This window comes from Pholis gunnellus (genome assembly GCF_910591455.1).
Source record: "Pholis gunnellus genome assembly, chromosome: 20".
Classification (NCBI taxonomy): Eukaryota; Metazoa; Chordata; class Actinopteri; order Perciformes; family Pholidae; genus Pholis; species Pholis gunnellus.
The window spans coordinates 19,537,919-19,610,007 of NC_136547.1; the positions used below are offsets into that span (position 1 = coordinate 19,537,919).

At 46.2% G+C, this 72,089-nt stretch overlaps 1 protein-coding gene across 1 annotated transcript; it reads right to left on the reverse strand.

The window, feature by feature from the left end:
• Positions 1-2,136: 2,136 nt before the first annotated feature.
• mmp16a (matrix metallopeptidase 16a (membrane-inserted)) lies at positions 2,137-55,852 on the reverse strand. The gene is made up of 10 exons (XM_079181592.1): positions 55,617-55,852; positions 43,368-43,516; positions 41,704-41,826; positions 37,466-37,770; positions 22,895-23,056; positions 19,291-19,508; positions 12,647-12,785; positions 9,123-9,273; positions 8,517-8,632; positions 2,137-4,236 (listed from the first exon to the last, which is right to left on the reverse strand). Exons 1-10 carry the CDS (start codon positions 55,734-55,736, stop codon positions 3,893-3,895), a joined length of 1,827 nt encoding a protein of 608 aa, XP_079037718.1. The 5' UTR covers positions 55,737-55,852; the 3' UTR covers positions 2,137-3,892.
• Between the last annotated feature and the right edge of the window lie 16,237 nt (positions 55,853-72,089).

Genomic DNA, 72,089 nt, shown 5'->3' on the forward strand with positions numbered 1-72,089 from the left:
TAAATGCCATGAAATTAACATAATGATCCGACAAATACAGAATAGAAAGAGAAAAGAGTGGAGCCAAAGAATGTTATCTTTGAATATGGATGATTCACTGACTGCTGCTGCAGCCTAGAAGTAGGCCTCAACGACCATTACTCTGTGTCTGTGTCTCCTTTATATGTTTTAACCTTTTTCATCCGGGCCAAAGCAACAGCTTGACCCCTGCGCAAATATATACGCCTCTCGGATATATGGTCCTTAAGAAGGGCTATTAAGCAGTGCACCGTAAGGACCCGGGTTAAATGAAAATGTATTACTTGAGCCAATGACAGCAAGAGGAGGAGGAGGGCTGACAAAAACAGCACCGTAGAAAAACAGCCCTGGCCAGTGGAGGTCAGTTTAGCAGCGATATTTTAGCCTCGCCGCCGCAAAAGAAGCTGCCGGGCCCACAAGGTTTGTCCAGGCTACAGTTGTGAGGTTGACATGCTTGCAAATACACACACACACACACATACACACACACAGGACCATGATGCAGAAAGAGATTGACTCATGGAAGCCAGCCAGCCAGAGTCCGAGGCATCGATGCAACATTGGGTTTGTACACAAACGTATTACTTCTCTAACACCCACACTGCACTTTGCTCAGGGCACACTTATGGCACACATGTAGACAAACAGAAGTAAAACAAAGAGTGCTGACTGACTCTCTCTTTTGTTTTTACCATTAAACTGCTTGTATTACTGCTACAGGGTTGGTACATATATTCTACACACACACAAATAGGCGCGTGGACACACTCTGTGTTTACAGAAATGGAGCGAGAATAGACAATGAGTAAGAGCCTCGAGGAAAAAGCACCGATCTAAACATAGCCGGGCATATAATGCCTTTGTCCAAAAGCAGAGAGGCAATTTCACCACTGAACAGTCCTGTGATGAGAACCGATGAAGTGTTATCCCTAAGAGTGTAATTTCATCACACACACACACACACACACACACACACACACACACACACACAGATTTAGAAACCGCAGTCAGTAAACTTGCTTGACCTCACCTTCTTTGTTGTAAGTAAACTGTATGTCAAATGTGTCCCAGCAAAGCTAGAATAAACAGTAGCGGGCCGTAGACGGCTCCAGTTTCACATTCAATCTGCAGTAAAAAATATACAGCCGCACACAAATGGACTGCTGAGCTCTCAGGCCCAGATCAACACAGTTATTGCTGAATCACTTTTTTATTTCCTGCTGCTTTATTTCTGGAGTTCAGAGTTCACCGTAGTTCGAGCCAATATCCCTGTGCACCGCAGGTCGGCCTTTGTCTGCACTACACTGGTACCAGACATTTTTCAAGTTGCTTAAAATCCAACTGAAATCACATTTAGTCGAATATCAGTCTGCTGGGGAGGAGGTGTCGGTGTCTGTTTGAGCTCCTGCAGGGGGCCGAAGACACAAAGTAGACAAAGCTTGTGAAAGAAACAATAGAGCTCGTTAGTCCGAGTGTTACAAGTGTAATAAGAACTAGCAGCATCCATAGGATGGCAACGTCAGCCTGTTGGACTGTTCAGTACTTTCCAAACTGAAATATCGCAACTGTTGGATGTTTGCCATCAGATTTTGTACAGCTATCCACGGCGCCCAGACAATAAATGCTAATAACTTTAACTCCAGAGGAATCATCAGGTAAACTTTAAATGAGTTCAAGACTTCCCACCAGTCTCAGCTTTACTGTATTTAGTGCTAATTAGCATGTTAGCATGCTGAATTAAGATGGCGAACATGGTAAACATTACACCTGCTGAACATGGTCTGCATCGTCATTGTGAGCGTGTTAGCGTGCTGGTGTTAGCATCTAGCTTAAAGCACCGCTGCACATCAGTACAGCATCACAATGCTGTGCACTAACATAAGATAATTGCTTTTTTTCAAAATTATTTTGTGGTGTCATGGATCTTCAATAAATACAAATCCTCTTTGTTTTGGGAAGTGGTTGGTCCACATGAGTGCTCGACAGGAACGCTGGGTGTTCAAGTTCCCCTCTTCTCTCCAAGTTTCAAACCAAATCAATACCACACTGAACACACACACACACACACACACACACACACTCTACATACAAGTGAAAAGATGAGCAGAGAGGTCGGAGGCAGCTCTTAATCATATATTGATCAATTTATTCATTCTGTCAGGACACGTTTCCCCGTTGTCCCAAAGTCTTACACAAAGAAGTCATTGTGAGATGTCCAATTTGTTTTGACCAGAAAACAGGAAAGAAAGAAAAGAACCCGGTGTGTGTGATCATGAAAACAGACACACACATTCAAAGACCGCTCGCTGTCACAGCGTGGGACGCGACATGTTCGCTGAATCCAATATGATTTGCCAATTACCCATCAGATCCTCCCACAATGTACCACTTACATCTTTTAAAGGTTTTTCCTGTATTCAATTGTACCTGGAGGTAAGGGGGGGAGGGGGAGGGGGAGAGGGGGAGGGGAGTACACTTAAAAATAAATGCAAACAGTATTTTCAAGAGGAAACCTCCTCCTCAGCTTTTGAGGGGTTCCAAAGCCGCGTTGAGCAGAACCGGTTGGATGTACAGTAAACGCTTGCATGCACGTTGACACAGGCACTGATCTTTGACTCGGCGTCTCACTTCGTGGGTCCTCAAGTCAGGAGACGAGAGCATTCTGGGAACCGTGAGCTCTCTCAAAACAAGGCAGTCAACAGGATTCTTTTTTTAAGAAATGGTCTGTCCATTCACAAACAACCATTCAGAATGACCATGTCGGATGCACACTGAGGGGAATATGGGCTGAGGACACAAAGAATAACATCAGCAAAATCCAATACCGAGCGCTCGAGCTCATAATTAGCCTGATTTCTGTTGTATGGAAATGATAAAAGTAACAGTAACAAAATATCTTAACACACAAAAATAGTGGCTTTGCTCCAGAACCTTCCTACATCTTTACATTACTCTCAATACAGGCTGACCCGACTGTGTGTTCTGTCCAGAATGGCTCAGCAAGCCAGTGCTGAGAACTCTGGGTAATAAAAACCATGAAATACCAATTACAAACAACAAAAAAAAGACAAAAGCGGTATACAAATTAAAAAAAAATGATGAAAAAAAAGTCCAAGAACAAGCAAAAACCAAGCACAAGTAGTATGATCTATAATTAAGGCGAGTTAAAATATTGCAGAATAATTTGGCCGCTGTGTCTCAGACAGTCAGAGCTCCCTGACTCTTAATCGCTGCAAGGATCCAGAGAGGAGGGAGGAAAGGATGAACAACAAAAAGATGTAATCCTCTTTGGAGAGAAATTGATTTTATTTGGTTTCGTTTGGTCTCTTCCTCAGGAGCGTGTTAAAGGGAACGGCGAGGACCTCCTGACTCAAAAGACTGAAAAGAAAATGATTCAAATTTTAAAAAAAAGAAAAGAAAAACTACAGAAAAGGGATTGAAGATCATGTGATTAACTCGTGTTCAGTATGAAGCGAGGGGGCACCGAGAAAATATAAAAGTGTTGTTTCATCAACAACCTGATATGACGGATGACGATGCGGTTGCCCTGTGGAAAGAGTGAGCGTCCCCCGTGTGAGTCCTCCTGATTAAGAGCAGTCTGGCGAAAGAAATAAAAGAGGAATGGGGACAGGAAGTCAAGTTTCTGAGATACAAAGTGATACCGACCCTCCTGTTTTCTACTGGGACTGACCCCCCACACACTGTCCCTCTGCTCCCCCGTTTGTTAAAAAGGCTGAGGAGTTAGCGGAGTCAACTTTAGGTCCCGGGGCCACCTTGCGTGCGAGGGGCCGCTCGACAGGTTCTGAGGGTCAGATCACCCAAAAGGAGGACGCGTGGCGTTGTCCAAAGTCCACCGTCCTCCTCCGTGAAGGTTCTAGACCCACTCCTGCATGGAGCGTTTGCAGTACAGTATGTGGCGCGGCGTGCCCTTCCTCTTGAACTGCACCACGGTGTAGACCAGCACCAGCAGGCACAGCGCCAGCACGCACGGGATGACGATGGCGATGGCCTTCACCGTGTTCGCCTCGTTGTCCAGCTCGATCACCACGTCCGAGTCGCCGTCGTCGTCGTCGTCGGCCGGCGGCCGGGCGGGGTCGACGGGCGTCAGGTCGCAGCCCATGAAGTCCTTGAGGATGGAGCGCGGGTAACCCGGCTCCACGCGCAGGAACTGGTTGTTGAACTTCCAGTACTCCTTACCCTTGTAGAAGTAGGTGAAACCTGAGAAGAAAACAGAAACTCTTCTTCAGTAACAGTCAGTAGATGTTTCTGTTCTTCAGTAACAGTCAGTAGATGTTTCTATTCTTCAGTAACAGTCAGTAGATGTTTCTGTTCTTCAGTAACAGTCAGTAGATGTTTCTGTTCTTCAGTAACAGTCAGTAGATGTTTCTATTCTTCAGTAACAGTCAGTAGATGTTTCTATTCTTCAGTAACAGTCAGTAGATGTTTCTATTCTTCAGTAACAGTCAGTAGATGTTTCTGTTCTTCAGTAACAGTCAGTAGATGTTTCTATTCTTCAGTAACAGTCAGTAGATGTTTCTATTCTTCAGTAACAGTCAGTAGATGTTTCTGTTCTTCAGTAACAGTCAGTAGATGTTTCTATTCTTCAGTAACAGTCAGTAGATGTTTCTGTTCTTCAGTAACAGTCAGTAGATGTTTCTATTCTTCAGTAACAGTCAGTAGATGTTTCTGTTCTTCAGTAACAGTCAGTAGATGTTTCTATTCTTCAGTAACAGTCAGTAGATGTTTCTATTCTTCAGTAACAGTCAGTAGATGTTTCTGTTCTTCAGTAACAGTCAGTAGATGTTTCTATTCTTCAGTAACAGTCAGTAGATGTTTCTGTTCTTCAGTAACAGTCAGTAGATGTTTCTATTCTTCAGTAACAGTCAGTAGATGTTTCTGTGCACTTTTGTGTGGTTTTGTACAGTAAGCAGGACAAAAATGTACTTCATGTGTCAAAAGTAAAAGTACTTATTATGCAGCAGATCGGCCCTTTTAAGATGTGTTACATTGTTACATTATTTGAATATAATTGCTGATCTCCTGTATATTGTGTTGGGTAGTGTAATCTATGACAACACATCCCACTGCAGAAGACAAACGTGTGTTTTCTGTGTAAAGTCCTGACGTGTAAAAGTACCGAGAGCTGTCAAATAAATGTAGTGAATACGATGTTTCCTTGTAAAAATGTAGCAGGATAGTATAAAATATTAGACAATAGAAGAAGTTGAGCATAGTTCAGCTCACTGTTGATTTAGGGAGAAGGTTTAGTTCCTCGTTAAAATACGGAACAAACTGCCAGAAAAAACAAACAAAAAAGGGCCGATTGAACTGAAACAAAGTGACAATAACCTGCCAGTGAAGCAAGCGCACCTCAAAAACAATCGAGTGTACTGCTCTGCTGTTGAGCTGTTGTCTCCGTTTCAGCTCTATTGTTCAGCGGAGACGTCTCAGACTGTCCCTCGGGACTAATTATATCTGGTCATAAAAGAGTAAACACACCCGACCAGGAGCCCGAACCCCAGAGCTAATATCACACGGCAGCACAACAGATGTCATCTGCTGTGTTGCTTTTCAAATCACAAGAGTCACATTCTGTCTTTACGGGGCTGTGGGGGCAATTGTCCCTTTGTCACAATTCATAAGTCTACTTACACACTGTTCCCCGAGAGGAACACACACCGTCTGTGTTTGTGTGGAGAGCAATGAAAACACATACCGGCAAAACATTTTGACAATGAAAACATTGTAAAAGCTTTAAGGCTTATTTTGAAACTGCTATATGTTTGAAAAAGTTTTCTTTTCTGGGTGGACGCTAAACATCCGCGCCGCCTGCGAGTCGCTGAGAATATATTCGGTGCAGCAGCGAGCGTGACGGCCTGGCTGATGTCTCCAGCTCTCCTCGTCCTCGCCGGCCCCTCAACGCTTTGTTTCTGGAGGTTTATTGTTCGTGCTCACTCTTCCGTGGGACAGCAGAGGAGGAAATGCTCAGACGTAACAGTCTACGGGGTCATGGCGGGTCAAATCAGGAGGTTTTTGTTTATATTTTAGAGTTTCTTTCAACATCATCCATTCATCCATCCATCCATCCATCCATCCATCCATCCATCCATCCATCCATTCATCCATCCATCCAACAGAAGTCATTCATACTCTATTTAAATAAGTTCTGTCAAATATTTTCACAGAATTTTTAAGATTGCATATTTTTTGTTGTTATTTTCACCCCTAAAAAACATCTCAGGGTTCAATATCTTCAGAAACGTGACTCGTGGAGTTATGGAACAGGAACAACTGTGTACAACAAATCCAAACAAGTGAAAAGGCCTCAAGTTCAAATTAAAACATGGAAGGTGTTACGTTACACACAAATTCCCCTCTTTCCATGGTCCTCGGAGCGAGTCCACATCGCTATTTTGGCATTTCAAAAAAGGCAACAAACTTAATCCAGAAGTATGGAAAGGTCCGTATGTGTGTTCACCCCGGAGGACTGATGTCTGGACCAACGTGACAACACTTTCCAGGGGCAAAGAAAAAAACAATGCAATTCTCAAAATTCAGCTAAAATATTTTACAGAATGCATTTTTTTGGTGTTAAATAGAACATAAAGTTCACAAAATCTAAAATAAAAACAAAAACCTCGATCTGAGTTGACACAGAGATTCACATTAGAGAGGACATGATCCGCTAATAAATAATTAGTAGTCATTTTCATCAAATGCATTCTCTGTATCTAAACAATGAATAAATGGTTTTAAGTCCAGAGTCCTCTGATAGCAGCAAACGCATCTTCTATCTGTCTTCATGTTTAGGTGTTTACTGGTGTTTACTGGTGTTTACTGGTGTTTACTGGTGTTAACTGGTGTTTACTGGTGTTTACTGGTGTTTACTGGTGTTTACTGGTGGCCGGCAGACTGAGTGCTCTTACAACGAACATCTTACAATGAATCCATGAGCAGCAGGGAATCACTGACTGGCTTCCAGTTTAGCTCAGCCAAACAATTAGCTTAGCATAAAGATTTGGAGCTCACTGTTCACCCCTTCACCCCTTCACCCCTTCACCCCTTCAACCCTTCACCCGGTCTCTGTGCTGAAGCCTGATTCCACAATATGTCAAAACGGTTTAATTTGACTCTGCACCGGTCTTCCTTTCATGAAGACCAGGTACAGTCTGAGCAACGTGTGGTTGTGTAGGCAATGAAACACCAGTCTACACACACACACACACACACACACACACACACACACACACACACACACACACACACACACACACACACACACACACACACACTCCACCAAACTCTCATTTAGAGTTCAGCTGAGTATTGTGATTAGCTGGAAAAAAAACCCTGTAATTGGATTTTCTTTCTTTCCAATCTGGCAGCAGCTTCTGCCTCACTTTTCTCCTGCATTGAACGCAAGTGAAGTGAAAAAGAAAGTCATTTAGCGACCGACGGATCCCGACGTAGCAACAGATAGACGGGGTTCCTGAGCACCAACACACACTGCTGTGAGGAGTAAGAGAGGGGAGGAGAGGGGGAGGAGAGGGGAGGAGAGGGGAGGCAGCCTGAGCTATTGTGGGTTAGGGCCAGGTCAACATCGCCCCGGGGCCCCTTACTCTGCAACGTGTTGCTCCACACACACACACACACAGACCATCATCATCATCATCATCATCAGCAGCAGCAGACTCAATCACGCCTGGGTATATGGGTCAATGCTATGAGCGTGCCGCTTGACACACTGTCTGCAAACAGCTCGCCCGCCAAACAGACCAGCGGGACTACACGTGATGCACGCAAACACCCATCATGCCGCTGGATATATCGCTCCACCCTTCACGCTCCGATCGATGCCCGCTCCACCTCGCCCGTGCTACGGATCTGGCAGCTGATCCGCAGGAACAGATGGCCGGAGCATTCGGCGCCACCTGCCCCGCTTTTTCCGAACCCGGGCCGCCGCCAAGACCGGGCCCCAAAAAACCCACCTGGTATTATGCATCCAATGAGAAAAGCTGTTCCCCCTCTTCACACCATCTGACTGGCCTATGGGTGAGCTCTTTGAGAGCTTTAAATCATCCCGCCCTCACCCCCCAACCCTTGGCGACGGCCGACTGGCTTAAACCGGAACGAGCGCCCAGCGGTGGTCTTGTTCCTTTCTGCTTTCCACAATCCTGCTCCAACTGGGTCTCATGGCACCCTGAGCAGGGTGGACTCTGTGACATTCTGCTGGGGAAACAATTCAGAACTGACCTCTTTTAATCTTCGTTTGCTGTCCACGAACACTGTCCGCCTGTTTCCCTTGATATCGCATGCGTGGCGTGTATGGAAGCGTGCCGCCCGCCGAGACTCGATATAATAACTGGGGCAAATTTCAATCAATGCAAACCCCGGTTTACCTCCCGCACGGCGCGCGCCAGTGAAATCAATGCTGGCCGGCACGCGGTAGAAGCTCTGTTATTGCCAAAAGCGGAATATCGGGCAGGAACAACTCGTACCGTTGGCTTTGTCGACGAAGGCCCCCTGTGGCGAATCAGGCACACCTCTCCACACTGTGACCGGCTTGGGATAGCCGGGGTCCATGGTCCTCATCTCCTCGTTGTAACGCCAGTACCTGAACCGGGACAAAGGATGAGCCGAAGGAAGACAAAGCACAAAGCGATGGTATTTCGTCTCAGACACCTGGACTTTGGGTATTGGCTGATACCGAGTACTGATCCGGTACCGGTGTTTACTTACTAAGCTGTACGGTGACTGGAAACTAAATGTTACAAATAAAACACATAGATACACATTTATTGAATTGTTAAAACTCCAGTGTATTATGTGTATAGTATGTACAAATAGAACATCATTTAATAGATCGGACACAATGTAACCGTTTCAGTATCGCCCCGACATCCTCTATCAGTAACGCTGCAGCTCTACTTTAGCACCACGTCAGACCGTTCGTTTTTTAATCTGTCTCTTGCCCCCAACCTTAAGGAAGTGTAATACAAAAAGTGTCAATCATACATGTCGCCCAGACATAGATGACCTCCATGAGCGACTGTCTTTTCTTTGGACTTCCAGCTGCTATATTTCTGAACTCTTGAAGCACCCACCTGTCCCCTTTGAAGAAGTAGGTCTTGGCCACGTCCTCCCACCACACCGCGGTCTCGATGCTCTGGGCCGGCATGCCGTAGCCGAACTGGGCGATGTCCTTGGGGTATCCGGACTGCAACACCGTGTCCTTAAACACCCAGAACTGTTTGCCTGCACATCAAGAGAGAGAGAGAGAGAGAGAGAGAGAGAGAGAGAGAGAGAGAGAGAGAGAGAGAGAGAGAGAGAGAGAGAGAGAGAGAAACAAATTAGGGGGAGACGGACAAGTAACAGCTGGGATTACCCTGCAGGAGGAGCAGCAGACGAGAAGGGCAGATTCACAAGGACAGATAGAAGCCTTGTAACAAATGGCAGGCAATAACCTGCTGTCTTGTATTACTGTATTTGATGTTGATGTTTCCCTAATTTAAAGCGGGACACAGACACGGTGACACGTCCTCCTTGCCCTCGCTTCGAGGTACTTTGCAGCGCCAGCAAACGGACTTGGCAGAGAAAAAGAAACAGCAACGACTGGCGGGCAAATTGGCACCTAAAGGAGTCACATTAAAACCTTTCTTTAAAAGTTTCCAAGCCCAACGGAGCCAAACAAATACCTGCACTTTAGGATACTTTTGAAAGGACTGTAATGCTGTTGTAAAAAACGTATAAAACATGTAATATGTTTTCTCTTTGAACCCTTTACTCTCATGAAGTAGTGAGGGCTAAAAAAGCATGTTTTTGACCCCAGTGTGACCACAGGAAGTGCCTTTCTTCGTCACTGGTGGAGGTGTGGGTGTACCCGGAGGAAGTGGGTGGGTGGGTGGAAGAGCAGCGTGTCGCAAGAGAGTGGAACAAAAGAAAGAGGTGGAATGACAAGAGGCAGAGAGGGGAAGAACTAGGTCAAATATTATGGCCGTTCATTGTTTGCCAAATCATGTCACACACAGTTTTTATATTGATTCTTCTTTTATCGTACCTCTTTTAAACAATGACATTTGTGTCACGAGTAAGGTTTAATATTACACGTTCCTCTGCTTGAACGGTCCATAAACCTGAAGGATCATGAGGGACTTTTGCAAGGTCGGCTTTAAGACGACCCGGGCAATTTTCTCCAACAAATACAGGAAGTGGGTGTGAAATAAAGCAGGCGTGACCCCTCAACCCGTCCACTTGTTTGGTAAAGGCTGCACATCTGACATCTGGCCTCCGAGAAGCGTTCCCACTATACGGCCGAGGTGAAGGAGGGAGACGTAGGGAGGGAGGGAAGGAGCTAGGACCCAGCACTGGCTGCATGCTAAGTGGGAAGAGGAGACCTGTAGTGGCCTCTTCTATGGAAAGGAAATTCCTGTCATTTCACCTCTTTCTCTTCCAGCGCTCCACTCACTCTGGGTCACACTTCCTCTGGCCCTGACACACACACACACACACACACACACACACACACACCACACCCTGAGATTAATAGAGTCTTCCATTCCCAAAGAGTTCAACTTGATTCACAAAAAAAAAGAAACTCCCTTCTCGGTCTACCCTACATTTAATAGGATTCTCTTTTCTTTTTTTGTATTAAAAAATAAATACATTTGGTGTCAACTTCCATCTCCATCCACATGAGAGTCTGGCTTCTTCTTCAGAGCGGCTTTGATGTCGCGGCGTCTGCTTCAGTGTAGCGACTAATCCGCTGCTCGCCCTCAGCGCTGTATGAAGAGTGTCGTATAGGACGACTTGTTCCAAAAACAGACGCCCTCCTCCTAATGAGGGCCGCACGCCTGCACCATTGTGCATGCGTGCATCATCGTGCACTATTTATACGCACGCATGGCACAACGCCCAACGTGATGCTGAGGAGAAATTTGGTGTATGTGACTTAAATCTTTGTTCTTCATTTGTAAATGTTTTCTTTTGTGATTTCATGATTTCATCCTCTGAAGGTCGGGTTGTGTCACAGCGACGTTGTTTTAAATGCTCATATTTGGCTTTTCTGTGCTGAACTTTTCCTCGTAATGTACACACGCCGATACCGATGTGCACAATAAGCTAATATCGGGCAGACGTATCGGCCCGGCCGGTTCATCGGTCGAGCTTTAATGTAAAAAACAAACAGCTCACAAAAAGCACCAATCAAGCTCTAATTGGAATCCGGCCTCCCGGGAGGGGAATGCATATTGACACGTAGACCGTGTGAGCGCTGCAACAGTATACTTGATTAATTTAATTTCTAACACAACCTCTTACCTTGTTATCATTTAGGGCCAATTGTTATATTTTGACATATACAGCTTTTAAGTGTAATTCTTCCAACGAATCGAGCCGCGCGCTGCAATCGACACGAAGACGTTCGGTCTGATTAGTGAAGCTGACGACGGGCTTAATGCTACGACGAGCTGACGACACGTTCTGGACTCGCAGCGTCTCTGGAGAACGGAGAGAGGCGAACACGGGAGTCAAAATGAAGAACACATGCTGAATCTATTTCTAATGTATGCCGGTCGTGTCTGCTTACTGAGCGGCTCTGTGATGCCTTAACAGCACCGAGCTAATCAGTGCGTCAGCCAGAACTCTGAAGCCTCCATCTGTGCATTTATTCTCGGGGAGCTCGTCAGACGGGCGGCGCTGGACGCTCAGACGACGACCCGGAGTGACGCACGCATTTTGTTCTGACCGACTTTCTTCCTGATGTTTCATTAAAAAAATGGGGACGGACAGAATGAGGCCTGCTGGAAAATCAGCTGTGCGTGTTCAAATGAAGAATAGCAAATTCCCTAAATCCGCGTGCAATCCTGTTGCTACACGGCCCGGGAAAAAAGAGCAGGGCGGAGGATTAAAGCACCCGAAATCAAACGTCCAGAGCTTGTGGTGCACGCGGGACCAGCAGTCTGCATTTCCAGGAATTGTTTGGTGCTGAAAATAGAAACGGGCTGCAGTGGACATTTGTATTTCTATATCTCAGCAGACTTTCGTTGCTTACCTCCGTCTCCTTTCATCAACAGCCTCTCGCTCAGAGTCGGCCTCTCTGGACTGCATGCAAATAGGAGTTTACAGGACGTTTGCCGGTTCTTTTAAGTGGCTTTGCGGCTTTAGACATAATTAGCTCTGAATCTGTGTTTTTGGGTCTAGCTTAGTCTTAGATTTGAATATGTGGACAAAAAAAACAACAGTATTGAAGTTCTTGGGCTCGTGCGGTGACAGTGACTTCCATCAGTTATGCATTCTAATCATGTTTAGCGACAGTAGGAGACTTAAACATATATAACTCCCAGCACCGGTCTTATTAAAAGCACAAACTGATGGATTATAGCGGATTTTCCAACCGGCAAAACATCGCTTTACTCTTCCACAGGTTTGCACTAAATTCCAACGCACAGATACGATCAAAGCCGTTCTTTGAGTGAGCATGATAACATACGGCAGCTATTAAAGATAAAAACCTCTGTTTGCTTTACAGACACACAGAAACACACATGCTGGGTACTAAAAAGACAACGTGACAGCCACGCACGACTCCTGTGGACAATATTTGAACTGCGGTTGAAGCGCGTGAGCTCACCTTTGAAGAAGACGAACTTGCCCTCGCTGTTCTCGTAGACGGCGTCTATCTTGGGCGGGAGGCCTCTCCAGAAAACACTGATGAGCATGGGGTATCCCGGCATCACCGAGTTATCTCTCACCCGCCAAAACCAGTGGTCCTGAAAGAGAACGGAGGGAAAACCAGGTCACGTTAAGAGTCTAGTGACAACAAACATCGACCTACCCTGAACCAAGGAAACAATACGTAACGAGTAACACAGTTGGCGGTAAATTAGAACGTCTGATCGAGGTGAACTGAGCCCGCCCTCCTCGCTTTCCCGCTCTTTTTTACGACAAAAGCACCAATGGCGTCGGCGACCGACTCGAGCTGCTGCCGTGGCGGCTTCACGGTCCACACGTGTGCTCTCTCGGGTTGCCAGGAAAGCCCACGAGAACCGCCGCTACGCACGCAGAACTTGAAGAACATACTGGAAAAACCATCAACTAACGTGGGGCAAAGTGATAGCCGGGAGCTTTATGAGTCTCTGGTTTCCTACGGGGGGGGGGGGGGGGGGGGGTGTGTGTGTGTGTGTGTGTGTGTGTGTAACGTGAGCGCGGCCAAGTGGAAGGTGTGTCTTTTTGATGTTGGATGAAACTTGATGACAGAGGAGGGCCGGAGGGGGGGGGGGGGACCCAGCTGTGAAAGCTATTAGGATGCAGTGAGACGTCCCACCCTTTGGCAATGGACGGACAATTGCGTCCGTCCCCCCCCCCTCCTCCCTCCCCCAACCCCTCGAACGGGCCGAGCGCTCTGGTCCTAAAAAGCCCGACCTCACAGCGAGGGACGCAGAGACGGAGAAGAGACGGAGACGACACATCACCGCGGCCTCATCCACAGTGAAAGCTAAATAAACAGCCCATTCATCAAACACGCTCTCTCTCTCTCTCTCTCTCTCTCTCTCTCTCTCGCTCTCTCTCTCTCTCTCTCTCTCTCTCCGTCTAATCCGATTGGTTCTGTGGGACTCTCCTCGCTCCCTGGACTCCGTTCCTCCTCTTTCTGTTTTATTTCCCCATGTCCCTCCTGCTCGCTCTATACCTGCTGCCCCCCCACAGATTTCAATTGTTCAGCGTTTTGTTCTTCTCAGTTAATTGAAAACAGATCAAACTGTGAAACTGGACCCGTTTTTGAATCCTTTTGACTTCGTAAAAAAGAGAAAATGTTCTTTCTCCCGCTCGTAGAAGATGCCAGCCGGCACTTTTAGCAAAGACGAGAACATCGAGGAGAATCTCAACGATTACAGTCTGAGCGGAGGTTTGGAAATGTTGTGTCTCAAACTGTTCATGTTCTCTGCTTTGAGAGAAAGGCCGGCGCTTTGTCACGCATGCGGAGCCGTGAGGTTGAATCACCGCGCTCTCTATAGGAGGAGAGACGGTGGCTCTGCATCGACCGATGAGTTCTTGTCAGTGTGTGGCAGAGCTTCACCAGCGAGTTCTTGTACTTCGCTTCACTGCACGAGGTTTCTGGCGTGCTACATTGAAACAGATCCGTGCTAATCTCCAGATCTCTTATTGCATGAAATCCTACCAAAGCTCATTTTGAACCTGTTCCATTTGCAGATTTCTTTTACAAGCAAAAACCTTGTAACCTGTAACGACTGTGTTCTAAACATATTTATCCATTTCACACTGATTTCATGTTAAATGTACTCGCACACATACACTGCAGTTCTTCTCATCACCTTTGATTTTAAAAGAACTGAACTCTTATTTATCAGCTTCTCTATTACACTTCATCAGAGCCGACTGAGAGACGAAGAGGACTTCCTCTGACCGAGAGGAATCAGACTTTCACTGGAAGTAGCGTTCAAGAGCAGCGATCAACTGATCACATGATGAATCACATGTTCAGAGAGGAAGAGACAATCACACACCGAGATTTACCCGGCAACTGTTCCATTGTTCATTTCCTAATTTAAAAAATCGTTTAATTTTCTCTGCTAAATACGTGCTAAACTAAAATGTGTAAAAATGTAATTAAAGGAAGAAGTTCTGCTACTGGCAGGTGATAAAACATATAAGAAGGAGAACATGTTTGGAGAAGATGAAAATGCGTTGAAGTCTTGTCAACAATCCCAGTAATCCAGGTCGAGCTCCGGGTGAGCATCTCCTGCTGCCGCCTGTGTGTCTGTGCGAGTGCAGAGGTGAGAAGATGACAGTCGGCGGTGTTAGGACGACGGTGTCGCTGATCTCTTGCTCGGTTAATGTGACGTGCAAACCTTTCTCGGCTTCACTGAGAGCAGAGTGCAGGTGTGAATAATTCAGAGGGTTTCGAAGGATTAGGGTCGAAGCCTTGACTACACACAGCATCCATCAGGAAGTCTTTCACTGAGGAGCTGCAGGAGAGTTGCTGTTGTGTGTTTGCCCGTCTGAACGCTACGTCTGTACAAACAGCAGACTAGAACAACACGTCTCCAAAAACCGCATTAACACCAGTGCAACTGTTGAAACGCAAGAGCAGCGAGGAGCACCGGTTCACCGGTTCACCTTTGCAACCTGCAGCTGACTCTCTCCATCGCTGTTCCTTCTCATACGAGCGGCTTCACAGTTCAAACATGTGGCGAGACGTAATCATCCAATAAATGTCAACAAAGCGGGCCGTTCAATATTCACGCTCGGCCGGATTGTCTCCTGGTTTGCAGCGTTATATTGAGCGTGCGAGGTGTCGTTCCTTCTCTTTGTGTTTCCATTTCTGCCTCAAAATATGAACTTGATACTGTAATAAGCTATTTATTAACTATATTTGATTTTTTTTAAAGCCTTAAAATCAAACTTGCGGCATTAAATGTGGTTCACGTCTTCTTCTGAGACCTCTCAGACGCCGCGCTGCTGCAGGATTCTCCGTCTCCTTCCTCCCGGCTACAGAAAGGAGGAAGACTGCGTTCTCATTAATGGACGCGGGAATCAAAGCTCGTCTCCAACAATCGGCGGCCAAGACGCCGCTCCTGAACCAGCAAGGCGCTCTCCGGCGTCCCAGAATCCCCTGCTCTAAATCCGTCCCCATCGAGGAATGACGGTCTCTCACTGACTGATTATAAATGAGAAAAGCAAGTGCATGTACACATGCATATACATGGTTTCTTTAGTGATTCTGTCTCCAGTGGGGGGGCCATATGGTGTGAGAGTTCACCGAAAGTTGAACCCGAAAGTGCCCGCGGTCATAAAAGCGGTAGCTGTGTAATTTCACAGAGGCATTCACTGGCGACACCGGATCCACGCGGACACACGGACGACCGCCTGAACCCGAAACGACCCTCCGTCAACCGCAGCGGAGAGAAAAATGATCGGCCATAAAACCAGCACCTCGACAAGCGTGACTCCTCACCCGGCCTTTGTAGATTAACGGGCCTCCAGTAAATCAGGCACAGCTCAGCGTTCTCCTCCTGCTCGTCTGCTCGAGCTGCACGCAGGAAACGTAGATCCTGATCTGATGCATTTGTTCTTCTTTTTCTTGATGTAATATTGGACAATCGGAAAGTCCAAAATCTGCAATCTATAACATAAATAATGAACCTTGAAACGGTTTTGGAGGTCGTCTAGACGGGAGAACTCTTCAGAGATGAGTCATGAACGAGGTGTTTGCCTGTAAACATCCAACGGGACCGCGACGCTCTCCCCTTCGCCGTGTTTTATGGTTCCATTATGAATTGTGCTCATATTCTGACATATGGATCTCAATGTTTGGTTCTTGTGGTTCATCATGTTTGACAGCGAGAGCAAAGAGTGATGCATACAAACAGCATGAATGCAGCTTTTGCTTGATAGGAAACGCCGGATCTCTCGTAAAGTCTCCTCTCTAAACCTTCACATTGCTGGACCACCTGTGGGCCTCGGGGAGCTGTGAGACCTGCTGGGATCTCCACGATAATCACTTGGCATTGACTTGACTTTGCTCTTCCAAAAACAATCAAGAGGGGGACGGCGAGAGCAGCCGAGCGGTTCAGGCCAAACGGACGTACACCGTGAAGTAACCAAGAGGACAATCAATCGTATAAATCCCCCCAAAAGAGAGAGGAAATCACAAATGGCAGAAACAAGAGAGATGAAGTCAAATAAAACGGAAACCAGAAGCACGCACAAGCTGTAAATCACTCCCATCCTTCTAACTCGCCTGTAGGCTGATACGTAAACCTCGGCATCCTTTAAAGGGAATATATATCGAGCTCAAACATCTCCAATTAGGATTCCAGCTCAACCGTTTTACAGTCGGGCAGCTTCATCCACCAGGAGGCTGAAAGGCATGAACACGATACCTTCAGTTGGCGTTCCAACTCGCTGAGAACCAAGAAACATGAGAACCGCCTGCTCCTCCCGTGAAACAGCACTGAACAGAGCGGTGATCCCGAGTGGATTTCACATCTGATTCGCTGGCTGAAACGTGGATTATGTTAAAAAAAAAAAAAAAGGCAAGCAAATCATTACTGAGTCGTAATACCGCCGCTGGTGCTAATGATCGGAACGCAGCCGATTCACGACTGAAAATATTTGACTTCAAATTTGACGTCAAATGTTTGTAATTGATTCCAGGACGTGACTGTTTCTCTGGATGTTGGTGTGGAGTGCAACGCGACCTCATTGCCCCTTTGCTCACGAGTTAATCATGTACATTTCATTTACAGTATTAATTGGAACGCTTGGCTGCAGTGAGCAGAAAGTTTGAACAAAGAGGGGGAGCCGTGCTCTTTACCCGAGTGGCCCCTGTGGCCCCTGTGGATCGGACTCCAAACAGACTCATTTGGCACACAAGGACTGAGGACTGTGGGAGTTTTTATTCCGATGAACTAAGCTGCAGTTGTATCCTGTATGAAGAAGTCTATGAACTGTTAATGAGACATTTTAATTGCACTAGAGTATAAGTGCGTAGCAATAACAGATACATTCAGGAACCCAAAATGTTTGTTGTCACATTTAAAACGTAATCGACGTCAAAGTGTTTCATAAGTTAAGACACATTTACAGTAAAGGGCGCTTTAAAAATGCAATAAAAAAAAGCTAGAAAAACAAAAGAAAACGTCAACGGTAAAGCCAAATAACGTGCCTAGAACACTGATTATACTTTGTCTTAAAACCGTCACAATTGCCTGGATTAACAATACGAGTGGATCAGCTGACGCTCTGTGTGTGAGGAAGCCTTCAGGGAAAAGTATTTGATTTTAGTCAACGAGTGTCACGAATTCCCCTTCATATTAGTTTGTTTTCATCCTGTCTGCTTGTTTTATTAACTCTCCTGTCATTTCAGATCCCACCAATCACCTCAGATTCCCCTCACCTGGTCCTCCACACCCACCTCACCTGCAGCCCGTTCCCTCATCAGCCCTCTCTATTTAGCTCCCCTCACTTGCACTTGTTCCCTGCTGCCAGATTGTCTTGTGTGTTAGTGCCAAGTTCTCCAGCGTATCTATATATATTTATATATATATATATATATCTGCCTGTTCAGACCCTGTCTCCCTGTTTTCGACCTTAGATTTTTGCCCCTTATTGGATTTGTTTGCCTGTTCGGACTGACCTCCTGGTTTTGACCCTCTTGGGTTCAAGTATCTGTAATCCTTCCAATGAGAACAGCTTCAACAACGTCAAAGCATCTGAGTAGTTACGGCCCGTTAAAGTAGAGGGATCAGCATGTTCAAATGTCTAAACACACAGACACTAGAGGTGTATTCGGGCTTTGTATCCTTCGCTTGCTGAACTCAGAAGAAGTTTGGCTGATAGTTGAATGTCCTCGTCACTTCGTTAGGCCGGGCTGCTTCTCCGGGACTAATGAGGGATGACAACAGCCACCGCAGGCGCCGTGTGAGAGAGACGGGAGCTGTACTTAGACTATTGTAACAAGCGGACAGTATTTCCACTAAAAAAACAAGAAAGCCAGGCGGAGGAGCTGTGAGCCTAATGTTGGTTAAATACCTTCACAGGTAGCAGCTTTGGTTCCAAGCTGGATTTATTGAAGTTTAAAGTACACGCTCCCCCCCCCCCCCTAGCTCCACAAGCCTTCTTCTTAACCATTGAATACCATCTATTTATAAGAAACACAGTCACACTCACAAAGCATGGGAGGCACTCTGTCTCCTTTCTGTGGAGAACACAGGACATCTTTGTGTTGCCCCGAGGTTTCCCTCTGTTCCTCTGCACATGTTGCCAAGGTCTGGTATTCACAAGCTTAGACCAAGGATGAAGATGCATTAAGGGACATGTGTACCTTCTTCTGTGACACAGGAATCAAAAACCAGCCTGAGTTTGTTGGGAGAAAGGAAAGCTGTGATGCTCTGAGCGTGGCATGGCCCGAAGTAATCCGGAAAGAGCTCCTTTTAGACATAATAGCTGCTTTAATTATGCACTGAAATACACGGGCATAATAGAGGAGAATCCACCATGTTTCAGTTATATGTTACAGCCAGAAGCCTCGTGCAGGCAGCGTGGACTCTCTTCAGTCATGTAGTGTTGCTTTGTGGAAATATGAATCGACCCTTCCAACAAGATCTCACACGGTTGTTTTGGCCCCGTAAAGACTGATTGCTGTGGTTTCACACCGCTAAGAGATCTGCGTTTGGGATAGAAGCGCTCCGGAGCGAAGAAATGACTCTTCAAAACAAACATGTGAAAACGCTCCGGGTTTGTCTCGTCACTAACCTTGAAGACGAACATCTCTCTCCTCAGTATGGCGAGGGTGTTGTAGCCTCCGTCGCAGATGTTGGGTTTGGCGTTGGGGTTGGACGGCCGGTCTCCCGGGGGCAGCCTCGGGGGTCGCGTCTGCCTGTCTGGCTTACGGGGGTCCGACGGAGGGTGGGAGCGGGGAGGGGGCGCCGTCGGCAAAGGCTTGGTGGGCTGGGGAAGCTTATCGGGAGGCCCTGGAGGAAGTGAGAGAGAAAAATGCCTCATTCCTTCATTCATATCACTGCAACACGTACAGACCAGACATTTCCACATCCGACATCTCCGGGGTCAAGTGGTTTAATCTGGACCACAGCTGGTCATTTCCTACAGAACAACAATATACTTCAGACACATTGCAAGGAATGCAGATTAATGCAGATTAATGCAGATTAATGCATGTGAAGGCTGTTACATTCTTCGGTAACTGTTTTCTTTGTTGCTGAGAGTTAGACGAGACGATTGATGCCGCTCTCGTGTCCGTGCGCTAAAGATGAAGCTACAGCTCGCGGTCGGTAAGACAGGAGCCATGCTAGCAGTTTCCCCCTTGTTCTCAGTCTTTATGCTAAGCTAACCAGCTGCTGCCTCTATAGCTTCAGAATTACTTCACAGACAAGAGGAGCGGTGCTGATCTTTTCTTAATCCAACTACTCGTTTAAATGAAGCGAGAGAATATCGAGCAAAGCAGAAAATAAATTCAAGACTGATTCTAAATATATTAATTTCGGGCTCTCCCAATTAGGGACGTTGCTAAAGACTAATTTCCCTGACCTTTAAATGGCCGTTTAAACGAGTCTGAACAGTAAGAAACGACTCACAATTTAATCTAGAAGGTACAACGTGCTGCAGGAGGAGCAGCGTATATCTATATGTAATCTATACGAGTATTTCTGGTGCTGACTAGCGAGAGTTAGCAGCGTTTAATTGACTCGTGGGCTAGTGGTGCACATCCCTAATCCTCATTACATTAGCCCCGTGTAGAGCGGGATACAGTGAGCAGGAAAACCTGTTTATACGGACGAGAGTTATTCGATTTTCAAGGATGTAAACATGCATACAAATTAAGGGTGAACCACTTTCAATATTGTTGTGCCATCGACCGCCAAACGTCGTCTCCGCCAACTTCCATTTTTTCCCTCCCGCAGCGTAAAAAGCACAACGCCAACGGACACGGTGCGGTGTGAAGGGGACGTTTGGCAACAAGGCGTTGAAGGCATAAAGAAAAGAACACATGAGAGACGAGAGGAGAAGAAGGAAAAAACAACATGACATCATGCGAAACACAGTGGGTGGAGTTTAACACCGCCAAGTGTTTTTAGGGATTCAGCTCACCGAAGCACAATATGATATGTTAAGATGAATAAAACAGACATAAAAAGCTTCTGAAATATACTGTAGAGATAAAAATAAAAGTTCCTCCCGAGTGGAGGCAACGGGCCGTGCTCAGCGTCATCGCACATTCATGATTTACATGAGAGAGAGAGGGAGAGAGAGAGGGGGGAGGGCGAGAGACATGCAGGGGGAGAAACAGAGCGAGGGGGGAGGCAGAGCGAGGGGGTTGTGTGGATGAATAATTGAACACATGACGACGCAAGAATAACACACTGTTACTGTGAAAACCAGGATATTAGTGGCCATGTGTTGATTGAACAGATGACTGCATCCCCCCCCATTGAAGAGTATTAATAAGTAATGGTGAACATGGATAAAAAATGACCTTGAAAGCAACTGTAAACATCCAGGAGTTATGAATGAATGATTTAATGTCTTGACAAGTGATTTAAAAGTCAGCGAGTGAAAAAAAGAGGATTTAAAAAAAAAGACCTGAATGAGCTACGAGTCGATCTACGGCGAGCAATTAAGACAAAGAAATGAAGATAAAAACCATCAAATTAGTTGACACACACACGGGCTCGATCGTGGGATTAAGAGGAGAACGCCAGCGCCGCTACACATCCGCCGGTCCACACGAGGCCGAATTAAATCCCCTGAAAAAGATCCCAGATTAGTGGAGCCGAAGCACTCCGCTGTGATTAGGGTCGACCGCGGTTACTGGAGATAGCGAGAGGCGATCTGATCGCCACGAGGCTGCGCCGTGGCTAACGGTGTGATGGAACCTTTGAGTTTTTTCTGTAAGCAATACAGTTAAAGTTTTGTGACTAAACATTTATAAAATAGTGTGATTTTTTTTAAATTAAAAAACAGAAAAAAGCCGTTTGATGGCAATGACTCCTCTTTTTAAATAAACGCTCCATTTTAAAGGTCTGTGCTGAGACATCACAGCGTCGTGTGACCTCGTCTCCTTTAATATCACAATCCAGATCGTATCCGACCAGAACTCGGGCTGTACCGAACAGTTTGAAGCTTCATCCATAACGTTGACGTGTTACATCCAGGCTGTTAATTATTCATAAGTACTTATTATGGGGTTATAATAGAGAATATGAGGAATAACTGCAACCAGCAGCCTTTCTTTGTCTACAACGACCTCAGCGCTAAGGTGAGACACAGAAAGAGTTCAGCTAGATGTGTGAGAGTGAAATGATCCTCCATAAAAAGCTCAACCTACTTTTCTTCCCACAATGCACTGGGGGATCCTGCCTGGCTCCCACTGACTGTTAATCAAAAAAGTCCTAAATTCAACATTTCCTTCCCATTTCCACGACTACACCACTCTGTGCATCTTCTTCTAAATCATCTAAACGCTGCAGCTCTCCCGCCATCGTCCCTGTTTAGCCTCCGCAGCGCTGTCGCCCGCGAGGAAGAAAAAAGGAGGCGGACGGCTGCTGGAAGAAGAAAAAAGGAGACGGAGAGGAGCTTCCATCGCTCGTCCTGCCCTTCAACCCGTCGGTACGACGGCGAGGACGAGGGAGAGGCCTCAGCGGAGAGGAGTTAAACGCGAGTAGGGATGAAGAGAGATCTGATCGCTCGCCCGGGTCTGTCACTCCCGGAGGGACGTGCCCTGACCATGTAAGCAGATGGCAGGTTCTTTTGTGTGTGTGTGTGTGTGTGTGTGTGTGTGTGTGTGTGTGCAGCCATTCATGTGACAGACCGGAGTCATCTCAGTGGAGTGTGACTGGTTTACAGCCTCGACAGCTGTACGGGGACAATACTGTCACATCCCACCAAGTTGTTTTTGAACTCGGATGTCAAACTGAGGTTGAGACGACGACAAAAAACAAATTCCTAGAAATCACGTTAAAGAGAGCACGTGTCTAGATTGAGGCCTGATTGTACCACTAATTCAACTCTGAGAGCGTAAAAAGAAATGAAGACGAGACTGATGCTTACATAAATCTATTACCGTCACATTCGATTTTCACACTTCTAACACACCCGCCCCAGAGCGACATCAGCTTTACGAGTCGACAAAGCGCCGCAATCAGCGTCTGCCCGACTCCGGATGTGTGCCGGTGAGGAATGTGTCGGCGCTCTGGCGATGAAGCGCTCCTCGCCTACGGTGATCTCAGATCTGTGCTTTAGAATAAAACTCTAGAATGAAACTCCAATGAATTAATAACACTTAATTAAAAGTGGACCGGTAGTTACTCTGTGCATCTCTACGAGGCTGAGGAGGATTTACCGTAAATCTTCTGGATGCCCAGCAGGTCGTCCATGGGCAGTTTGAAGTTGTCGGTGTCCATGTACTGGTAGAAAGGAGCCATGATGGCCGTGGGGTCGTTGGAGTGCTCCAGGCCCAGCGCGTGGCCGAGCTCGTGGACCGCCACCAGGAACAAATCGTTACCTGGAGAAAGAAAGAAAGGAGTGAGGAGGGGACAGAAGTCTCTGAGTGCGGATCATAAACAGTAAAATTCGTTGGTAGTATTTCACATCGCTCACAAGCTGCACCTGCTCTGGTTGAGCATCGGCAAATGTGTTTCCTTTCAAAATAAAAGCCAAGTGTTTGCACCGGCTGATTTAAATAAACCGCCTTCAGGAGAAAAGCTCAGGGTTAGATCACGGTTAGACAATAAAGTAGTCCTCACAGCAATACGTATCCAAACACGTGTGTGTGTGTGTGTGAGCATAGATAACCCACTACTTATGAACCTCATGAGTGGATTATGTAGCGAGCCACAGCCACTGATGGGACATATTACACAGGCCGTACACATGCACACATTCATGTACACACACACACACACACACACACACACTCACATAGCACAGAAAGCACTCTGTAATTAGTCCACAGCTGTGGTGAGCCAATGACCACACTGGGTTGACCTTTTGACTCCGACAGCCCGACCCAATCCCTACTGCATTGGGTTTTGGGTATTTGGGATTTAGAGCCGCCCCTCTCCGTGCCCCCATTCAAATTCTTCAACTTAACGTCACCGGCGGACCAAACCCACAACAGAACCCACTCCCCTCCGCTCTGATGTTACGCCAACACGTCGAGTCCGACCCGTGAAGAAACTCATCGTCATTGTTGGGGAAACTCGCGGGTCCACAATTAGGGTCAGACTGCTGCGCCTCATGTATGATTCATGATCGAACGCCGGCTGTCTGTGGGAAGCTATTAATGGGATTCCAAGGAGACTTGGATCTAATGCCTGAAAACTAGATTGACTTCAAAGGAGACCCTCTTCCACCCTTGAATGTCACGGCAAAGCTGCGATATAACGGGGTTTAAAACCACATATTTAAAGACGATAAACTTTGGTTATAAAGTGGAGCTTTTTTTTTCCGATGGGAATTTGACCCGATCTCTGTTTCAAGGTTGTCCGTCCGCTGCCATCTCTCCTCCGTTTCTACCTTTCTACCTCTCTCTCTCTCTTTCTCTTATCACACCGAGAGACTCGACAGGAATGAAAAAAGAGCATCACTTATTCATTGCATTCCCTACTAAAGTGAGGCACTTATCTGCTGCAAATCTGTCACATGAATAACGCATCAGCAGATACAGACGGGGATTCGGATCACTCCTCAGCCCGTACGGCACGACGCTTAGGGACGCACACGGGCTCAGACCGCCACGGAGAACCGGACCTATCGGAACCTCGCGGAGAATATTTGACTGTATAAATGTCAGCGCGTGTTAGTAAAGGTTGATGTAAAGGCCCCGGGACAGACAAACTGCATTAATATCCAGGGTTTTGATGAAAAAGCCAAATTCTCTTCCAATGAAAACACGGCTCGTAAAAAAGTGCAGAAACCGAGGCGCAGTCTGTGCAAAGCGGGCGATATTGTGTCTGGAGAAAAAGGAGTTTATAGCAAATAAAAGAGAGGCGCAGAAGAGAAGGGAGGTAAAGAGGGGAGAGGAGCGGCCCGGTGAGTTAGGAGTCACCGCTCTGCAGCCGGAGACCCGTCGCTCTGCTTGTGAGCAGTGAAGCAATCAGAATATCTTTGTGGCACGGAGGCTCGTGCAATCATTGTACCAACATGTGACCGTGGGTCTGTGGCAACCGGTGGGCCGATGTAACGCTGGTGCAACAACTTGTCAACACATTGAAATGTGCAGAAGTGACCATCATGCACTGTACAACTCTGTACACTGTACACGGCATCACAGTGAGCTTATCGTACCACTGTGTTATACAGTATAATACTGTAAATGCTGAGACTGAATGGGACTGCCATGGTATTTAATGTAGAATTGATATATGATAAAGGTTGTTTATTTTAAGACAAGTGCAGCACAAGTAGAGGAGAGTTTTGCAAGTCGGATCAAAGGGAAGGAGCGTCTTCCATCTCCGTCTCGTTCTGTCCCTCACGCCTCTCTTCCTCCCGGGGACGTTTGAGGTCAGTGTCGTCACTTTGTTTTGGTTGCTTATGTAAGTCACGCTGTGATAGACGGGGACATCCTGTGGCCCCCGGGGGCCACAAACAAAGCCGAGGAGGTCTGCGCTGCCTGGCTAATTATCAGCTGGACGTTACATACGGAGCAGAGAGAGAGAGAGAGAGAGAGAGAGGACGAGGCAGACAGCAGAGGACGAGAGGTAAATGTGAGTGGGATGGTGGAAATAAGCAAGAGAAAAGAGTAGATAAAGAGTAGATAAATACAGGAATTAAAAAGGTGAGGTAGACTGAGGAGAAAGGGTGTTTGGATTGATAACTGCAGGAAGAGAAGTAAGTGTGTGTGTGTGTGTGTGTGTGTGTGTGTGTGGGGGGGGGGGGGACAACAGGATGATAAATAGAAGGGGAAAAACTGAGGCGAGGGAAAGCGATAAGGCTCGGGACTATTTGTTACGTTGCGATGCGTTCTAATGTTCCTGCAACAACAAACGATGGTGGTGATGAATTACGGAACCGTGACCTTTGACCTCGGCATTTGTAACATCACCCCTGTGCTTGTCAGCGGCCGTATCTCAGCCCCCAAACACAAATAACGTAAGAAAATAGAGCGAGCGGGCTTCAGCGGCGGGATACGGCTGAAGAAGACAATACCAGGAGACGGAATACATTACAGAGCTGTGTGATAACCCACCGAGGGCAGCTGAGTGTTTTAGTTTGTGATTCCTCATTCTCATCTGTGACCTTCACTGGTTTGGTCAAGAATGCTTCCAGCAGCTACTGAAATCATAAAAAGCTACATTTGATGTAAAGACTCCCGTGTTTGTTCATGTTCAGTGGGCAGCGACCACAGCGGCTTCTCGCTGACTCTCTCCTCGGGGCGGGTCAAAGTTGCTGCTAACGAGATAATGTAGTCAAGAAGGGAAGATGAAGTGGAAGGCGGAGGAGGAGAGTCGCTGGAGATTTAGGATCAGCCGTACCTCTCTTTGTCTCTCCCCACAGGGTTGCAGTAAAGTAAACAGAGGTTGTGATTAGAAACCTTCTACCTGCTCCTTTCTCCACAATTTACCGACTCCCTGCGCATCTGCCGGGCTGGGGGGGGGGGTGACGCGGGAATACAGACATAAACACACAGAGACAAACGCACACCGGCCCGCAAATCAGATACGGGGCCCTGGACACCGCTGTTCAATTGCAATAATAGCTCAGGCTGTCAGTGCAAAGGCCTCTGGGGGCCTGTAACCCTCTCCGCTGCTTACCGTTTAACTAAGCGGCCTGCGGTCCGCTCAATAAACGGCGTCCGACGTCAGCCTGAGAGTGCGGGGGGGCTGTGTGCTTGTTGGATTCTCTCTCCTTCGAACCCTTTACGCACGTTTCCCCCGTCAGCTCGATGGACGTTCGTTATGTCATTTCTTTCAAAAATGCTTCTGGAAAAAACCCACCGACCTCCGGCCACGCCAACGCCGTGTCAACACTGTGAACTAGCGAAAAGCCCGCTAACAAAGCTAACGACCTCCGACTGCACAGGCGGGGAAAGCCCCGCCAGAGGCTAACCGTTTCTCACTCCTCCACCGTTTCTTTGGAAAAAAACAAAGCCGGGACTGTTATCTCGCTGCTGCTGTTGAAGTCCAAGCGAGCATATAAGCACTCTGTTTGTCCCCCGAGGACCTCAGATGTTTCCCATTGTTCAGCTCCTACAACTGACTCTGCACTTTCAGTAATGATCTTAGAAAAAAGAAATTGCGCTGCGAGGTGAAGTGAACGCAAAAAGGGGTTAAAAGAACCCGTTCTGGGCGGTAGGGCCGCGGATCCAAACCGTTTCATACCGGTGTTCCCCCCCAAAGCCTTCCACACCACCGCCATGTTCACAATGTATTTAACACGACTCATGATATAAAAGCAGATGATGTTTCCATACATTGTTTGTTGTCATGCCCTGTCAGTCACAACATGCAGTCTAGTGTTGTGCAGCGTGGTCAGGAATCACTGATGTAGGCTCAGATATCTCACTATAGCCTCCATGCTGCACACATTTCATGAGTCTGTGCTGTACGCAGAGGAAACGATCTTTATCAACAGTGGTGTTAAAGTGATGTTCATGCAGAATGTCGTGCAGAGGGAGGGGATCCAGAAAAGGCTGAAAGACACTGGCTGAGGGTTCAACAGTGGAGAGCAGGAACAGGAAGGAAATCAGCGGTTATGCACTAGCGGAGGTGGAGTTCACAATGCTGCAGTGACCCTGGATGCTGTTTCTCTCTGAGCCATCAGAACAGCCTCCACCCTGCAGGAAGCTGGAGAGCCGTGTGGAGTGTGGAGGGAAAAAGCGGGAGTCCAGAGAGGCGGCATTGAGAGCATCGGCCGCTCACGAGTGCCGCGCTCTACTGACAAGCTGCCAGTGAATCTCAGGCCCAAGTGGTGCAGTCAGTGCCTGGCTCAGAGGGCCCCGGGCACACAGAGCTCCTCTGCTGGCTGTCAAAACAGAGCTGTGTGCCTGACTTGACAGAGCGACCATTTGTGCAAAAAAAATTGCAGCCAAAAGTACAATGGCTGCATTCTGCTCGCTACACACACACACACACACACACACACACACACACACACACACACACACACACACACACACACACACACACACACACACACACACACACACACACACACACACACACACACACCACGAGTATAAACACCAAAGGTTTTTTCACGTGAAATTCCAGGAACCGAGTTGGAGTGAAAGGTTTGCTGCGAGCACAGTTTGAGACTAAAGCATCATTGGTAGACGGTGTATCTGGTTAATATATCTATATCATAGGGAGATATCAGACGAGATGTCGCAATATGCCCATAAGTGTTGTCTTTTCCTGGTGTTAACGCTGTCTCGTATGTTCAGAGACCGTGGCATTTATTAAAAGCGACGATGTGAAGCGTACCCACTCACATCTGAAAGAATAAACCTCGGAGCTCAATCCGATCAGAATCCTGATGCATGAATCCACCGTTCAACAACGCTGTAAACAGAGAGGACCAGAGCTGAAACAAGCGGTTTAATAACCACACATCAAGTCCACGAACACAAATATCTCTTTATTTTAAGAGCTTTCTGTTAACTTGCGCTGTTGGATCTATTACACTCAGAGAACAGAACCCCGGCTGATGGGAGCAACATGTGTAAACTGGAGTAATTATGTATTTACAGAGACTGCCAGAGACTCAAATCTGTGTGTGGAATGTTGCCAGGGATCCAAATGTTGTCCGTTTCTGTGGACTCGAGGAGAATAAACCAGCCGAAAAGAGGGGGAGGGGGGGCAGGCAAGGAAAGGACATCCTTTATTCTTGTCATGTTTATCTCTGTGCAGCACCTGTGAGCGAGACGGGGATGTGTGCACACTTTCGTTGTGATCGTTAATCATTAATAATGCATTCAGCAAGCAATGCTTCGCACACACTTCTGCAGCTGTGTCTGTGGACGCAGCAGCGTTACGACGCCGCAGAACGGCCGGAGGAAACTTCTCAACGCTCACCGCTCCTCCACAAGCTGCCCAACTGAAAATGCTCTGCTGATGCTTACTGCAGATTTGAAGTGTGGAAGTCACAATACAAATACAGAAAAGTCAAAAAACACGAGTTAAAAAGGAAGCGCTGAAAGAAGTTTTCGGTGCGTTTCGACTGATTCCAGCTGAAACGTTGACTTCTTGCGCCGCTCAACACGTCCGTTCATCCCTCACACTGCTGACAATTCAACCACTTTCACTGCTTACCAATAAGTGGACGTTTTAAGTGCGTTTATCTCGTTGTCTCTTTGACCAACAACGACAAGAGAAAAAGTTGCTCCCAGAACATTCACAGCTCAGACACAATTTACTCTCAACCTTCAGCTGAAGCCGTTATCTCTCTGCTGCTGCTCTTGAACTGGCAGCAATTTCCTCCATGACTCCCACTTCCAGCTGAGCCCGTCACCGAAGCTTCGGATTGAGATTTTTGAACTTTCACAGGATATTCAACTCTCACACGTCAAGTGACGCTTGGACTTCGCTCAGTTCTTACACTTTAACTGAACCTTCTGTCGGCGCCGTCGTCTCAGCCTTCTCCACTTCTTTCAGGTTTTCGTATTTCAACTTGTCACTTTGACAAAAAAACGTCAACTTCTGTCATTTCCGTAGTTTAACTGTTCCAACTGCAGCACTTTCTTCACCAAAGGGAAGCCTTTTCAAGCTTTTTGTGGAGCAAAAGAAAATGATCAAAAGCAGCATCGTCGGGTGAGAACTACTGATCTCATATTTACAGAGACGTGTTTGTGGATGTGTCTAATTTACAGGTTTTGAGCGACTGCCTTTAAAGATTGAAACAGTAACAGAGGGGGAGGTTTTATGGAAGCATGAGCATCCTTTCTCTTCCCCTAAAAGCTTTGATAAAAACATGGCTTATTCGTCCTGTCGATACAAAAACAGATGACGGAAGGCCCCATCGTTCCTTTAGGATAAAACTGTGCGTCCTCCGAATGAGGCGGGGCTGTTTACACTTTCTGTTTGCTAAGGATTATGGGTACGAGGTTATGAAAGCATCTGACTGACTGGTGGGAGGGCGAGCCTCCCAAGGTGCGCGAAATGTGTGCGTGCGAGTGCTTCCGAAGAGTGTGTGTGTGTGTGTGTGTGTGTGTGCGTGGAGGCGGAAGAGAGTACCGCTGCCCACGTGGAGGTTGGTGCTGCTGTCAGTAGGCGGCCGTCTATTTCTAGTGGCAGCCTGGTGGGCAGCAGCGCGCGGTGATATCGCCGCTTTTCTTTCTCTTTGTGAAAGCAATCATCTGAATCCCTCACCGCTCTGGAAAAGCGACATTCGTGGCAAGAAAATCAAACCAAACGCGGAGCGTAACCACCAAAGATACCTACGACACGATAGAGACGCTGCATCTGGCAAATTCATTCGTACATAGATGATCAAGACACTTATACAATTACTGTCGCAGCTATTAGGACCCCAAATTTAAAACTACATTTCCCATAAACTCTGTGGCTTTCTGCCATAAGACACTTTCTGCACGTCTCCCCTCCCTTATTACTGGCAGCTGTGGCTTTAGTAAAGAGCTCACACGCTGGAATATGTGTTCCCTCTACGGGTCTTTAACTCAAGTCACCACCTGCCAGCGGTCTCTGTTCACTATGTGAACGTTATTTGTCTGTTTCTCAGAATATTATTCATATATTTAGTTGGCAGCATCCTTTCCATCCCTGAATAGTGCGCGCACTCGTCCCGTCACCTCCAACCAATCACAGGCCAGGACAGGACTGCTGCTCCTTGAACCTACTGAGCTCTGTGTGTGTTATCATATCTCACACACACACACACACACACAACACAGATTTATATATATATAATTATACTGACCTTTTAAATTGCACTGGATCATATCGTAGTGGTTCATCATGTAATGTCAACTGTCAAACGGCACCCTTGAGACAAACTGCCAGCAAGGTGGTGAGTTCTTCTAGCACCCTTGAAGTGTGTGTGTGTGTGTGTGTGTGTGTGTGTGTGTGTGTGTGTTGCTGTCTTCTACTTACAGTAACCCGACCATCAATACTGTTCCTAATGCCCAAATGTAGCCATGCTGGATGTCCTCAGGACCCTCTCACACACACGCACGCACGCACGCACGCACGCACGCTTCCTGTAAATGATAAAGATCTGCTCCGGTGGTAAGAAAAAGCTTCTGATTCTTCCCGTTTATTTCCTGTGAGCGATGGAGCGAGGCGGTGGGGGAGATATGGGGGAGAGAGATAGACAGAGGGGGAGATGGAAGATCTTTGAAGAACATGTGCTGCGTGATGACGGGAGGTTTCCTGAAAAGCTCCAACAACCTTGAAAGAACGAGGAATTGTTTTACTTTTCTCGGTCACCGTTCGATTGAGACAGAGCGGGGGAGAGAAAAACTACAAAGATTAGATATATATGACATCATGGAAACAATTACCTCATCTAATTTAAAAAGACAAAGGAGGCAAATCCTGCTCTATGCAGATGAGACGCTTCTTTTTCAGACCTTTGACGTATAATTTAACGTAGCTGGGAATCAAACGATGTATCAGGATTTCAATTTAAATCAAAATTCTACTCAAAATCAGGCTAAAACATGCAGGTTCACCGAAACAACCGGTTCAGCTCAGACTCCAGCGTGAGCACCAGAATGAAAGTCACTTTAATAAACGCTTTGCAGAGCATCAGATAAAGGTTATTGTGTGAAGTGAACAGTATATTCGTCAGGTCCACAGTGCAGCTCTCACTTAGACAATATGTTCAAAGATCAGGAGCCACGTCACAAACACTTAACTTCTTCAAACTTTGTCAAACCAAAATGTTGAGAAATATACGCCGTCATTTCAACGACGCTGGGTGTTGAATAAGTTGCTGCGAGCAGGAAATATCATCAAGCAAATCAAGCAAATAAAGTTTCTTCTTTTCTTTCTTTTGCTTTTCAGCAGATAAACAGTCACCAGCATATCTGAGTCACTTTTGTTATTATTCCATTTTTTTTTGTCAGTTTCTTTTGTGGTCATTATTATTTCACCAGCTTTAACCGAGCCCACTGAACCTAATGGAGAGCGCGAGTGCGAAAGTGACAAGGGAGGAACCAAAGAAGAAGAAGAGTCCTCCTCCTCCTCCTCCTCGTCACCCAGTAGGAGCAGCAACCCAAAAATAAACCTGCAAGGACGCCACATGCTCCTCAACGTCTCTGAACTCCTCCTCTCTCTTCATCTCTTCTTCTGTGTTTTTTTTACTGCTGCTCCACGTGAACGACGACCTGCGCCGTCGCCCTGCTAGGAAGCGGGAGATTGATCCCTTTCCTATTATCTGCTGGTTAGAAAACACCCAAAAACAACGGCCGCTTTGAACGTACAATCAAGCTACGGGATTGGACGTCCGACGACAAAGCGTTCTGCCAAATCGATGCCGGGGAGCCGAGCTTTCTCCCCCGTAACCATCAATCAACCGGCTGATCGATGTGGAGCCCGTCTCGACGTCCCCTCCTCTCGGCCAATCGGCACTCTTGTTATCGAGTGCCCCCCCCCCCCCCCCCGGTTGTCTAATCCCAATACCGTCGGGTCGTATTTTTCCTCCTGGTGTCCGCGTGTTTTTCTAACCTCTTTGGCTCGTTTTTTGGGGGGCGAGGGTGAGAAAATAATAAAGGAATCTCTCATTTCCTGTGGGCGGGTCCAGCTCGCACGCTGCGTTATGTTACATAGTTTTCAGCGATATGACCGGAGGCCCTTGAAGGCATACCAGGCCTTATAAGTCACCCTCGGGGTGAGACCGGGTGTTTGCTTACAGTCATGGTATGCAGCAGCGGCAGCGACTCTTTTCTGGGGGCCAAGCTGTTCTTTTTTCCACCAAAAAAAAATGTTGTTATCCAATCAGCCTCAGTGTGACTGAAAGTCAAAATGGAATCTGTCTCATCTATAAGCTTGCGTGCATCGCTTTGATTTGTGCACAAAGGGAAACACGGCGGCCTCAGCCCACAGAGATGACCTTGTGATAAAGCACGGATGAGCGTCTGCTTGTTCGCCTTTTTATTTTTAAATACATTTTTACAAACGCCTCCTGCAGAACGCGCTCGCCTTTCAAAAGTGGTCGTGGCACGTCGAGCTCCGATGAAAAGATAATCTAATCATCTCAATCCCTCCGCCACCCTCTCCTTTCTGCTCTCGAGCGCTCTGCATCCTGATTTTAACCTTTGTTGAAACATGTTTTCAGGATGTTTGGATGTTCCCCCTCCACCACCCTTCTATCCATCTATCCCTCCGTCTAGTGATCCGTTCGTGGCTATTCATCAAGCAGTCTAGGAATGAGAGGCCGCTCCAGGAGCTCCAGGACACACTCCTCTCTGTTTCCCTCTCAATGGAGGACGTTGGCTTATAACCCCCCCCCCCCCCCCCCCAGCGCACTCCTTGCCCCCCCGTTGTCTCTCCCTTTGCGTCATCCTGGTTAAAATAGGCACGCAGCTATCGTTGTGCAATCCTTAACGCAATAACGTGGGAAATCTCACAGTGTGAAATGAGAGAGAGAGAGGGAGGGGGGGGGAGCCCCCGTCAGTCAATGTGGTTCTTGTTAGTGTTTGACTTTGTCTGTTTTCGACAGCTCACAGAGAAAAAGGGGAATACTGAGACTGAAAGACATGGAGCCGATCAGTCCGAGGCTCCAGCAGGTTTGAGGATTACGTGACTGTGTTTTTATCCAGCGCCAGCGTTGGATACGCAAACACTTCACAAATCACCCGGGACTGTTGCTCAATGGCGTAAAGATCAACAAGAACGTTGATCTTTCGTCAAAGTGCATCTTCACACTTGCCAGCGTTCCAGGATGTAGATCTCTCGGTTTGACTTCTTTTTGTCAATTGGAGATGTGTTTCCACATCGTTAGCGAGACCGATCGGAGTGCGATCGCGATGGAATAAAAACCTGCAAACAAATTTCCTCGAGCCAAAAAGTGCTTTTCTGAGCCACCGCTGGAAACGTTTGTTCATCTGAATATTGCTTAAACAAATCCTTTTACCTCGACTGCAAGCTCCGTTGTTAAAGCAGCACCAGAGGCTGACGCGCACTTTGTAGAGCACGAGAGAGCGGAGGGAGGGGAAGAGGGAGCGAACGGGTAAATCCGTCAGTTGGTCTTCATAGAAAAAGGATTTCTCCCCAAAAACCCCTCTGTGTCGAACACGCTCGGTGCTCTGAACTCTTCTTCTGGGGCTGCAAATAAAGCGGCTCTGATCGGGGCTTTGCTCGCTTCCGGTAAGGAATCAACATTTTTGCAAGAACAAAAATGCTAATGCTAACGCGGGCATCCCATCACTTTCACATCACTTTCTCTTCTCAATGATAAAAGCATCAAACACACAGAAAGCAGCCGCTGCACACACTGTGTATCCAAGTCTCTCTTAGAGCTCCATTAGCTAATCCCAATAAGAACCTCGTTCTGCTGTGTGTGCTAAAAGTTTGGAGTAATCCTCTTTCCCCAGATGCCTGAGTTGCAGCGTGAGCGAAGGTGCATATACACGTGTGTGTGTGTGTGTGTGTGTGTGTGTGTGCGTGTGTGTGTGTGTGTGTGAGCACATAAACACTGTTGGAGTGTGTTTATCGCCATGCAGACAGGGATTAATCCTCCAGTGTGCATCAGCGACGTCATCATCCAAAACAACAACAACAACAACATCGACGGTGCGATGCTGTCAACGGTAGCCGGGACGACTGATCCTTCTCGACAACGGCGCAACGGGGGATTAGGCTGTGACAGTTTACTGGACGGGAGCTCATCTCCTGTGTGTGTGTGTGTGTGTGTGTGTGTGTGCGTCAGCATGTGTGTAGTTGGGAACTATTAAAAAACACAAATAAAAGGAGGGAGAGATGAGAAGGAGGATAGAAAAGGCAGACAAACGGACATCATGTGCTGCTCTGAGCTAAAATTACATCATCCCCAGCTGTTCCCTGCCTACGTGGGTACCAGGAGGAGAGAGGAGATGGATTACAAATCCTTGAAGCTAGGCTGCATTGGAAATATATGGAATTATCTACCTCTGCTGGCGGGAGATTTTGAGACAGTGACCTCGTTAAAATGAACATCTACATGCTTGTTTTCATTAAAATAATGGAAACAACGCGGCCGCGCAAAGCAGCCGCCTGCTTTTCCTCAAACGTCGGTGTGTTTTGGGTCTGAATGCGTTCCGATCCACTCGCTGCAGCAGGTGATGTCGTGCATCATATTTTAATGTTGGCCGGTCAGAGACCCTTCTGATGGAATTGCTGCAGTTTATTTGATTTGATTACTGCGATGATGACATATCGTATGCAAAAGACATATTTGCAGAGCAGTAAACCGAAGCAATCATTTTTGATTGGCCGCCGTTTATGCACGTTGGACTTTATTACCGTTTTGTTCCATGTCGGGTTTTTAATCTATAAATATGATTCAGATTTATATAATGATGTTTAACGCTGCGCTTTCATTTACAGACGTTTCTCTTCCACTAAATGTTTGTTTTGTGTTGTGTGTTTTTATGTAAAACATAAATATTGAATCATAATCAAGTACTGATTATTGATATCAGTATCAGCTGGGCTTTTAGAAAGCAGGAATCAAACCTGTAATGTGCTTTTTATTGCATTATGACGAGCTTTCAGTTTTACAGACTAAACCGTGTGCATCAAAATGCATCACACACACACACACACACGCACACACACACGCACTTCTTGTCAATGCCAAAGAGCTATAAAGGCATTTCAGACTTTAAATGTGTTCACTAAAAGAAAAGGAAGCATTGCTGACTCAGACACACCGCGGCCAGATGATCCACATCACGTCACGAGAGATTGTGTCACAATATACAACGCTGATAAATGCTACACTGGCTCACACACACACACACACACTCACACACACTCACCTATGTTCAATGATAGCAGACACACTGTCTCCAAGACAGAAACCAACAGCAGTGCCTGTTATTCGCAGTAGGAATTACTGTCTGTGGGCATCTTCAGGCTGTATGAGCGTTCTAGAAAACGTGAGTTGGTAACAGAACTGCACGCATTATGGGATGCTTTCACAGAAGTGCGGGCTGCAGCAGGGCTGTATTAATATTGCACTGAGGGGCAGAGAGAGAGAGAGAGAGAGTCTGTATGTATGAGAGTGTTAAAGGCGGTGAATCATCGCCCTCAACGACAGCTGCTTCTCCTTCCTCCCAGGCGCGACAGCAGGGACGACGGCGACGCACGCTTCCTGTGAGCGCGCCGCGTGGCCGATGAAAACGGCAGGTTTGCGTCGATAGTTTACGCGAGGTCACCGCCGTCGGTCGCGTGCGAGTGATTCTCGTCGGTTTTTTCGATCAAACCACGCATTCCTCGGAAGCCTCAAATATAGCCGTTCATGCCGTATTATCCCGCCGCTTCCACTTCAAATTCAGTCTTCGACAGCGACTTCCTCACTTCCAACAGCCCCCCGCTCAGCTCCTCTTCAAACGCTTTCTCTACTCATCGCTACGTCGCTTTTCTCAGGCGTTCCCTCTCCGTCTGTCTCTCTTGTGAGCTCTTGAACCTCCAATATTTGTCTAGAGACACTCTGCCGTTCTCTCTCATCCCGTTACGTCTGCTGCCTTCCTGGTACTACGCTCGCCTCCTTTTCCTCCACTTATTTCTGTCCTTGTTTCTTGAGAGCGTCTCCTTCATTGTTTCGACTCGTGCACTCGGGTAACGGTCGCGACTCCTCTTTGAGTTTTCTCGGTGGACCCCGGGGGGGTCCAGGCTGGCCTCTTGGATTTAATGACGAATAAAAAGATGAAAACACATTTTAGAACCTCAGACACAAATTTGAATCCATTTAACTTGAACTACTCGCTTTGGGTTTTTCTTTACTTGTGTTTCCTTGTGTCTCTTTCACAGCATTTTCTTTCTCTCTTCTATTCTCTCCTCCACGTACATCTCCATCTACTCTCTTGGAAAGCCTCTTTCATCCCTACAGGAGGATGCTGCACAGGGGTCACAGGTCATCCTGGGAGCTTAGTTGACTGGCTGCCACACACACACACACCAGTAGAGATCTGCTGGACCTCGCCACACAACGCCAAACAGTAACACAGCTGCTCAACATGTGACCCACACACAACACAGAGGGACTTACGGACCCCGCTACAGGCTTAACATGCAGCCTGACAAGCTGGAGGACTCGGAGGACAAGTGGCTCAGCTCGGGCTCAAGCTCGGGGTCGCGGTGGAGTGAGAGGTGCTGTGATTGCTGTAGTTCACCGGGGGCGATGTCTGCCATCAGGCTCGGATGATTCAACTGATCAACACTTTAATCGCACCGGAATCCGGCTGGAAATCTCTTGTCACTGACCTCGCAAAACCAACATCCAGCACGAGGCACACGGCACTTCTATACATCAGACCTGCTAGCCGAGCATCACGGTCCGCGGTGTACATAAAGCAGCCAGCGGCCTCTATTGCTGCAACGCCAGCTGCCGCGCTGCTCACATGAAAAGCTCGAGTGTCACTTGTTGCCACTGCTGCTGCTGCTGCTGCTGCTGCTGCTGTTGTTCATATAGCATTTCAAAAAGCTCCGCCTCAGCATCCAGCTGCAGGCTCTGAGTCTACGCTCCTCTAGGGCCTCTAAGTTATTCTCGTCACTCCCCGCTCACCGCTAGCTCTGTTCGTACAGCATTTCATAAGCAGCAGCAGCTCCGCCTCAGCATCCACCTGTAGGCTCTGAGACGATGTTCCCCGAGAGGATGAGTTATTATCGTCACCCTCCGCTCCCTGACTGAGCTGAGCTGAGCTCTGGGTTTCTTTACGGGGGAGGGACGAGGTCGCATAATATCAACCCTCTACATATTCTACAAACATGTCTGACACCATCTCCCAAGAACTTGAATCAGCGCTTACCGTCGTGGTTGGGGTTGCCCAGCGTCCATGGTTCGTCCGAGTCAAAGTGGGTGTCGCCTCCTATCCCCGGCCCCGGGAAGTAGGCGTGGGCCAGGAAGCCGCCCTCGCCGTCAAAGGGCGAGCTGTCGCCGTGGAAGCCCGAAGCGAAGATGATGGTGATGTCCACGTCTTTCTTGGTCCTCTCCAGCTCGCTGTAGGGCACGGCCTCGAAGCGCAGCGGCGTCACGTTCTGCCAGACGTCGAAGGCCCGTCGGATGGCGTCGTGGGTCTCCTCCGCCCCCACTTTGGGCGTCACGTTCTTTATGCTGCCGGGACACGGGAGGGAAAAGTTAAGTTTTGGGGATTTCTCCTTCAGCTGTCAGGATGAGCAAATCTATTTATAACACATTTCGCTGGATGTCCACTCAGAGCTTGAGATATGGTGGGATATAAAAAAAACAATACAGTCAGTTTACGGCTGAAAACCATCTCAATCTACACGATCACAGCGTGCCGAACTCAAACATCCATCCCGACGCCCGTTCTCCACCGCATGCTGCCGTCGTCATCGTGTTCGCCAGCAGAGAGCTAAATGAGGCGATTTGAGAGGGAAGAGCAGCTGAGTCCTCCCTCGGCCGGCTTTGAGTCGCTGCAGGTGTGGAGAGGACGGGACAGTTATTTTCTAATTACGGATTATCAACGGCCCGCTGGCCGCCGAGAGGCCACAGTCGGGTTTCGGGCAATCACGAAAAAAAACCTGACTCCACTTTATTCGCTCTGCAAATATCTCGAGCGTCACGCTCTATTAAAACGTCATCTAACTGTAAACACACACACACACAATACTTTATGTCTTCTTATGCCTGCAGCACGGTGTCGGAGTTGAGATCAGTTGATAAGTGCAGCGTGTAAATAAAGTGCCAATTTTATTTTATTTATTGTTGTTAAGTCTTCTTGCTCGAGTGTTTTATTTTGTTCCTATTTCCTCTGTGCATTTCCTGTAACCTCTCTCTCTTTTGTTCCCTTCTTCACAGCTTCTGTGTTTGGCCGTCACACCCCGTTATGGGAATAAATATTATCAGGACGTCTTTAACTCATCTTCTTCTGTGCGTGGTGGGTAGACTGCTGCAAGGCACATCTATGTACTGCATATTAATATTGTATGTTCGCTAAGATTAATAATTAAATCAAACTCAGGGAAAAGGGAAGCATAAAGGCTGGTTATGAAATATAAATAAGAGTGTCTGCAATTTCATTTCAAATGTTCTAATTGCTTGAACCGAAGAATAAACTGTTTCTGTTTCTCGGTCCGCTCGCTGACAGCTGACTTTAGCAAAGATGTGTTTGCTTTCGTTACTCTCTCTCACGCTTTGACAAAACCTTCACTTCCAGCTCATGACTTTCTGTTTGGACAGACAAAATAGAATTGATGTAATTGTAAATTGTACAGACAAATGATCACCTTATAAAGTGGACAAGCATTCATCTGGAGTCACGTTTGCTCTAGTGTTGGTCTCCGCCGGCCCTCGAGGGACATATTTGGCTCTACTTGCTAATTTTGCCCGCCTGCCGTTTGTACGATAGGTTTCAAGAGTTGTTGTTTTTTAACATCAGTCTGCTGTGCCGGAAAAACAACACAGACGAGAGCAGTGAGAGTGAACCACAACAGTCAGGTTTTGGCCCGTTGCACCACAAACGATGAGCTGAAGAACAATAAAGAGGCCTCGAGCGCCAACAATCCTGTCTGGACGGCGTGTTGATGATTGCATTTAAGATTTGTCGTAACGGATATAAATTGTGATGAATGACAGAAACGTGAAAATGTGTGTGTGTCCTCAGAGGAGACTGAGATTTGCCAGTACTCAGAATTAAGGAAACATCCAGTGAAGTGTTGTTAGTGCGACGGTTGGCTGTTGAGTAAGAAAACGGTCTCTGTCTGATTGGGGCCACTGACGGAGGCAACACAAAATGTCCCTTTTGTCATTTGAAGTGCTGATGCAGAGCAGATAAGAGGTACAAGTCCTGCTTTCATATCAATATCAGCTGACCCAGAGAGTGTCTGCTGAGGCACGAGTGTTTTCTCCAAGATTGAAACGGGGAGAAACTGTTGCAGCACCTCGAGTGCTCCCCATGAATCCTGTGCATGTCCTCGCTCTGTCTGGGGTTCACAATGAAAGGCCTGAGCAGCAACCGTGGCCCCTTGAGGAGTACAGAGACGGTTCCATCTGGTTCTGTTACCAAAGCTCACTGTCCTGTTTTAAGACTAAGAGAGGAACGCGCGCAGACGGAGGCTGCAGGACGACAAATGAAAGCCTGCTCTGAGGCCGTGTAAAATATTCAACTCCATGTTGTGAGGTGATAATGATTCCGGATGCAACTCATCTGCTATAATGGTGCCTGCATGCAGGGAGAACTGTAGGCATGCCAAAAGCTAATTAGTGCCTTCCTGTATGTGGCTACATGGAAACTAGCTCACACCTGGAGCGGCCGTGCAATTGTTATACTTCCAAAATACCAGAGTTGTTTCTTTTTTTGAACAATTGGTTTTGAACCGTTTCACCGCGTCTGATTGTCTGACTGCTGGTACGACATTATCATAACCAAAACAAAAATCAAATCAAAGTTTGTCTGAAAATGGTAAAGAAGGTGAACGTGGTCATGCGACACACAGAACCGTCACCGGTTACCGTTCATGGATGTTTTTTATAGAAGATGTAAAATGAGCTTCATTCCCTAAACTTTCTCCATTGCACCAATTTGAGTTGAAATGAGCAGCTGCAGGCACATCCGACTGCTGACTGGGGGCCAGGCACACATCCATGTACAACACACGCACACACACACGCACACACACACACACACACACACACACACACACACACACACACACACACACACACACGCACGCACGCACGCACGCACGCACGCACGCACGCACGCACGCACGCACGCACGCACGCACGCACGCACGCACGCACACACACACACACACACACACACACACGCACACACACTCTCAAAAATGCTCCCATCCGATTACATAACCCTAATCTGTCAGAGAGCACCCTCTGCTTTCCGCTGGGGTTTCCTCCTCTCCTCTCAGCTCATCTCTTTCTCTGTGCAGCTGCTTCTCCTCTAACCCCCCTCCCCCCTCCTCCTCCTCCTCCTCAATTCCACCGATCTACTCCTCCACTTTTCATCAAGCCTTTTACTCCTCTTCAAATCTGCGCCGCCACAGAGGAACCGTGCACTCTTGGTACGAACTCCGAAAAACCAATCCCAGCGTCATGTTTTTAAGAAGAGAAAACGCACAGGCATGAATCAGTGATGTACAGCTCTACTTCAGCTGTAGGTCGCTGATGCACGAGATTATATTCGGCATGTAATACTGCTTATACATTTATCCTCAGGACAGAGGAGAAAAAAGCCCACTTCTTGAGGATTATCCCATGAAACACGGGGCATCGGCATGGTATGTATGAAATATTACAGAATGTGGGCTACTAACCTCACTGAATCAACAGAAATATTACATAACACGTCGTCCTGTGCATCATTACTCATGTAGCTGCATGTCAGAGTCGGGTGATGAGATCTCTGGTGCATGTATGGCTCTTGCATGTACACTCTTTTCCCATTTGTGTTACATGTTCGGAGGATAAAGCTGGTTCTTGTACAGTCCCGGCTTTAAAGAACATGCTCTTCTTACTGTGTGATGGTTGTAGTTTGGCTTAAAGCAACTTCGGTTGAACCTTTGGGTTTGCAGCTTTCCGTCCTTCATATAAATCCAAATATTGTGCTCAGCAGTTGCTCCTTTGCTCCACAAGAGGAAATGGGGAAACAGTTAAAAGTTCGACCAAGACTTGGCTGTTTTAAATGGGCTACCACTGACTAAAGCTTAAAGGCAGCGATAGCAGGCTGTTTCCTTTTCTGTCTCTCTCTCAAAGGAATGTGCATCTTAATGAAAAGGTCGACGACGCTGGTTAAGTCATGAAGCCCCGTTTGTGTGCACGTGCCTCCGTCTGCGCCGATCATTTCTTCGGGGCTGTGGGCACATACTGGGGCTAATCGCGTTAGCCGGATGTCTTCACAGCTTGACAAAAGCCCCGTTGACGGGTCGAGTGAGTGCGTGGGATCGTCTGTGCGTGGCGACGGTGGTTATGGGGATTGGAGGAAAAACCGGGTTATTGTGAAGCTGCCTCTACATGAAGCAGACAAGCTTGACCGGCGTGATCTTAGCTCATTTTAAACCCACCCACCTGTATGTGATGTGTTTGTGTTGCCACTTCTGTCCCGTCAGGGCGTACCGCCGTTTCCTGACACTGAATTTGGACACGCCTCCTATCTGGTCGGGAACCCCACATCTCGGCTTCTTCATCCACCTGCACGAAAACAAACCAGAGGAGGCCATCAATCATCATTCTAGGGGCGCATACTTTTCATAATTCTTTTTTCATTTTTTTCAAAATCTTTTCAAATTTTTTCACATTTTTTTCAACATTTTTTCAAATTTTTTCCACAATTTTTTCAAATTTTTTCCACAATTTTTCAAAGTTTTTCAACATTTCAAATTCTGATCCAATGTAGCTCTTTGCATTCGTGAGCAGATGCAGACTTTGTTAACACGCGAACGCGCTACACATAAAAGTTACTTCAAAATCTAAACACAACACATGCAAGTACACGTCACATTCACGCACGACACACACAGAAGGCGCCTCACCTTATCGTGTTATCGCTGCTTCGGCAGCGAGAAGCGGGAGGGAGGAGAGAAGAAGCACAGGCACACCGTTAGCTCGTCACGTTTCGGGCCAGCGGTGGGACAGCTGTTAGTCTGCATTCACACCGCTGGCCACCACATCGCCACGTCGCGGTTCAGTGGCCAATTTGAGCTCATTGCTATTTGTAGCACGGATGGCATTTCGGTGTTGGTGGGGACAAAATGTCAGTGAACACAGTTTGTTTTGTGTGTGTGTGTGTGTTTGGCAGGTAAAATGACGACGGCCCCGAGGGTTTAAACTGGGTACAACCTGAGCTGTTTAAAAACAAGAGCATGTTACTGGAAGTACATATTCTGTATATCATCCGTTTGATTTCTAATATCCTCACATAAGTAATAGGACTGTGATTCTTATTGCAAAGTATAATCTTATTTAAACCTCTTTTACAGGCATCAGGTGGGTTTCCCCTCCACTAGATCCATGTGGAGGCTCCAGAGACTCGTCTCGTCTTTGTGGTTACAATAAAGTGAGTTCTTCCTCTAAACCCACGTCGTCCTTCTCTGCTGCGTTGAGGTTCGAGCGGCGACCGAACGCCGTCCCCGTTCTTCCACTGAGTATTAATACTTTGCCATTTCGCAGCCTTTGATCTGACAACAGAGGTGTACTCTCCGTGAAAGGCCCCCTTTGATCGAATTAAGACGCCCCACTTAATCCGTGTTAGGGTAAGTTAGTGTCTTGGCAAAAAACCACTCTGCGTGCCTTCAGAATACAAAACGGGGACGAACGAGAGACTCATCCGCCATTCGTCCCCCGTTCTGAAGACGTCTTTGTGAGCTTCAACAGTCTTTAACCGCTGCTTGTTTGTTTGCTGCGTGTTGTTCCCTCCCGTTGTAAACCATCTATTTATGTTACAACAACTTCAACTTTTAGCTTTTAATTCAAATCATGAAAAACCAAACAGGAATAATAATAATAATACTTTTAACATTTGACTCATTTGTTTGTTTCCAAAGTAACATGCATGTACAAGAAGTGACTGTGTACTTATATTAAAGTCCGATGGAGTCACTGAATAACTGTGTCTTCCTTCCTGTTAGATAACATCCGCCCACGTTTCCTTCTCTTTTGAGGGAACTCGTCACGACGAAAGCTCGGAACTCAAAGCCCCCCCCCCCCCCCCCCCTTCAAAACATGTGACTCACCCTATAGTGCTGCTGTCCAGGGAGCCCGTGACATTGAGGCCGTAGCGGCGCTGCATGGCAGCGATAGCGGACTGCATGACTCGAGCAGAGCGCAGCACCGACATTCTGGGGTCTGCAGGGGGGAGGTAGCCGTACCTCTGGAGCCATGACTGCAGACAAAAGAGAGGGAGGGAGGGAGGGAGGGAGGGGTGAGTATTTACAGTGGAGGGGTTCCAGGTGAGACGCTGACATCGATGCAAAAGTGACTGTAGACTGAGGGTTCAGGGCATTGCACTAGAACACCATTAAATCACCATCAAGATACAACTTAACTACAGAAACATAAGATCAGCAAACGGATCTAAAGGCATTTTTCCAGTAAGAAACCTCCCTACAAGGTTATAGAGCAAAATGTCACTTGTTATCTTGTCGTTTGGCTTGTCAGGGACAGGCTTTTGGTGTAATAGAGCTTTCTGTGTCTCTATAAAAACCCTGCTGGAGGGAATCACAGCTCAGATCTTTGGACCGGGGCGAGATGAGGGATCGGCTGAGCTCCCCACAGAAGAGGCTTTAGGGATTTGGATCGTCTCAGCCTCTCTGTACGCTCTCAGTCTTCATCATAAAGCCGGCGAACGGACTCCGCCAACTGCTGCATTTGGCAACACAAAGCCAACCGACCAATAAAAAAGAAAAGTCAACCAATAAAAAAAGAATAACAAATTGTACCGTGTCGAGAGAAAACCTAAACGTCTCAAAGTCCCAATGAGCTGTCTTTGAGACTCTAATTCGTCATCGGGCATCACCGCGCCGCCAAACCTGAGCGCTATCCTCAATACTCGATGTCGCCGAGCTGCTTCAGTCGTTCTGGAGGCCCGCTGCCCAGGATAGAATGCAATAAAGAGGCAAACCGCTCTACAACAATGGCACAAAGTGTGAGTGTGCAGCTTCTGTTGCGGAGAGCGGGCCTCGCGTCGGGCTCCAAGCAGCAACAATGAGCTCTCCAGAAACTGTTTGGAAAGGCCGTTTGTATCTGTTCACAGAGCGCTACGAACCGGGATGAAAAAACAAAGACGCCCGCTACAGTACGAGATGGAAGTCTTCGAGTGAAACAGAGCTTTTGGGATGTTGCTCAGCTAACTGGCGGTGTGTGCACGTAGCAGAGGAACGCCCAGAGGCCCGACCGCTGTGCGGATACGTGCACTACTGATCGTACGAAGCAGACCATAGTTCATCATCACAGCAAATGGATCTGTGGATGATGAAAGCTCAATGCGGACAAACACCACGTGAGTAGAGCAGGGTGACGTCATTTCACATTTTAAATGTTTGAAAACAAAATACCTTAATATTAATGACCAACTCTAAAAAGACTGTTAAAGCTAAATCTTCCTTCGTTTTTCTTTTTCATGGCAGGCCGAGAGCTAAATGTGTGAGTGAGATATCTGGGTCGCATCATCAGGAATGACCTCAGTGATGATGACGATGTGCGGCGTTGCAAACTGTACGCACATGCTAATATGTTGGCACGTAAAATGTGCACAGATGATGTGAGAACAGCCCTCTTTAGAGCCGACTGTCCTCCGCTCCGTGCAGACACCACTTGTGCTGCAGTTACAGTAAAGCAAACATGAAAAAGACTCATTTCATTGATGCTTTTAGAATCTGGCTTAAGCTCCCAAAGATGGACAAGAGCAAACATTTCACCACGAGGGCCTGAACTAAGCCGACAAAGTACGTAATACACAAGGTATTTATTCTGTTTTTGGAAACGATTGATCATCATCCTCGTGTTATAGTGATTGTTTTTGTCGTTGTTTTTGTTTTTTGTTCTATGGACTCATGTTTCTGAAATAAGGTTGAATATAATAATGGAATGTGGGGATTACTGATGGCAGTGGGTAAAGGAATACTTTGACATTTTGGGGGGGAAAACCTGCTTTCTTGGTTTTTGACGCTTAGCTTAGCATTAGACTGGAAGCAGGAGGGAAAGAAACAACGGCCCAACAACACTTCCAAAGCTCATATATTCACTTTATATCTCGTTTGTTTAATCTGGACGAAAGCCGAAGTGTAAAAACAACACGTTGTGGTTTCACTTAAATAGTCTCGGGAAATTCAGTGACTTAACCGCAACACCTCTTTAAAGATCTGGGAAAGACTGAACGTAAGACACCTCACTTTATAGATCCCCCGGTTTCCTCATATAATCCTGGAAAGGAACTAACGCGTAACTGTGAATTCATGACGAAGCTTCCTGGAAAAGGACTACGTGATGGTCGTCACCATGGAGGAAATCTAGACGCCGTCTTTCAGTCAGTGCAACTGAGCAGACTGATACCAAATAACATGGTCCCCCAGAAAACTGTACTACAAACAGAAAGAAGCCAGGATGCACCGAAACACAAAAGGCCTTTTGGTGCTGGCATTAAAGGGGACGAGCGGAGAGGAAGCGATGGTGTCTGAGCCAGACTTCATCTTTGTAGTTTCCTGTGATTGGCACACTACTTCCTGTCCCCCGAGGCCTGTAGGTAGGATGAACTCGCCGACTCTCGTCAGCGTGCCAGATGTCCAAACGTTACGTCACGGTTCACATTTCTTTGGTGTACGAGATCAAATTCATAACAACCGAAGAGGTTATGAAAGCGTAAACTGTGATTCGGTTTTGGGAAGCACGAACGATTGATTGAACCTGGTTTCAGGCCGGTTTGTTTCGAGCTTCTCTTTTCTTCTCGCAGCGTTTTCAGATCTTTCTTCAGAGAGAGAGAGAGAGAGAGAGAGAGAGAGAGAGAGAGAGAGATATTGCCGACATTAAAATCTTACTTTTAATCCTTCAAATCGTATTTTTTACTTTGAAACTTTCAGAGCTCGTGTTTATCCTCAACATTTAAATGGCATCTTCTACACAGGCCTATAATAAAGCTCAATTCATTTAAACACACACTTCTCTCCTGCAGTTCTTTGTCGTCCTAACGTCTACTTCCCCTCTCTCGTCCTGTAATCATCCTTCCCTCACATCTCCTCTCTGACACCGGAGGGTTTGTCATTGCGACCACGTTCGGGCTTTTGTCCTCCAACCGCTGACTGCCGCGGTGAAATTTTCTGGTGAAAGAAGATATTGATGAAAACGTATACAGCTTAGACGTGGCACTGCATATTCAGCTGAGCCAGAATCAAAACGCTGCGAGGTTGTTTTTCCTCCTCTCTGTCGTCTTAGAACGCTTCACATCTGGTAGATGGTGCCGGTGGAGAAGCACCGTGATCAACACGAGCTTCAGTACATCAGGTGGGTTTTAAAAAAGACTCCGACCACTTTGCCCTGCGTGGGACGAAAACATCGAGGAACTGTCTAATAATTCAAAATGAATTCGCATTCACGACCTCAACGTTGCTTTGTAGACACAAATCTCTATGTTTACAGATATACTTTTTATTTTGAGATGTTTTGAAACGCTGCTCAGAACATAAAAAAAAGAAAAGTGTGTGAAATGTGTTTGCAGTACGAGCTACACGAGCTACACGGCTATCATGTAAATGAGGAGCCGCGACGAAAAAGTGAGACGGAGAGTTATTTTCCAGGAGGTTTTTCGGCGGCGTGTGAGGACAATGCAGCCATTATCAGACACTGGTGCATTAAAAAGAGACAGGCAGCGGAGATAGAGATGTCTGTCACTCACACAGCGACAGGATATTGGATGGTGTGTGTGTGTCTGGATGCAGGAGGTGGTGTGATGGAGAGACTCACAGCTTCTTTTTATACAGCGAGGCAGCACAACCCATGAATATTTGTACGCAGAATTACAGACGAACGTCATAAATACTGTACCGGGGCGTCTTGAATGCACATGTTTGTATGCTTAAAAGAGTATTCCAACTTTTTAGAATTGCATTTCAATAGTTTTAGATGTTTTTGACCCCCGACTTTAAATTTGTAGAAAATAAATAAAGAAAAGGTGTAAATTTGTAAATTTGTAATCTCCGAGGCCACGCTGAAATTACGCAAAAATACGTCACGGTGACATCATCAGGGTTGGGTTTCTCAGTTCCTCGGCCACGTAAGAAAGCCTTCAACCTCCACGGTCAAACAGACACTTCCAGAATCCTAACACACACACACACACACACACAGAGAGAGGCCTGAGCTCAAGGCTCAAACGTATTAATACTGCATGAACGTTCAAAGATTGAATCCAAGCCTTTGATTCCATCATCATGCTGAAGGTTATAGATCTCGACTCGCGCGTTTGTTAGTATTTCGTGACTTCTGTTGGGAAGAGTTATGACTCTACGGTGACTCCGAGTGCATCGCTTCTTCCAGGATAGTCCCCCATCTTCTTCTTCTTCTTCTTCTTCTTCTTCTTCTTCAAACCCTAAAGAGACCAAGAACAGATCCTGGAAACGTGTTTTGCTGAATCACCACGGAGCGCTTTACTTCTTCCTCTACCTTTCACTCTATCTGTCCTCATCTCGGCCTGTTTTCTTTCTTCATCCTCCCCTCTTCTCTTTCTCATTGATCCGCTCTTTTGTCTTCATGATCTATGGTTCCCGGTGTCCTGCCAATGTAAGACAGCCCCTCCCCCCCTCCCCCTCCTTATTCAATAAGACAGGACGTCCTCCCCGTCGTGGCTCCGCTAACGGATAACGAGGGAGTTTGTGAGCGTAGACGAAGAAAAGCTGAGCAACGGGAGCGTTGAAGGAATTTGATTATTGACAGTGAAGATAAATGTGTTAGAGCAGCTGCAAACAAAGAATATCTGCACTGCAACACAAGCAGGAAACGCTGAAAGCTTTCCTGACATCTGATTAAAAAAACAATAAAAACAGGAATCATTTTTGGTGTGTTTTGTTTGAGCCACTCACCCCCAACTCTCGCCAAACATCATGATGCAACTCTCGTCCAACCCGCCAAAGTGGGAACACGTCATCAAACAGAAATAAGCCCCTCGTGTGTAATGCAATAATTATGCTGTTAGAAACGTAGCCGGTCTTCCGGAAAGAGCGCGCCGGTATAATGAGGTTAAAAAACGTCTCTAGAATATCGAGGCACTCTTGAAGTGGAAAGATAAGGAGTCCAACCAGCAGCCCTGATGAAGGCTAAAATGTCTGAAATGCATCGGTGCCTATTTTTGGGTTCGCCACACTTGATTTCCCTCCACTTTGAAGTAGATCTCTCTCATGCTTCTGACGGCCGGAGGAGCCCGGCCTCACCTCACCTCTTCGCACAGAGCATTTTCCTTTTTTCACCTTTGTCACACAGCCTGTGGTTTATAATCCTGGACACTCGAGTGCAGTTATGCAACCACATCTGATAGAAAATGCACCGTGCTGTGTTCTCTGGAGGGATCTTATGAAGCCCCGTGCGACCTTTCAGGGGACAGAAAAAAGTCTCCGGCAGACAGAACAAAACCACAATCGGAATCTCCCCCCTCCCTCCCCCTCCTCCCCTCCTCCCCCACGCTTCCAACACACAGACGCACCGGGAGAGAAAGAGAGAGACGGCAGAGGAGTGGAGTGAGTCAGAGGCCTCGTCCTCATCACACGAGCGGTGAAGTGAGGTGAGCGTCGGAGCGCTCGTGTCCTCGGGCCACCTCTGAACCGGCCCGGCTGCTATACCTGGCCAGCAGAAGGCCGGGGACAAATAGCCGACGGGCTCCATCAAGAAAAAGGCCGAGCCTGGAAGGCGACGGGGGGGTCGCTCCATTATAGATGAGACGCGGAGCTCAGCCCCCCTCGGGTTACGGGGGACAGCGTGTCGACTTGTGCGCGAGCGGTGGCCATGAATTGTTTATGGCGAGTTGTTGTGGACGCGGGCAGCTCAGGTTTAGTCAGACTTTTGACATTTAAAGTGTACAGAATGTACAGAATGACAAAAGTGACGTCAGGGGAGAGAGATCCGGTGATTAAGGCCTGAAAAATGTTGCTTTTGGAACTGGCCCGCTCTCCATCGTCCTTTGTTTACGCGTCAATTTCTGTGACAGTCGCGCGTTAAATTTATGAGTTTTCCTGCGCTACACACGCTGCAACACTGGAGGTAATTTAGGCTCAGGCCGTTCTATGAAATCACAGAATTACACTTCGCTATCACAGCGGGTTCGTCACGCAGCCCAACGAGTGTGTTTACAAGCCCGAGCTGCTCAGAGTTGATGTGCAGACCGGGACGAAGGAGGACGAGCTGCACCTCGTGTCTTCAAACAGCATCAGTCACCTCGAGTACACACACACACTGCTCCTGCTTGTTTGTAAAGACGTTATACCCAGACTGCACATGTGCACATACTGTCTGCAGCAGCAACATTAGTAATCCCATCATGCATCTTGGCTTACAGCTTGGCCCGTTTCAGCCTCTTTTTGTCTCGGAATCTGTCAAACATAGCGCTTGTTTGTTTTAGTAATGCTTGTGTAATTATCTTCAAACACCTTATATGGTATAATCAGACTGTTCTGGATCTGGTTCTCGATATGCATTCTTTCACAATTCAGAAGATCCAACTGTCAAAACTGAGAACGGGTAACTCCACGAGCATCAAGGTGCGTCTCCTGCTGTGACAGGCTGAGGGGTTATTGGCAGCCTTGAAATACCAGCGCGTGCCTCTGCTGTGGGCGACTTCCTGTCAGTACTTTGCCTCAAAGCCCTCCTGGTTTTCAGTCTTCCTCATCTCATCAGTGAATGATTTACACCAGAGATGCTGAGATCAGCTCCCCGCTAGGACAGAAAGATCAGCAGCAGAGGACGTCGCCCAGAGTTCTCTTTCCCATTTCAATGTCAGGCCGAGTTAAGAAAGTTGAAGAAAAGCACATTTTTTGGAATCATACCAGTCGGGTCATGAGATAATTGTGTGTGTGTGTGTGTGGTACGCAGATCCATCTTCAGGGTTTACGGTGGTACTGATACTCTGGGCACAGGTGCCTCGTGGGAACAAGATCCCGTCCTCCTGTGGGGGGGGGAAGCCTGCCGCCTCCGACCGAACCTGAATTATTCATCGGTTACACGCAAAACCACCGGCGAAGTGTGCCAGGGTCGTCAAGGCAACCACAGCCCGTATACTGCCCACACCGGTAACCACAAACCCACGCACACACACACACACACACACACACACACACACACACACACACACACATAATTGAACTGCTGCACTTGAATTCATACTGTACGATTTTGCATTTGGAAAAAAGACTCAACGTGACTTTTAGTAACACCGTCGTCTGCACCTTGTGACCCCAAAGCAACGCGGTGCACAGACACACACACACACACACACACACACACACACACACACACACACACACGCTCTAAAGATACTGAATGCGCACCATGTTCACCATCTCCGTGGCCCCGATTAGGACAAAATGTCACAGAAATGTCGCGGTCTGATCACACATACTGATCACAGCCGTGCCTCCTGAAGTGGATCGTCTTCTGAGGATTTTGTCCGAATCATTTTGATGACTTAAGATGTTTAAAAGTCCTCCATATGGCTGATTAATATTCAAGTTATGTTAATGTAGGGATGAACTGTGACCACATATTCACACATGCTGGTGTAAGATTACGTCACCGCGCACAGAAACAGGCCGCAACAGTCGCCGCAACTCGCATCATTGTGCGGCGTAAAGAAGTACGCTTGCACATCCGCCCCCCGTCCCCCCGTCCCCCCGTCCCCCCGTCCCCGTCCCCCCGAGTGTTTGTCAACAGCTTAATTGACCGCCCTACATGTGAAGCCTCGTTGGCATCATCTAATGTTGCAGTTGTCAGACACATTAAAGATTTAACAGCTCAGCAAGCTGTGACCGAAGATACATCTCAAGCAGAGAGAAAGACCGTGTTGACATGCAGGCAGAAAAGATTGGGAACAACACGCAGCAATAACAAGTGGCTGTGTGTGTGTGTGTGTGTGTGTGTGTGTGTGTGTGTGTGTGTGTGTGTGTGTGTGTGTGTGTGTGTGTGTGTCATTATGAATCATTTAGGTCAGTGCAGGTGTTGTGTATTCTCTAGAATTGGGTGAACAGGCTGACACAGACACCCCAGTGGCTCTGAAATCTGCTCCCTTACCAAAGCCAGATGACGTCAAGAATTCATGCGTGTGTGTGTGTGCGTGTGTGTGTGTGTGTGTGTGCGTGCGTGCGTGTGTCTACTTGAGATCCATATGATTGCTCAGTGAGAATCGAGGGCGAAGCACACAAAGTATAAATCCGCTCAGACACAGGAGGTCCGGCCGTACATACAGAGCGTCTGTAGGAGGAAGAAGCCGCCGTCGCTCAGCTTCCATGTTGTTGAAACTAGCAAATAAGAGCTTATTGAGCTTGTTAAGTTGTTTTTCAGCCTGTTTAGCACAGAAATGCGGCTGAAATCAACATCGTAATGTTAACAACAGTTTATTAATGTCGATAGACTGGATATCATACAATAGTGTAAAATACTGTAAAAAATAATGAAATTGATGTGAAGTTTGTTCCTCTGTTGAACATTACAACCAGATAAAACTAGTTTGTTTTTAATCAAAATTTAGTTATAAACGATGCAATCAAATCACAATATGATTCCACCTGAAGAAGACACTAATAATGAGAACACCCAAACACACACTCTCATATTTAACGTCACAGAGAGATTTTGGCATCTTTTATATGTTGTAACAGTAAGTCTCTGTTTGAGTATTTCTCATTTTTCTTTGTGTTCCCGCACATTTGATGTAAATCTGATCGTAGATGTTTGAGACGCGATCCTCGGTGGAGTTGATTATTACAAATGACAGTCTGCTGACTTTTGTCAAACCAGCCTTTATGAATGTATTCCAGGACGTGGACAGAGGGGAGAACTCCGTCTGTTGTGCAGCGGATCATAAACACCGAGTGGCAGCCATAGTGGCGTTCAAACACTCAGCACCTGATGCCTCTCTGTGAAACGCCCGGAGTTCAACCGAGGCGATGCGGCGCTCGTGAGGCTGTTGCTGCTTCCACGGTGTTCCGAGGGAAAAGCTAAAAGAATCCAATCCCACAAAATCCCAACGGGATGAAGCGATGGGCAGACTACGGAGCACAGACGTATAGCTGTGACTGATGCAATGATTTATGTAACCAGACAAATTAGTTTGGCACACATGGAAACAAAAGGCATTTTAAAAAATGAATATAATCCTGTTTCACTGCCATGTTTTGCAAATTCCTCAAATGAACACATCGGTCACGTTAAAGCAGCACAGGCGGGAGCGCTTCAGCGGCGCTCTTGGCCTTTTAGACCTGCTGAATGTGACGTTGCATCTTAAAGTGCATCACTTTAGACCACAAAAAGGGGGGACGGCGGGTAAAAACGGTCCCGGGCGGCGGTGCGTTTGTGACGACTCTTATGCAACATTCCATTCAAACACAGACACGAGGAAAAAGAGATTAAAAACCTCATTATCTCTCTATTAATTACTCCGTTATGTAAATGCTAATGATTAAAAATAACACGAGAGCTCGACTGCTGGCAGAGCCCTCCTACTGCGCGTGGCCTTGCAGAGAAGGCGTAGAAAGAATGACGTGTAACATCGATGTGGACTGAACCAGAACATAAAACGCACGAGGAGATGATCTCGTGGCCGTGCCATTGTTAACGGCATTGTCTAGTTTGCAGAGAAAATGACTTCTTGAGGGGAAGACAGTCGGATAAACTAAAGATGAGGAAGTTTCAGCAGTAAAGCACACAAGTAGAGTCAGATGTTACAGGTCCATGTTAATTACAGTTCCATCAGCCGGTGACAGGCTGTACTTCCTGTCAAATGTAATCCAAAGCAAAGGAAATTGGCAATTCAGCAAACTCGGCCAGTCAAATCCAAGAAGTCGGCGATACGTTTTCTAAAAAAGACCGCAGTCCGACCGGCAATTACGGGAAAAAAGGTTCCGGTGACCTCCCACCTCAGACCCACCTGTTATTTAGAGGAACTACTTTCTCCTCACCCTCTATGACCTGTGGGGTGAAGCTACCGGGAGGGGGGGGCGGGGTTAAAGGAAAAGTGCGCTTGCTCGATACTTGCTTTTATATCCGAAAGCAAAGCGCTTTTTGGCTTCATGCGCCAATAAGCACCTTACATCCCTCCAACGCTGTATCCAGTTATTTTTCTACATCCATGGCACACACACACACACACACACACACACACACACACACACACACACACACACACACACACACACACACACACACACACACAGACACATACAGTCATAACAAGTCCGGTTAATGACTCCAATGAAACCCGTTCCACACCGTCCACAGTCTACGTGATACTGACTGTATGATGCCGTCTAACTGCAGCGTAACACCTGCTGGACTGGGCTCTTGAAGCAGTGAGACACCTTTTAGGCTGTAGAGCTGCTCTTTGCATTCTATTGACAGCACCGACGTCCTGCTGGACATCCAGTTACTGTCCCGGCACAAGTCTCACTCAAGGTACTTTTTGGCAACTTGATGCTCAAACTCTCACAGTTTCCTCAAGGGCATCTCAAAGGTTTGTGGCTAAAATGTTTGTGGCATGGCTTCAGAGGGATACCCCAGACAATAACAGTGGTTATATCAGGCGTTACACTGAAAAGCCCACTTCATACTAACTTTGGAAGCTTTGAATTCATGTCAGGAAGCTGCAGACAGTGATCACAGATTAACAGGAGGCTGCCATCCACATACGTTCAGAACTCATCTCAGAATGTTTTTACTTTTACACGTGGAGAGAAGAATCGACTGTTATTCTTACGTTTCCTTTGTTCCCACGGGGCTAAGCTCACATTCAGAAAAGGCCACAGACTGACAAGTAACCAACATAGAATCGCAAAGATCAAAGTCTGCAGTTAAGAGAACGTTCACGTGCAAAAGTATGACAAAGAAAAAGCGTGGAAAACAAAGGGCTGGAGGAGGACAATAGCATGCAAGTCAAGGCGGAGAGGACGTGGGAGACGGGAATGTGAAGCTCAGTTGGGAACTTGAAATACATTACAACACATGACGAGGAGAACAACACTGTCAACACAGAGAGCAAAGCTGGACGGTTGAGAAAAGCATGGGTTCTGACATCCGATTGGCCCAGAGACAAAAGGGTGTTTGGATTATTATCTGGGACAGCTGTCGACAAACTTTAGCCCAGAATCAGATTGAACAACCGGAGTACAAAGAACAAAACCGTTTCACATCTCTCCAACAACGTCCTCCCCCTGTCTGTGTCACGTGAGCTCGGACATAATAGCGGAATAACCTGTAGCATCTGGACTAAACCTGCTCCCCGCGTGGCGTGCCAAGCCTGCAAATCATGAGCATGTAGGACTTGACCGACTGTCAGTGGAGATGCCAGGATGTTTGTGCGCGCATTCAAGTGTGAGACAGCGGGGGGGGGGGGGGGGGGGGGTTACCGTGTTAACACTTCATGATAGGTGCATGGTGTGTGTGTGTGTGTGTGTGGGGGGGGGGGGGGGGGGGGGGGGGGGTGTAAAATAGACAGATGTGTCCTTCATAAAAACCCAAATGACTCTCTTCACCCAGGGGGGGAGAAGAGCTTGTGTTAGTGCTGCAGAGTCTCAGGGACTCTCCTGAAGGCTGGTTGAGTGTTCACGTTTATTGGCGCAACACTTGTGGCCTGAAGGCTTTTAACGATCCATTAAGTCTGGATATGAGATCAGAATGAAAGGACACCGTTCTGTTCGAATCTCCTCTGTGAACTCATGAGATCTCCTTCTGATGATCGGAGCCTCCGAGCAGCATGTGCCGCTTTGGCAATAACGGCTACAAGTGATCAGGGTGCTTCTAAAGTCACTGGAACCCTAAAAACACAAAGGTTTGGCCACGAGCCCGCTGTGAATATGCGCGTTAACTTCTTTGGGAAGATACATGTTGAATTGCATGTGTATGCAACCTTTATAAGGAGGTAACAGTGTTAGAGTTGACTCGTTTTAAACTAATCTTGTGGCCTGTTCTCTCTCACTGTTACCATGAAATCAAACTGTTTTGCTTTGGTGACAACTGCTTTCTCAGCTGAACTGTTAAGTCCACTTTGAGAACGTGAACAAAACCCAAAATAGGGAAACAAATAAGGCTTTAATCAGCTGAGATACATATTTAAAGTGAAATAATTCAAAAAAGTGGAGAACAGGACAGCCCAGCTGGACGCCTCACACAAAGAGCCCGTTGTTGAAACATCACCACGGACGTTATTCTCTTTATAATAGGAGCTCAAACAATGCAGACTTCTAGGAGGAAAGCGCGTTACCTTTACGAGAAAAATGTTACCGAGTCCCGGTTCTTACCTCGACACTGAACGGCTGCTCCTCGCCGTTCACCGCGCATAAAATCCACAGCAACAACTGCAAGCATAGCGTCCCCATACAGCAGAGACATCTCCTATTGCGCACCGCCGATAGAACCATAGTGAACCCCCCGCTGCTGCTGTCGCTTAATGTCTCTGTTCGGGTTTTTATTTACAGTCGATACAAAACAAAAGGGACAGCGGGGATAAATCCTACACGTTTAGCAGCGACATTCCCGATGTCTCGCTGTTTCTCTTGCGGCGCCGAGAGCCGAGGAGGAGAGGAGGAGAGGAGAGGAGAGGAGAGGGAAAGGAGAGGAGGGAGAAGCAGCGGATTCGTCGACCGCTCGCTTTCGCTGCTTTTCCGGCCGCGGGGCTTCGGCAGGAGGTTATCCCCCCGGGGGAAAGTATCGGCTGTCAACGCCTGTCCCGGTCTTGCAGTCCCCGGGTCAGTCCTCCGGTGCACCGGCCGTTGTTCCAAGCGGACGCGTCCAGCCCGTTTTCTGCACCGCGCGGCATAGCTGCCCGTTTTCAATCGTGTTTTCCCACCGAATGCGCATGCGTGCGCCGCCCCGAACGCCCCCCCACCCCCCAACCCCCGAACCCACTCCTCAGCTAAACGCTCTTATAAAAACAGACCACGCTCCCGGCGGCTTTTGTTTGAAATGTCCTCTGTCAGAGCATTACAGCTCACTTGTTCATGGAAATGAACACTAAATTAACTTTTTCCAGATTTGGAGTTTCACAGCATGATTGTAACGTTGTTGTAGTATAACCCAGGAGAGGAGTGTCACTTAAAGGAGAATATACAGAGACAACGTCTGGTCGTAACTTCCCGAAATAAATAATACTTTGGGTATATTTATGAATGTAATATAGCAATGTTACAGCCATGACGTATATCAGCACAAAGGTCTTTGAAGCATTGCTTTAAAGCCGAAATAACCTATTTTCCAACATATTTGTTCCTGTAAGTTGCCTAGAAACACTGTCAGTTATATGAGAATATATTCTTCTGTAAGCTGTTTAATGTTTACATCGGGGTTTTTTTAAATTGGTGTTTTTGCCTTCCCATTAATTGGTTTGTATAAATCAATTATTATTTTTGTATGATTGTATTTTGTGTGTGTTTACTGTATTCATGTTGAAAACCCGTCAAGGCCACTAGAGGGCGATGATGGGCTCACTGCTTGTTTCAATAACCACAGCCCTCAGTGAATTCATTATTAATCTGCTGCGTTACCCAGAAGTCCCTTCTGTGTCTCAGCTTTGTTTCCAGTAAGTGATGATGGTGCTGATGTTGCCATCGACGGTCATTGTGACGCAATCAAGGTTCCTGGTTTTTACAGGCTAAGCTTTCATCAAGACCTTATCATCTTTACATTTATAAAGCATCCTATAATGATTTTATATTTTCATAGTAAAAAGTGCTGTGGTCTGGTGAGAGAACTATACTTTGACTTGCGGCTCTCAAGTGATCCACAAGCAGAACTGGATGTAATGAAAAGGTCTTTTTCTTCTAATCTCCTCGGATAATAGAGAAGGGTCAGATCTAATAAGCCGGATCAATGGTTTTCCACTTAGACTAACACCTGGGGATGAGAAACAAGTCAGTGTGTGTCAGTGTGTGTACGTGCCACAGAAAAAAGTTAGGTGAGCCGCACCATTAGCCCATTGATGGGGTTTCAATTTGCACACACAAACACACACACACACACACACACACACACACACACACACACACACACACACTACCCTGCTCTGAGAAATGCTCAACGATCACACTAAATGGAAAACTCCATTTAAAGTTTTGGAAGGACGTCAGCGACGTCACAGTCAGGAATATACAACCGTTTGACCCCGACTGGACCCACGAGGCACGCCGTCACACTACGACGGTGAAAACGTCTCGCTGTGAGTCACAACGGGACTACAGATAACACAGTTCACACATCACGCAAATTAAATGTATATCGAGATACAGTGAGGGAGAAACATGTGACATGTGACACAGTTCATCACGGGTTGGATAAAGGATAAAGGATGCGCTGTGCAGCCTGTGCTGCTCTGAGGTCTGCTGACTCACACGGCCGTTAGTTCACACTGCGTGGAACAAAAAGCGGATCGCAGACTCGGGAATTGTTGATTTACCTTTTGCACAGCCGAGCCCCCGTCTAGAGTTGTAGAGATTTATGGGAGATGCAGAGATGCGATGATTTACCTCTTAGTTGATGAGCGTAGACACTAAAATCACCGCAGGAATCCCCAGTAGATCAATGACTCAACCTAACCTGACAAGTTCTCATTTCCTCTCACTGTTGAGATCACGCTAATACCCTCCTCTCACTCAGAACAGTGTGTGTTGCTGTCAAGAAGGTAAAAAACAAGAAGATGTATTGTGCCACTCATCTTTTCTTTTATCCTCCGCGACGTCTGCCGACTTCCTGCATACATTCATATGAAATTTAAACGGTTTGCCTGCTGCACAAGTAAAGTACAGATGAGATGAAACATGTTTTTTTTAATCCTGTTCAGATCCCCGGTCATATTCTGCACCTCTATAATAATACAAACAAATTAAACAAATACAAATATCTTTGTATTTCTATATCAAAATGTAATAATCGTTTCTTCCTTTCAAAATAAATATGACATGTGCTGACACAAGGTGATTCCAACCACTTTCCACCGATAACAGAGCGGTGCAGGGATGATGTATTGTTTGTAACCCAGAAGTTAGCATCACACTGGTTCCTCTTGACAAAAAGCCAAATGTTTTCATTTGATTCTGAATCATTGCACAACCTTCACAAATGAACACCAACATAATGATTTACGAAGCCTGAACGCCATCGGCAGAAGTGAAACGCTAACGTTAGGCTCCATACAAACCACATCACCTCACATCACCACCACTGAGCTAACGGTCTCATTTAGACGGACACGCAAAAGCTTCAAAATGTAAGATTGGGGTATCTACTGTATTTATTTTATAGCATAGTGCATCATAAATACATAAATATACCTTCCCCTCAAATCTGGATCTGCCTCAATAAATTCATGAATGTGCTGCCTGGCTCTCGCTGAATGTTCTACGCCTCAACGAAGGTAAAACAGAGATCGTGTTAATAAATCCCTCTCCCCTCTCAGCTGCTGTACCACACAGTCCTTCATTGTGTCTTGGCCTCATGGCAACCCGCTGCAAATTCCATGTCAGAAACCTGGGCGTGATCTTGGACTCGTCTTTTATATTGAGACCTCCAAGTTGCGTCCGTGGTCAAAGTCAGCTTCTCTCAGTTAAGACTCTCGGCTAACGTCAGAGCCTTTCTCCCCTCTAAAGACCTGGAGGAAGGCCTATTGGACCCTCGGTGACAGTACTTCAGGATGGAGTCCAATCGCCAAAGACTTTGCACTTTTCATATTTCATGCATGTGTAATAAATCATTGTTAAACTATAAAACAAGTCTTTGCTTGTATGACTGCGTATCTACTGTATGTGCAGCACTTTGGGGCAACCTTTGTTGTATTTTAAAATGTGCTATACAAGTACATTTTGATTGATTTTGATTGATTGATCATGATGCGTTTTTCCATCCAAAGCCATCTGTCTGCCACCTCTGTCAGCTATTGAGCCACGACTAGGAAACACGTCAAACCGGCCACAACAGCTTCACGACAGAGTCTGACATTTAACAACCGTGAACGCGTAGCGTAACAGTGTGACACCGATTTACCCCCAAAACAGGTGTTTCCTCCTCACCAGTTTCTGAGCAAAACTATCCACCACCTTATTAAAATCCATCGTTCTGACCAGATCGCTATACTTCCACACATTATTATTTCCATTTGTGCAGTTTATGGCACACAAAACAACAACTTGTGATGTTGATCTCCGGTTAAACTCTCAGTCTTTCTTCTTTGTTTTCTACACCCACGTGCAGAGGCATCTCCTGAGGACGTCGGAGGGAAACCGGTCTATTAGCACTGAGCTACAGAGCAAAGCGATTTCTGTCAAGTTGACACATTTTCTCTGTGACTGAAAGCTTCTGTGCGCTTTGACATTGGTAAATTTGTAATTTGTAAATTTGTAAATTTGTAAATTTGTAATTTGCATCGCATTTGGTCGAATATCCGTTGCCGAATAAACTGCACGGCTGAAAGGAGGAAGTATAGTGACACGGACGTTTTGTCTTCATCCCTTGTATTTAATTCATTTCACCACACTCAGCTGTGATAAAAGTTTACAATCATTTGGCCAGTGGGGAAGTTTGACTTCCTTGCTTTGTTCTCCTCGTGCTCATTTAGAAGTTTGTTGGCTCATCCGGACTTCCTCTCTCCTTTTTCTCGTCGTCTCTCTCTCTTCTTCTCCTCTTCTTAATGATTTCCTCTCTCACTTGATAATCTTGAATACCCTTTCTGAAAGGTTCTGGCCCTTTCCAACTGTCCCTCCCACCAGCGCGGTGCTTTGCCAGGATCCTCAAAGCCTCCCTTTTCCAAACATGACTCTGTCTCATAACTGCTGCATCTGCTCCCAGTCAGACCTCCTGGTTCTCCTGGCAGCGTGAATCCAAAGCCTCCCGTCTGTCTCCCTTTCTCTCTGAGCGGAGGAATTAAATAAAGAGTATGGAGCGATCTGCAACGAAGCACTGATCTTCCCCCAAGCGATTGTATTATTCAAGGTATTGTAAAACCTATAGTACATTTGTTCTGGGAATGACGAATCCCTGTGTACTTCTGCTTCTGTACTTTCTCATGCAACACAAGGTCGAATGTACCTCAATTTATCAACAAAAGGAAATTGGCAGCAGACATTTCCCTCATTTATTTAGGAGTGAAACTTGTCTTCAACAGAGACTTCACAGCATGTTCAACTCCTAAATGTGCTTCCCGGGTTTGGGTGGGATCGGGATCGGATCACGTTCTCTCTCCAGATGAAGCTTTGGGTCGGTTAGGGAGCACAGTGAGAAGCCGCCCCTCTCAACAAGGTTTCGGATTGATCGCTGTGTTATCGTATGGCCAGTTGAAGCCAAACTGAAAGGAAAAACTACTCCAGTAAGAAATAACTGCTCTCTTCCAACAAGAGCCTTTTTCACAGTTGGACTGTTTTACTTGGGCCTGAACCCAAAATCACAGAGGTGCTTTCTTTCACATGGAAATTCTTCCCGACCTCGACTACTTTGCGGTCGTCAGCATGACTTTCTGTTCATTTGGTGACACTATTAATCTGTGAAAGAATCTCAAGTATTCACAATATTGTATATAAAGAAATTGAATTAAAAAGGTTTCTTGGTTCTGGTGTTTTCTTGGAATACACTGAAAACATAATTTGATCTGTTTTAAGTCACGTCAAGTTATAGTTTCTGCTTCAAACTGCTTTATTTCACATGTTTTATTCGTTTTGAAGTCTGCAAATGCACATTTAGTCATTCAGTTCAATAAAACATGGAATGTTTTAACTCCCAACTTGGATGAAATCCTTTCACATGTCAGAGAGATGTGTGCATGTTCTGTAGCTTAAAAACTGGATTTAACGCCGCTCGGCTGTACGCCTCCACCAACCAGTCAAGCTGCTCTTTACATCCACGTCTGTGCAAAATATCATCACTTCATTATTTTATCCTATTGGACATTTTGTGGGAATTATTTATGGTTTGGTGAGGTCACAGTGACCTTTGATCCATTCACCCTTGAGTCTAAGTGGACGTTTGTGCCAAATTTGAAGAAATCAGCTCAAGGAGTTTCTTAGCTATCCCGAGAGTGGGACGAACTTGGCGTCACAGTGACCTTGACCTTTGACCTCCAAAATGTAATCGGTTCAGTCCAGCCAAATTTGTCGTTACTGAGATATCGAGTTCATGAAAGTGGACCAGACGGACGGCCAACAACGAGAACACAATGCCGACAGCCTCAGCTGTCACCAGCACAGAGACAAACAAATCCTACTAAACTGTAGTTTTGCCATTTTCAATCAGAGCTTGGCTGATCTCTCACAGGAAATCAACACATCTGGGTCCCCGGCTCTTACCGCAGCACATCAGTGATGTGATTGCACCTTCCTCAAGGAGGTTTTAGCATAAGGCAAAGCCGATCTCTATTAAACCAGCCGTGATGTCCGAATCCCTGCCATGTGGCTCCGTCCGAGCTGGGCACTGACTTGTTTAAACTTTTGGACACACGGACGTTCAGGCAAACAGCAGAAACGGGTCGGCTCGCTGTAAAAATAACCTGATTACAGCCCCGCACGTTGCAGCCATCGCTGAGAACAGATTGGATATTTACATAATAAGCTTAGTCATGCAGTCAGCTTCACACAAGGAAGAAACCAGATTCACTTTGCAGAAGCATCGGGATCCCTGTTATCTGCACTGTTAGAGTAAAATGTGGATAACAACCTGTGTGTGTGTGTGTGTGTGTGTGTGTGGGGCGTGCTTCACACACTTGTATGGACGGAAGATGGACTTGATGGAGCTGGAGTTGGTTTAACAGAAAGAAGATGTTTGAATGAGATGAAGATGTTCAGGTAGGAAGGGTTGTCAGCTGATTTGGCAGTAGATTAGTTGGGGAAGTCAGTCGGCTTTGATGCTTCGCTGATGAAAGCGAAATACCCAACAAGAGGAACCTGAGTTGAGAGACGGATAAAGAGGGAGACAAAGAGAAAGGAGTGGTGTGTTGTGGAGTACATCATCGAAAGGGGAGGAGTTTGGTGTGATCAAGTGTATTTCTTAAAAAGGTATTTCTTAAAGGTACAGTAACAAATAAATTAGGTTTGTTGAAAGTCAATGTTACACACCAACGTAAGACAGCAAGTGTCTTGAGCCTTCGTAACCTTTCCTTGCAAACTTCAATTATAAATGAACATGTTAAATACTTCTGAGTTTAGCCGCAAGTAAAACACAGAAAGTAACACTTTGGGGCAGCTGCTGTGGCTAAATGAATAGCGATCTATCTCATCGGCATCTTGCCAGCTAACCAAACAGACATTTCCTAAACAAGCATGATCGATGAGATTAAACGCAAGTTGAACAAAAACAACCTGTAACTTGGTTTTGGGAAAGAACGTAGTTGTTGAAACGACGAGATACAAAATCCACGTTGCTACAAAAGGCCTGATATACCTTATATACTGGAGGACACATCACTTCCTGCATTGGCACTGAGCGTTGGCATTGGATGTAAAATTAGCAATATGGTGCAATATGAACATAAGTCCTCAACTCAACATACATTGTTATACTGACTTTATCTCCCAGACGGCCACTGCAATGTCAGAAATACTTGTGCAGTACCTCCCTGTAGATCTGATAAGACTAGAAAACTTTAATCTTCAAAGTCAGGGCATGGAAACTAATTCACTACACAAACAGAAATGGCTTCGGGGACATCATCATCCCCAGTGATTGGTTGTGGTTACAGCGGCTCTCAAACCCAGAGTCTCTGTTCGGCACCGAAAAATGTTTCCACCCTTCCCGTACGGGGTAAACATTCGTACCATGAAGCCGCCCACTGGCCAAAAAAAAAAAAAAAAAACCTGAAACTGATCCGCACCGCAAAATCGGAAGTAGGTCGATTGGCGCTCTTGGCAAACTCCGTCTCTTTCCAACTCCCTCCCTCCCGCTCTCTCTGGCTCAGTGTGGCCAACGGTTTCTTTTGCAAACTTGTGCTTGTGGGAATAAGGCAGACTGATGCCATAACAGAGCTGTTAATAACTTCAGTGGGAGAAACTTGGAGGGGAAGCACAACACTAAAGAAGGCAATGGCACTTCCCATCTCCTGCACTTCATGACAAGAGATAATATATATATATATATATATATATATATATATATATATATATATATATATACATATATATGTATTTCATGTGGAGTGGAGTGTTTTTTTCTGAAATGATAGACTTACTGAAAGCTTCAAGCAATAGTTTGATATTTTGGGACATATTTGCATTTCTAGCTAAGACGTAGTAAGTAATACGCACATTTTTTCCCCAAAACATTTCAAATGAACCTTCAGTGCAGCGATGTCTCAGGGGAGAAATGGCAAAAAAGAAAAGTTATACAATGTAGAAAATATGGCTTTTAGTCCTCTTTTCCCATTCTCACAGTTAAAATTTCTACAAATCGAAATGATCCAGTAATTTGAGAAGCAGCGCCGGTGCACGTGTGTTCTGTACAGCGGCAGAAATTTCTTTAAAAAAAAAAAAAAAAAGAGTATGAATTACTGCTGCTAATACATTATTCATAGTTAGCGTAATGTTTGATCAAAATGTTGTGGTGGAGAGGCACAAAATGATCTAGCACAGTGAGAGAGTGTGCTGTGTTTGCCAACTGATCTATAATTTACCAGTCAGGGTCCAACAATATCTGCACCATCTTCCTCAAATGTCTGTGTGTGTGTGTGTGTGTGTGTGTGTGTGTGTGTGTGTGTGTGTGTGTGTGTGTGTGTGTGTGTGAGATGAAGAAATACAGACTCAGGCTTTGTGTGACTAATATGACACAGGACTTTCGCCAATATGCTTAGCTGACGTTAAGGGGAGAATACTCTCAGTGATGGATCAACCACCTCCAGCGTCGCGGCCGCCTTTCGCCGCCCGTCGTCCGCCTCGACATACTGCTGAATACCGGCCGAATGGTGCAAGTTCAGCAGTGAGGGAAATGCCACAGCAGAAAGATGAGCCATGCACTTACCACCCTCACTTTGAGAAATTATGATTGATTATAGCTCCCTGAAGCATTTCTCACGACGCTCCTCTCTCTCTTGTGCATTGGATCTTTGGCTCCGGGGCGAAGCGCCGTTTCACACGGGGACGTTTTAAAGCCAGCTGTAGCCTGCAGATGTGGGCTAGCCTAGACTTGTCACAGTTAGCATATGAATGAATGCAACGTCACGCTAGATGAGTTTTATTCTTATTCCGAGTGCGACCGCGGTAGCCCATCTGTCGGCACAGATTAGCCTATAGTCTGAGTGGGGTGGAGAGTGAGTACCCAGACGCTCCCAACTGCAGCCGCGGCCCCGTGATTTTTTAAATGTGTCTGGATTGTTGGCCCAGACAGGCCAGGTTCATGCAGTGTGAAGAAGCAGAGCAAGACTTTGCAGACAGAAAGTTTTTGTTAGTTTAGCTCAAGGGAGGGAAAAGGAAAACATACAGGAACTGCAGGGACTTTCAACAACAATGCCCACTTTCAATGCAGTTTGCATCGGTTCATGTTCCCAACTCCAGCTGCTCCACTCTTGATGCGCTGCATTGGAAAAATGTTAAAATCCTTCAAATGAATCAAAAAACATTATTACTGGGGTCTCATAAAATCAAGCGTTCATCCTCGTTCACACATGTCAAAGAACCTGGATGAGTGAAATTACTAAGATAAAATCAGGCGATGTGAGATCTTCACGCCCTATTTTTCCCCCTTTTTGTCTGAGGCTCAACAAACCTACTTATTTGTACTTAAAGCTGCATTCATTTGAACATCAAGTCCAATGTTCCCTCTTCTTTTAGCTCTGGTTTGGTCTCCATCATCTCTGGACTTATTTATGTGTTACCTATCTTTGGCTTCTGAATGTCTGTCTGCCATTTGTTGCTGGGCAGGTAGCGCACAGTGGGCTCGTCGGAGCTTTTTCCCCCCAAAAAAGTGCGTCTACATTGAGTAATGACACTGACGAGAGCAGGTAGAGTGAACCAAAACACTAGAGTTGCGGGCAGTATAGTGCCAAAACAATAAGCTCAAAGACACCAAAACACTCCAGAGAGCTGATGGGAGCTGCAGAGTATGGTGAGTCATCTCTGTAACAATCTGAACTATTGTTAATATACAAATATGGAATAAAGCAGCTTTAAATGTGCATCTTGTCTGTGCTGTTCAGTACCGGACTGAGTCAAAATTCATGAAATATGTGGGTTGAAGTTCTTTCTATGCAATTTTCCCACTATTTTCAAACAATGCATTTTCTCCTGCTCATCTTGAAATTGAAGCCTACTCCAGTTACTCAGCGTAAGCAGCTCCAGATACGAGTGTTAGCTACGCGTCTAAAATGTCAATGCAAAAAAAAAAATGTAACAGGCTAAATTGGCTCTGGGCGAAGAATAATCGTGAGCTGAGAATATGCCATGGGAAAACCATTATCCTGCAGATGCTTCCCAGATGAATTATCACATCACAGCAAAGGTGTTATGACATGCGAGGCCTTTGAAAATGTTAATTGTAAGCAAAGCGCCCCGGGCTTTCCAAGACAAAATCGCTCCAATAGTTAGGGAACACTTTATGAGGAGGCGACGGTACAGATGTGCAGCCGATACGAGGAGAAAGACTCTCAGACTGTGATCACTGAGAGAAATGTGCCTCGCTAATGAGCTGGGTGAATTGGGAACACTGGTGAGGAGTCAGAGGGAGAACAAAATGCTTTAGCATCGTGTCTCATTGTGACACGGATAAAATAGCATCCGCCCGACTGAAATCACCGCCAACTTTCAGACGGATGAAAAGTGGAAAAGTGGAAGCGCTGCTGGGAGCGGTAAGAGGAACGGAGTGTGAGCTCGCTGCGCTTGTTAACACCAAATAATGCTAAATATTTATTTTAAAGAGCGCACACCTGGAGCACAGACATTAAACCGACATAAGACCGCCAAAAGAAAATTAATGTCAGACAATCCACTACATCCGACTCCACACAGAGTATTACTCTTTAACACAAATTATAACTAAAGATGTTTTTCGTCACGCTAGCAGTGGCTTTCTAGGTCCTTTCTGAAATATCTCAACTAATGGAGGGATTGCTATGAAGTGGTTTACAGACATTCATGGTGGATGATTAACCCTTATGGCTTTGGTGATCCCCCCCAAAAGCACCACCAAAAAGGTCAAAATCTAAATTTGTCCAGTAATTTGGTTAATGACCTGCACAACAGATGACATTCCCATTAGCCTCAGCTGTCCTTTTTTTTTTCATTTGCAAATGTTTTATAATGTGCTAAACTGAGCTGGCAAACACATGCTAAAAATCTGCATGTGAGCATTGTCATTGTGAGCATTTTGGCACGCTGACGTTAGCATTTAGCTCAAAGCACAGCTGCGCCCAATACAATCAGAGCTGCTAGTGTGGCTGCACAATTAGCCTTTGATTGTTGCTCATTAAGTCATGAATATTCAAAGTGAAGGTTGGTGAGCCCTTATTCTGCCAGCGCGCTCATTGCTCGTCACCGGAGTCTTCCGCAAGCTGCTAGCTTGACAGCTGTGAAGCACTAACGACAGCCATGTTCCTTGTTTACGCTCATTAACATGATATGTTTACATTCGTAATGGTCATTTTGGAGGAGTGGTTTTTGGAGGGAAGCCTGAAGGGACTGTCTGTCAGTGTTGTTCTCACTAGATTTATCGACCTTTGGAGCTAGCGCTGCTAGCTAATGTTATTTTCATTGGAAAAGAGTTGGCAACAATGGGCCGGGTGCCTCGGTTGGATGATTTTTTTAAATCTAGCGTACTCTAGCTATTATCTCAAGATCAACAACCCTGCCTTTAATGCTACAGCAAGATTTTGAAGTTGTGTTTTCAGGGCCTGTGGGTAGGTTTATATCTCTCCACCATGTTGTCTATTTCCACAACTTGACCAATTGCTCAAGCATGGACAATAAAGCTCTGTATGCATTCTTAAGGATGCTTGCAGCTCCATTGGCGTCCCCAACCTCGCCCTGTCATGTGGTCCATGTAGTGAGGACATGAATAAAATGACATCAAGCATCATGTCCTTAGGAATAGAGACCGTATAGAAACACATGGGAGCCTCACAGACAGCCACACAGTGAAATGGACCAAGTGTACGTGCTTGTTGTCAGAAAGTAACCTGGCAGCATCGCCTCCTAGACGTGTCATTTCCTGGCAGCGCCCCCTCCTGCACGCACATGTGAGGGCATCACAGGATGTCTCCCCGCTGCGTTTGACCCTGACTCATAAACTAAAAGTGCCAAACGAGGGTGAGAATGATGTGCAACGCGTTTATGTGTGTTGCATCCGCGTTGGATCCCTGCACAGAGGATGTAACGGGTCACATCCTCTGATATTTACTGTAAGTTGGCCTTTTAGTAGATATCCAGTTAGTGTGATCTTCCTCCGGTACATAAAGTACCACGCAGTCTGAATCATTATGTACCGCAGAATTAGAACACAGAGTCGACTACAGAAGTGATCAAACGCCATCACAATCAGAAACATTTATTTTGCACATACAAGGCATTTTACACGGTGAATGATGCAGAACACAATCAACAATAACATACAAAATAAAGTGCACAGACAAACATATAACAGTACTTTCAACAAGTGTAATGTAAACGTGTCAATGTGAAACTTTTCAGGTAAACCCTGAAAACCAATGCATCCATGCATTAGTAAGTTAGTGTTTTTCTATCACATAAGAGACATACATCACTTGAACCAGGTGCGAGTTGTGTTCTATATGGAGTTTAAAGACACATTACCCAAGGTAGCATAACAGACTAGTTGTCTGTATTTATGTTTAAATGGTTCCAATGGATAAGCATACAATTCTAGGAGAAAAACAAACATACTGTAGATGTTGAATATGAACTAATGGCAGTTTGGGATTACTGGGATGTTGGGTATATAGACTGAAGTGAGCACCATGGCAGCAGCTGATGAGCCATGTGACTGACACTAAATCTCACACTGTGCGTTTTTCCATTTACTCCAGACAGGTTTGTGGATCAGGTGGGAGAGCAGCTTTCTATCCTCTGTTTGGGCCGTCTCGTGTGCGCGGTGCGGGTCAGTGATCTCTTCGACCCGGAGCAGACGATGAGCTGGACCCCGGCAAACGGCAAAATGCCATCAGCAAATAGATGCAGCCCAAGGGGAGCGCTGCTGTTTGTGTGCAGCACAGCGGCGGCGCAGGTTAAAAACAAAAAAAAAAATCTATCAAAAGTGTATTCATGATAAGATGATATATTCATTTGAAAAGGTCAGGCTTGTCTGAAACCAACAGCTGAAGATATTTGCAAACATTACATTGTCTATGTATTGAATATTTTCAAAGACGGGGGTTCAGGAGCCGAGCAAACGTACAGAAGTTCAACCGATCAACAAATAGGCGTCTACATGCAGATGGAGGCTCAGAGTTGACTTTGTTACTTTTCTTTATTTTCTTACAGAAAGCATGAGAGCGAGATGAGAGAATATATTACACATGCACTGCGTTTGGGAACAGATTTTCTTCAATGTGCAGCACCTGATAGCTTTGCAAAGCGCAGCTGACTTCCTCATCCTCATTAATCCCCATTATAAAAGCAAACAGTGAGATTTGACAGTAATGACGCTCAATTGCTCCCATTCTGTTGTGTAATGGATCTAGTGTATGTTGTCCTCCACTGGTGGCCTGACGCTGAGCCCAACAGCTGCAGCTGCTGTCATTGTCGCACATTGCCTTCTGCATTATTATCCATTTAACCCACGTGGGTGTGCAGCACATGGGGGCGCTTGAAGCTTTATCTAAGGCTATGATAGACAATCTGTGAGTGCTGTAATCAATGGCTAATAACCATCCAGGCAGCTCAGTCGGTCATTTGGACAGCCAGGTGGAACTGGATTATCTGATTGGGTCGTTTACGATGCGACTGGGCGGGTATTGACTGTTGTGGCCAGCTGCGGGGTAGATGTTCCAAGTGGGAACAGAATAATCACTCCGCTGGCACACGGTGCCGGTGTATTGGGTTTGCTGGAAGGTTAGAGAGGCTCATAAAAATGCAAACAGAGTTTAAAATTCGATCTGGAGACAGTTCCTTGGAGTTTGGATTGAAGCTGCTACTAACGAATCGTGCATCTCAGGTATTAAATTGCACTCTTATCTTCTTATACGTGATATTACGAGCTGTTGAACAGAATAGTTCAATTGCAAAGAGTTGTCAAATAAATGAAATCCCTACAAATAGTTTCAGATTCGGTTTGACCTACTTAAAGAACAGGTCTTTGTTTTGTGTGTGCACGGGGTTACATCGAACTCTTTGGCTCTGTGTCTCTGTTCCTCTCCGTCCATCCCTCCATCCCTCCATCCCTCCATCCCTCCATCCCCGACAGCCTCTTTCATTGAGATCACGGTGTCATCTGCTTTCAGTGTTACTCACACTCAGAAATGGGACGTGTCCCTCCCACCGCAATCTGTCTCGGTTACAGAGCCGACATTGGGGAGGGACTCCGGTCGCTTTGCACACTTCTTCCTCTCTCTTTCTCCACCCACTCGTCATTTGGTACCCAGATGGAGCCGTCGCAGGCTAAGGAAGCTTTAGCTGTGCACCCTACTTTTTCCGCAGAAAGATTATCTGCAGGGCAAAGAGAGGAAAGAAATATCAATGATCACCTTTGGCTGTCATCTGTGTCCAGCAGAGTAAGCAGATGGGCACAGAACCATAAAGAGTTCAGCGGAAAGTTAAACCAAAGATATTCCTGCAGCAATACGTCCTGAAAACATGTATGTACATGTTTACTACTTATGCAACACCAGCAGGTCATAATGTGTCCAATATTTAGTTTTAGACAATATCCCCATCAATCTAAGCTGCACTTTGTGTTTAGTGCTAACTAGCGAAGGCTAGCATGCTAACACGCTAAGCTAAGATGAAAAGGTAAACATATACCTGCTTTAAATCACGTTTGCACGTTAGCATTGTCACTGTGAGCATGTTAGCATGCTTTAACATTTAGCCCTCACAGAGCCAATAGCATGGATGTAGATTCTGAGTCTTCTTATTCAATACTTTTCATGGAATGACATCATTTGTTTCCAAAAGAAAGCAAATACTTTGCAATGTGTTTTTCTACTACAGGATCTTTCAGGTGGGATTTGCAGGGATGCCCGTCACTGACAACACAAACACACACACAGCGGCGTTGCTACAACTCATGTACCGCTTCATTCATAAAACAAGGAAATACTTCCGTATCGATCTAGGACCATTTTAATATGAGCTAAAGCTATTACATGAAGCCTTTTGCACAGGCTTAACTCCTGCCACTTCCCTCTCATTCATAACCTTAATAAATAAAAGTTTGCCGTTCTGTTCAGTTGTGATGCAGTGTAATCAGAGTACCCAGCCATGAACACTCTGGTTCCTGCGCTGCTCAGTTGGTAAAGCTTGTTATTGTAAAAGCCTGCGGTTCGCTCACCGCAGGAGACAACCGTGCTGAAAACGCACCTGGCTCAGCAACACTCAGTGCAACATGTTCTGGATGATCCTGTAGAGGAGGTGCAGAGGTGAAATATGTGCTTCAGCATGTTGTCAAAAAATGAAAACAACAGAGGCTGGCGAGGGAGTCCTATCAGGGAGGAACCGTGGAGCTCGGATTGGATTACAGGTCATTTCCAAAACACATCCTCCCTCACATTCTGTACATGCATCAGCTGCCGTTCTCAGAGAGAACTAGTGTTGTACAGCTTCTTCTCACTCGACAACATGCGAGCATAAACCGAGGCCAAACATGTAGTCGCGGAGGAATAGCAGGACGTCCTGAATATTTATCACGTATTTCTTTAAGAGAAAGAAATACTGGTCAAGCTTAAGTTGGAGAGTTACTTTTAAGCATGAAACACTCGTCACATGCACAATATGAGTGCAGTTTAATCGGAAGGTACTTTAGATGCACACAAGTTCACATACTTTTAACAGCTTGTATACACACACAGATTTAGAGTTAGAGCCCAGACAAAAAAAAAACATTGTAATAATAACTGTCGCTTGCAGTTTTAGCTAATTCAGCCAATGTTAGCTCCATGAGTTAGTTGAAAAGCCTATTTTATTTTTATTAAACAACAACGCTGTAAGAGGGTCTTAAATATGCACTTGACGACTTCATACATGTCACGCTAAATGATTGAGACTAAAGCTGCATGATCCATGTTAAAGACATGGGAATAAAGAAGTAGCATTGTTCTTGTATTGCAGGGAAGAGCTAGTTAGTCCATGTAAGTTTAAGGAAAAAATAAGATCAGACTATTATTTCATTCTTGCTGCTCAGCTTATCGGCCTACTTGGACACGCGAGTAGTGAGGTAGTGAGTTAGCTAGCTGGACATGCTAATGTTTGCAGCCAACGATAGAGCAGACAAACACTATTCAATCCATTCCTTGCTTTTGATTTTGTATTTTTAGTTTTGGAAAGGGTAAAAAAATAAAAGGCGGCCACGTAAACTCTGCCTCCAACGTGAGAAGCTTGTAGCTACGGTTGCTAAGCTATAATTGGACAATTGCTGCTGGGGGGAGGGGTTTCGCTAATGCTCACTAACAGAAGATGAAATACTTAATATCAGAGCAGGTTTTTCTTTTTGTTGTTAGAAAAAGCAACTCGGACTTGATTGCACAGAATGGGCCAGAAATCCAGCTGTAAATAAACAAAAATGCTACTAATTTGGAAGCAGGCCCAGTCGACTGCAAATCATCCGGAAACAGAGCAGAATAAAAGGTCTGAGAACTATTACTTAGA

Coding starts and splice junctions, on each gene's coding strand:
- mmp16a (XM_079181592.1), bottom strand. CDS start 55,736: ATGGTTCTATCGGCGGTGCGCAATAGGAGATGTCTCTGCTGTATGGGG. Junction 9,274..12,646: donor CAAGTTCGTCTTCTTCAAAG/GTGAGCTCACGC, acceptor CTTGATGTGCAG/GCAAACAGTTCTGGGTGTTT. Junction 4,237..8,516: donor CTTCGTCGACAAAGCCAACG/GTACGAGTTGTT, acceptor TTTTCTTCTCAG/GTTTCACCTACTTCTACAAG.